We start from the raw sequence: 70853 nt of genomic DNA on the forward strand, positions 1-70853 counted from the left end.
TCAGCCCCCCTTTCTAGGGCCGCTTCACCCCACTTCCCCCGCCCAGGCGCCGCAGCTGCGCCTCCTCTGTAGGGGGCTCAGGGAACTTCACTTTCCTCCCCCACACCCCCACCGACAGCTTCTGCAGAAACAAAACAACATAAAACAACAACAAAAAAAGGAGGGGATTCTTCTTTGTTTTTTTCACTGGGTTAACTCAGTTTATGGAATTCAACTACCACCCCCATCCCAAGCAGGCAGAGCTCTCTCACCATCCCGTCAAGTGCTGGCCGCATCACTGCGCCGTGCGGGTCCTGGGCTAAGTGCTTATCGCGTCTTGCCTTAGTTAAATCTCAGGGCAAGCTTCTGAGATCGGCGGTGTGGTCCCTGTATTACAGACACAGAAAACTGGGTACCAAGAGCAACTCGCCCAGGGTCTTAACTACTCATTAGGTGGGCACAGCTGGATTTGGAACCCACATCACGTTTGACCCCAGAGCCCTAAATCTTTATTGTTGCTCTGTATACAGCAAGAATAAGGACGGTAGTAGATACTTACGGAGCAATTAGTATTTGCCAGGCACTGTGGTCAAGTATTTCTCCAAACTACTCTCAGAGGCAGATATGCCACTTACCAGTTACTGGGTCTTCAGCGAATTTATTAACCTCTTTTTAACTCAATTCCCTGTCTGCAAAATGAGACTAAAAATATAGCTATGGTGAAGAGTAAATGAAATAATATTGGTGAAGCCTTGAGAACACAGACAGGCACATATTTATCCCTCAAAAAAGTCCTTTTTTTTTTTTAAACCATCACCTCCATTTCACAGATGAGGAACCTAGGCTTGGAAAGATGAAGCAACGAATTGGTCCAGATTGCGCAGTGCACACTCTGCGGTGCGGAAGGCTGGCCCGCCGGCAGGTGAGTTGCACCTGGCAGCCGGGAGACGTGTTTCTCCGGAGTTGCAACACTACGCGCCGCAGCCCGGAGGCCTCGAAAGATCCTTAGCGAACAAGGAGGCTGAGGGTCGCCTCCTCCGGACTGGGGCGTGCGAGGGTCCTGGTGGTGTCGGGGGTCACCACCCGCGGGGGTCCCTCTGGCCCTCCCTGCCGGCGCCACCTGTACGCCGGGGTTGGCTGACCAACGGGCGGGGGAGCGGTCCGGCGCCGGGAGCCCCCCAGCCGCCCCAGGCGCGCACACACACACACACACACACACACACACACACACACACACTCACAACCCCGCCCGCCCGGGGGCCGCTCGCCCAGAGCCCGCGGCGGGCCGGCGCTCCCCCGCCCGCCGCGCTCCAGGGCGGAGTTTCCTCCGCTGCTCATTGTTCCCGGCCCAGCGCCCGCCCCGCCCCGCCCCGCCCGGCCCCTCCGCAGCCTCCCGCGCGCTCCTGGGGGAGGAGAGGGGACGGGGGCCGGCGCGGACGGGACCGGAGTCGCCGCAGCCGCCGGCGGGGCCCAGCCGCGCAGACACCGCCCGCGACGCAGCCACCCGCCGCTCCTGCGCCGCCTGGCGCCGCGCCTCAGCCCAGCTCTGCCGCAGCGGCCGCGAGGAGGGGCCGCTAGAGCGCGACTCGGGAACCCGGGGTCACCGCCCGGCCGCCGAAGCCACAGCCCGGCCTCCCTGAGCGGCGCCCACGCTCTCGCCGTTCGGACGCTCGGACCCGCAACCACCTGCTCCCGGCCCGAGGCCAGGACACGATGCGCTCCGCGCTGGCGCTCTCGGCGCTGCTGCTGCTGCTGCTGCTGCCGCCGCGGTCGTTCTCCCAGGAAGGTGAGTGGTGGCCCGCGCTCCGCGGCGACCGCACAGTGCCATTGCGTCTCCAGCCGGGCCGCACCTCGTGGCGGGACCCGGCGCGCGCCTCCCGTGGGGGCCACATGCGGAGCCCTGACCTTGAACCATCTACTCCCCTTCCAAACCCGAGAACACTGCAGGTGCCGGGCCCGCGCGCGGATCGTCCCCGGTCTCCATTCCGATGGATGGGAGGTGGATCGTGGTGGGGCAAACAGTGGCGCGCTGGCCATGAATGGGTTTGCTGGCAAAGCGAGCAGGGAGTTGGGGCACCGCGAGGCTCCACGCTTTTGCGGACCCCCTCAAGTCTGATCGCTCTTTTTCTCGGTGCCGGAGGGTTTGAGCAACTGTATTGTGCAGTCGTTTATTCCAGCAAAACAGCAGGCTGGAAGCGCATGAGGAAGTCCCTGAAGCAGGTGACAAGCCTCTGGCAACGGCTCACGCGGGTGATGTGTTCCGCGTTCGCAGAGAGGTTTCTCCAAGCAGCGTGAGCAGTTCGGCTCACTTGAGCCTGTGCAGGGGCAGGTAAAAGGGGAGTAAGTGGACCTTCCACAGTCCCAGTCACTTGGCTGTGTTGGATGCCAGTCTCCTATGCTACCAAAGGAACAACAGTTCCCTTCTAGCACATGGCCAGAAAAGTGAGACCCTCCCCTCCTATAAACAGGCACTTATCTCCTGAAACAAGCTTGGGTGCACCTTAGAAACAACCCCCATATTTTTTTCTGAAGGTGAAATGTTACTCTTTTAGGGGGACAAGGAGGTGGCCACAAACACAGTCAAAGCAGGGGTCCCAAAGTCCCTGAGAACAGCTGGAGGGTCAGCCCCAGGAAAGAGATGCGTTTCTTTGTGGCCCCCAGGAGCACATGTCTGCGGGGAGAAAGAGTGGAGGGGGTGCTCCTACCCCAGGGCCAGGAGGACTTTGGTGACTGCTCAGAGAGCGAAGGGACCCTGCTGCTGGCAGGCCCTGGTATTTGGGGCTGTACTCTTAGGGGGAATTTAGGATGGGATGGAAGCCCAGCCTCTTCGTGGCACTGCATGGAACCTCCAGTGGGAAGGGGCCGGTTCTCCGAGGGTACGCAGGTGCGAGCATCCCGCCGTGGGCGGCTGGGACACTCAGCCTAAAAGGAAAGGGCAATTTCTGTGGGCGAAGGTTTGTGCTTCCAAAGGGTATGTTGTGGTGTGAAGAGTGGTCTGAACAGCTCTGAGGATGATTGTCGCCTCTGTCACCTTGCATGACTGGAAGGATTGAGAAGATGCTGGAGTGTGACCCCTCCTCAATCCTGCTCTCAGAGCAGCCAGGCTTCAGCGTGGGCCTTGACATGCACCTTTTTGGTGAGAGCCTCTTAGCACCTTCCGGAAGGGAGCCCCCCAGAAGGGAGATGCGCTGTGTCGGGAAGGATAGGCCTGTTCCCAGGGCGCCAGAACCTAGAGACTGGGCTTTGAGGAGGAGCCGGGTGTTGCTCTGCACTAAGAGAAGCTCTGGAACCACCCATGGGAAAAGCTCGAAGCCCAGCTCGCTGCTGGCTTCAAGGCTGGCACTACCTTCCCTAGCATCTGGGCATTGCCCAGAAACCATGCCTCTTCCAGCACGGGGCACGGCATGTGGAAGGACCTTGATACATGGGAAACAAATGAACAACAATGACCAGCACCGGACTCTCCTCCCCACCAGCAAGTCTCTTGTCCTTTGCAAGCCCCCAGGGCCCAATCCCTAAAATGTTATCGCGATATATAATAAGGGGTTAAAGGTAAATGTCTGGAAACCGGCAAAGCACAGGGGGTCTCATTATTATTATTTGTATACCTTGAGGCAGAAAAGGCAGGAGGGGTGCAGGCCTGATGTCCATGGCTGTGCTGATTTAATACCTTCCTAGAGGGAGTCAGTAAGGACTCTCCCATCTCTTTGCCCTTCTGAAGGTGTAGCTGCCTGGGCTGTAGTCATGCAGGATGGGGTAACCCCCAAACTGGTGGAATCCTATGATTCAGTTCTAAACCATAAGGCTTAGGAGCAGACTGGTCTCAGCTCCTTAACAAAGGAATTACCCCACCCACGTCCCCGTCCCCTACGGAGCTTACCTTTTAATACAGGCGGATCACGCAGCATTAAATCTAGGGGCCGGACAGTCCAGACAGACCTCTTCTCAGTACTTTTGGTTTGATATTCTTCTGGTTGAGCCGCATGGCACATTGTACCTCTGAGCTCAGTTTCCTTATCTATAAGACAGAAGAGAAGAGGGCACCTCTGGTTTCTCGTTATGTGACATTTATAGGGTTTTCTGCCCCGTTAGCTGCAGAAAGGACAGGCTGGCTTGCACTGTTAGTCTGATCGAGTTATTCCATGGGTGACTCTCTGGAAGGGAACGGTGGCTCGCTGTGGTGGAAAACACTCAGACTTTGGGTCAGACACACCCGCGAGTCTGTAGACAAAATAGCGAACTTCTAGAGCCTCAGTTTCTTCGTCCATAAAATAAAGACAAAGCTACCTTGTAGTCTGCTCTGAAGATGAGGGAGAACATAGGGAATGAGCTCGACAGTGTGCTGGACCCCAGGTCAGAGCTCAGCCAGTCCTGGCTGTGATGGTGAATAAAGCATGTGTGTGCATCGAAAATTTGGTGGGTCTAAGTTGGCTGAGCGGCAGGACTCGGCTAGTGTCTGTGGGTGGTGGCTGGTATGTCATAGGGACGGCTGAAGCTTTCGAGCCACAAGGTTGGGGGGGAAGGAGGCTTGTGGGAAAGAAGCCGTGAGATGTGGGTAGCGGTGACCTAGGCAAGCTTCCAAAAGGAGGTGGGGGTTTGTTTATACAGGGATTTTAAGATGAAAGGGGTCATTGTGGGCCCAACTGGGTGGCTCAGTCGTTTGAGTGTCCAACTCTTGGTTTGGCTCAGATCATGATCTCGGGGTTGTGTCTTCGAGCCCCATGTTGGGTTCTGTGCTCAGTGGGGAACGTGCTCAGGATTCTCTTTCTCCCTCTCTTTCTGCCCCTCCTGGCTGTTCACTCTCTCTCTCTCTCTCAAATAAATAAATCTTTAAAAACAAAAGGGTCAGGTGGGGTGGTGAGACCACTTCAGAGGCTGGCTGGGGCCGAGTGAATTGCAGGGCGGAGGGGAGACACAGGCTGGGGGTCATGATGCGGGCTGAGCTGTGGGAAGGCTTTGGAGGAGGAGCTGAGCTTTCAGAGCCCAGAGAGAAAGTTCCATGGGATGAAGCTGGGGCTGGTGGGTATTCCTAGCATCATGGAGCTTGGGCACGGCTCCGAGGAAAGAGTGAGCAAGCCATGGGGGTTAGGAGCAGACTGGTCTTAGCTCGTGGGAGAAGACGTGGGAGAAGACAAGGGTCAGGTGGTTGAAAAGCTCTCTGGTGGCAGCTCGGCCAGATCTTCAGGGCATGGCCACCCCAGGAGGGGCAGAGGAGGGGGGCTTGGCCCTTGTTGGAGGGGCTGTCCTCTGGCGGTCACCAGGGCACCACATCTGCCTTTTCCTGAGGCCTCCATACTTGAAGGGAGAGGAGGGGCTCCTGCCCGGTGGGGTTTGAGACCTCCGCCCTCCGGAAGCTGAGGAGGAAGCGGCCCCTACCAGCAGAGGAGGAAGCGGCCCCTACTGGCTTAGAATTCCTCTGAGCAGGGAAGACTGGAGGTTTAATCCTGTCTGTCCTCAGGTATCATCTCTGAGAAGGCTTCCCCTGTTTCTAGGTGGAAGCGGATTGTGTTTGGGCATCTCTGCTAGCATGCAGGGGGCCCCTTTAGGGCAGGGGCAACCTCAGTCTCCACCTCCAGAGCCCCCTGCAGCAATGGGCACGGAGCAGTGGCTCGACATTTTATCTGCACCATTCACTTGGCGTGTGGGGGGGGACTGACCTAGGCCCTGGTTTCAGGCTTTCGGAAAGGGGAGCCCTAGACCAGCTTACAACCTGGACAGTGATGCTGGCTGGTGAGCTCCTTTTGCAGCAGCCAGAACTGGCGGGGACAATGGTTGAAGGTCGGGGCTTCCGGGCTTGGGATCCCAGGCTGGACCAGTGGCTGCTGTGAGGACAGCTCAGCACTTAGCTCAAGGCCAAGAACTCCTTGGGAAGGTGGGAGGAACCCTCGGGGCAGCCCACTGCACTTCTGGGGAAGGGGGTCGGGATTTAGATGGTTCCACTCTGGGACAAGCTCTCTCCTTCACATTATCTGTGTGGAGGCCTCCCAGGAGTCTTCTGCAAGTTTGCTGAATGGAAGCTGCATATTGGAGGAGAATGGCCCTCTTCTGTCCATCCCCTGCCCATCAGCCCAAGCCGCAGCCCTGGCCCCGGCCTGCCTGGAGACTTCCTCACACCTAGAGGCCAGGGATCTCTCTCCTCAGCTCTGGGCTCATTTCCTGTTTGCGCCTGAGGGTGTGATGAAGGGCAGGGAGCTCATTTGGCAGCGTTTCCTGTCATGTTCCATTCCCAGGAACACAGGTGAGGTTGCTCAGGGTCCCTCCTTGTCATGGGTCCTGTCCACTTTGTGAGGAAGTTAGAAGTTCAAGGAGGTTGTGACTCTAGATGGGCCACACATGCCTCACAACGGTAGGTATTCCCTTATGGAGAGCCTTCCAGAGAATCTCCATGGAGGATACTGTGCCAGGAGCCTGTGAGTATTTGCAGTAGCCTTTGCCATGAGACCCCTTCGGGCAGGCTGTTCAAAATGGAATTGGTTGGCTGAGGGTACTTGCCACACTGCTTCTAAATAACCCAGAAAATCATAGAACACAGAATTCTAGAGCTAGGAATCTTCTGGAAATCTTCTGTATGCACTCAGTTTGCAGATGAGGGAATGCAGACCAGGGAGTGGGGTCACCTGCCCAAGTCCTAGAGACTCCCGGGGACGGCGCCCCCAGAGATCTGTGTGCGCGGGTATGCCTCCATAGAAATGGACTGAGCCTTTCTTTGCTAATGCTCTCCTGGGCACTGGGGAAACACATTAAAACCCTTTTTAAAGAGGGTTTCATGATGGTGACAACACTATACTGTGCCCAGACTCTCCCCGTCCCACCATCTTCAGGATAAGTTGAAGCTTGGAGCTACTTTATTCCTTGGAGTTAGGCTCTCCAAAGGCTGTCCCTACCAAGTCCCAGTGCTGGCCCCATGCTGGCTATGCTGTCCCTGTCTGTCTCCCATTGTCTATGAGCCCCATCAGATCCAGCCAGAATCTGGAACACGAGTGGACAGCAATGCTTGTTGGATGCCTGGTGCCTGGTTCGGCCCTTCCCACGGGCCCCCAACCCAAGCCCTCGTATTGGCTCGGGGCTATGGTCCCACCCCGTACCACTCCAGTGATCACCAGTGCAGACCCCCAGCTTTGCTCAGCTTCCCGGCCACCCATCCTCCCTCTGTTCCCACCCCTTTCCCTGACAAAGCACCACCACCCTCTCTTCCTTTATAGCCTTATCCCCCTCGGGTCAGCCACCTCGAACTTCCCTATGGCCAGGGCGCTGGGTGGCACCCCGTCCGCCAATTGTCATGGCCGGAAGGCTGTGTGCCTCAGCCCAGGGGGAAGAGAATTCTGAGGACCGGCTGACTGAGGCTAGCCATGCAGCCCCAGGTTGGGATGCTGGGGTCCCTCCCAGGGCCAGGCCCCCGGAGACACATGGACTGACCAGGAGCCCACAACTGTCTCACCTCTACCTTTCAGCATAGAAGGGACAGTGGGAAGATAGGCCTGGGGAGGAGGGCACTTTAGAGCCTCGCCCCTCTTCTTACCTGAAATTCACGGACTCTGTCTAAGGGGCCCCTTGGTCCCCATCCAGTCTGATTTCCATGCTAACTTGGACATGCTTTGGACATGCTCACTGGAGCCACAGTCTCCAGCCTGGATAGCGCGAGGTTGTCTTGGGACAGCTCTTATCTCATAGACCATTCCAGAGAGGGGAAACTGAGGCACAGCACCAAGCACTTGTACTAGGCAGCACAACTGGATTTTCTCCAAATAGTCACATGCCTCACTCCCTCATTTCTGTCCACTGTCTGCTGGAAGGCTACCAGCTCAGAGAGGGCTTCTGGGCTGCCTTGTATGACACACCCCACTGCCTTATTTTCCCCAAAACTCTCATTACCTGGTCCATATTAATTTCTTTCTTTGTGTGCCTTTTCCCTGGGTAGACAAATTCCATAACGGCAAGTTCCTCTGTCCAGTGTTGCTACAACTCCTGAAACAGGACCTGGGATGCAGTAGATACTCAGTAACTGCTGAAAGAATGAATGAATGAATGAATGAATGCGTGAGTGAGTGAGTGAGTGAGTCAGTGGCAGGGCTGGTTTAGAACCCAGAGTCTTGTCTGCCAGTTCCGTGCTGTCCACGTGCAAAGCTTTTCAAACCCAGTTCTTCCAGAAGAAGAGAGGCAGGTGGCTGGCGGGGCTAGGAGGGATGGATGCCGGGCATGAAGGGGAGCAGGATGCGGGGAGGCAGGAGCGCAGTGGGACGTGCAGCAGCTTCATAGCTGCTTCCGAGCTTCCCCCACCCAGAGGACCCTTCTGTTGTAGGTTAGGGCTGCTGGTGACTAGAACTTGATTTGGCTGCTCTTAGCCATTAAAAAATAGTGGATGGACCAAGACAGATAGACATTCTCTCTCACACGATGGATGTTCAGAGGGCAGGAGCGGTGGGTCTGCCATCTTGAGCACGCTGCCTTGTGGTCCAAGGTGGCTCCTGGGGCTTCAGGTACCAGGAACAAAGAACCAGACGGCTGTGGCTTGGCTTCTCTTTTGAGGGTACCTGCCAGAAACCATGTGCCACACTTCCAGTGATTTTGTTGAACAGAACTTGGTCCTGTGGCCACACCTAGCTGCAAGGGAGGCAGGGAAGCATACTTCCCTTGGGGAAGAGTAATTTTCACTTCAGGCACCCATATGGCTAACCCAAAAGTCAGTGGTTCAGTTATGGAGGAGTCACGGGGCTCCTGGGTGGCTCAGTGGGTTGGGAGTCCGACTCTTGGTTTTGGCTCGGTCATGATGTCTCAGGGTTGTGGGATTGAGGTTGTGGGATCTCTCAGGGTCGTGGGATCGAGGTCGTGGGATCTCTCAGGGTCGTGGGCTCCATGCGTAGCGTGGAGTCTGCTTGTCCCTCTCCTTCCCCTTCTTCTGTTGCTCCCCCCACCCCGCTCATTTTCTCTCTCTAATAAATGAATAAAATCTTTTTTTTTTTTTTTTAAAGATTTTATTTTATTTATTTATGTGTCAGAGAGAGAGAGGGAGAGAGAGCGAGCACAGGCAGACAGAATGGCAGGCAGAGGCAGAGGGAGAAGCAGGCTCCCTGACGAGCAAGGAGCCCGATGTGGGACTCGATCCCAGGACGCTGGGATCATGACCTGAGCCGAAGGCAGCTGCCCAACCAACTGAGCCACCCAGGCGTCCCTAACAGGCTGTTTTAATTATCAATGTTTGATAATACATATTAATATCTCAGGATTCTTTTTTTGAAGACTTAATTTTTTTTTAAAAAGCTTTTATTTATTTATTTGACAGAGGGAGACACAGCAAGAGAGGGAATACAGGCAGACAGAATGGCAGGCAGAGGCAGAGGGAGAAGCAGGCTCCCTGACGAGCAAGGAGCCCGATGTGGGACTCGATCCCAGGACGCTGGGATCATGACCTGAGCCGAAGGCAGCTGCTTAACCAACTGAGCCACCCAGGCGTCCCTAAATGAATAAAATCTTTTAAAAAAATATTTTATTTACTATTTGAGAGAGAGCATGAGCTCCGGGGGAGTGGGAGAAGGAGAAGCAGATTCCCCACTGAACCGGGAGCCCGATGTGGAGCTCGATCCTGGGACTCTGGGATCATGACCTGAGCCGAAGGCAGACGCTTAACCGACTGAGCCACCCAGGCGCCCCTAATAAATAAATAAAGTCTTTTAAAAAATAAAGAAGTCACAAAGAATGGGTGTTGGAGTATAGGTCACTGGGGAATACTGCCGTAGACCGGGTCCCTGCAAACCTTGGGTTTCTCTGCAGCCGCCTGCAGTCCTCATCTTTTCAATCACAAGTGTTTCTGCATGAGGGACACACAGGCACTTGTCCTTCATGGCCTAAGGCTTTGCCCCCCTTTGGCTAAGCCAGTTGCAGCTTATCCCTCGTTTTCTGTGACTTTCGGTGGCTGGGTGGAGTTCCTTGTCACACACTAGGAAACCTGGCCACCTCCCACTCAGGTGTCTTTGCCTGGAGCTGCACCAGGGAGCCAGGCTGCCTGGGGACCACCCATGAGCCAGGCCTCCCTGGGGTTGGCCCTGGGAGACCTGCTTCCCCTCACTGGCCTTAGAATGGGAAAGAAGTATTTCTACACTGGCACCTTCCCTTCCCAGCTCAGCAGGGGCGAGTACAGGGCTGAGGTGGGTACTGTCTTCCTGGACACTCAGAAGAGCAGCAGCTGGAGGCCAGTGGCTTTCAGACCTGGTGGCGGGCCTTTGCGGAGCTGCCTTGGCCACCGTGAGGCTGGGGTACACCGGGAGGGGAAAGCTAAGAGGAGGCCCATTTTGGGGGGGACTCTGCATCCCCTACTTTGGGCCGCTCTTTTATCAGTTCTTAGGGTAGCTCTCCACTGAAGAATTCCTTTGAGAAAAATTCGGCCGTCAGTTGGTGTGAGGCCCCAGTTTTTGAAGTTAGAAGCCTGGATTTTAGTCTGAGCTCTGATGCTTGCCAGCCTGTGGTTTCGGGTGTGCTCCCTGGCCTCTGTTTCCCTGGCTGTAAACTAGGCCTGACGCCTTCCTGCACAAGGGAGGGGTAAGGACAGTCGCTTCGGCGGTGCATTTGGGTTTTCCTTCTTTTATTGGCTTTGGCTTTCATCCCAGGGGAGGCTGATGAAAGGGACCCGGCCGGTGCCCCTTCCCCAGCTGGAGCACGTGCAGTGACCTCTCTGGGCCCAGCCTTTGCCTGTCTAGTCTCTGGCCCGCGGCCGGGTCCCTGAGGATGAGCGTGTGTAGACCACGCCTGCAGATGGGGGTGGACTCCACTAAGAAGGGGCTTCGGTCGGTGGCCAGCGCCGCCCGTGTTCCTGGCTCCCACCTGGGGCTTCTCGCTCTGCTTCTGGGGCGCACTGGACTTCACTTGAGGTTGCAAGTTAAGGCTTTCTTTAAGCCACCAAGACCCTGATTGTGCCAGCCCCTGAGGTTCTGCCCATCCCACGGTGAAACGGAGAGTCACATCCTACTGCCCTTTGTCTAGATCGGTATCCTCCGGCCGCGCCTGCTCCGCTGCCCCTGTGCAGGCCACGGATCTGAGTATCACCCTCTGAATAGCTTCCTTCCTCCTCCTCCACCCCTACCTGACTCCAGCGCCAAATTCCCGGTGGCACCATCTGGGCCAGGCAACAAAGTGTGATGGCGGTCTTCACAGCATCTCTACACGTTTCCTTCTTCAGGGAGGTTGCAATCCAGCAGCAGATACAGACCAGGGAACCAAGTTTCTCCTCCCAAAGATGACAAGTGGGAGGAGGATAGGAACTACTCACAGAACTGCATTTGGCTTTCAGCACAATAATCCCCCCCCCGGGGGGGGGGGGAGCAATTGCTCCGTGCCTCAGTTTACCCATATGGTGAATCAGGGCTCACACCCTGTTTTTTTTGGTATGGCTTTGTTTCTTTACCTTTTTATTGCGGGGGGTGGGGGGACGCCTCCATTCTGGAGCTCAACCTGGGGCTTGAATTGATGTCCTTGAGGTCAAGACCTGAGCTGATAGGATAGGAACTACTTGGAACTATAGGAACAGTTGGATGCTTAACCGACTGAGCCACCCAGACACCCTTGTTTTTTACTTGGTTAAAACTCAGTAACTCGGTAAAGTGAGCTGTGTCTCAGAGTATGCCTAAAGAGAACACCAGTGGTCTTTAAGATAGTAACAGTCAGGCTCTCAGTAATTGTTTGATAAATGAATAGGAAGTTTTTCATGAATAAAAGAGAAACATGTTCCAAATAGTTTGGGAAAGGCTGCCTACTCTACCCCTTCTTGGAAAATCAGTGCCTATTATGATCTTAAATGCTCCCAGATCTCGAAGGCCCCTTACTGCTTCCGCTTAACTCAGCATTCCCCAGATGTACTTGAATCATGGAAACTATACCTTTTCTCCTCCATTCTGGTGGGAAATGCAGACGTAAATAAAGGTGGAGGGACCCCAAGGTGGAGGGACCCCCTGTCCTGTCTGCCAGGACAGAGAGGGACCCAGGGATGTGTGACTCTGCTAGAAGCCGCACACTCCTTCATGAGGAGCTGGACAGGCACACGAGGTGCGAAGCGTTGCTATGCACTATCTTCTTGGAATGGAAATGGAGCCTTACGGCATCCTCCTTCCTGAAGGGATTTGTAGAAAACCACATGGAAGCTTGTGGCCGAGTCAAGGCTGCTGGTAGCAGCGTCTGCATAGGAGCAGGTTCCATTCCAGGCCAGCAGCCCTGCGTGGCTACTTGGTACCGGTGCTGCTTCTCAGATAGAAGTCGAAGGCATTATTAAGAACATGGTGGGCGTGCGTGTTTTTGACATTGGATCTCCTCTCAGATGGGGGCATGCGTGGTTTGCTGGTGGATTCTGGCTGCTCTTTTCCTGTGGTGCTTCTCTCTGTCCCTGCTGCTTTGGGTCCCTGTTCCTGACAGCATCGCGATTTCTATTGTAAATTCCGTCTGAGGTTGTCATCCTGTCCCTGGGGGCTTGGAGAAGGGGCTTCCAGAGGATGTCCCGTCAGCCCGCACCTCCATAGTGGCTCACAGGAGGCAGTGGTACTTGGGCTTTGTTCTCAACCCTGGTTACTCATAGACTCATCAGGCTGTCGTTTTTCTGGGAGTCAGGGAGCCGAAGGGTGGAAAGAGGGGATGCATCTTGTCTGATGGAGACCCCAGCTTGCCTGTGCTTTCCAAACTGCTGCGAGCACATAGGGCACCTCCACACGGGCGGGTCCGGGAGTGCGCCATCCCCTTGCTCATGCAGATGTAGCCCCACACCCCAGGCCTAGGGGGCGCTGCTGAGTAGAGTGTGGCTGGGTCTCAGCCTGCCTGAGCACGCACTCAGCAGCCCTGTGCTGTCAGCCCCGTCCCCAGCACGCCTTTTCTCCCGGCCAGGAAGGAGTGGTCCCCACGGCTCAGCAGCCACAGAGGACCAAGCCTCTAGAGAGCGCCTGCTGTCTACAGCTGGCTCCTGGGGAGAGGCAGGGTGGGAGCCTGTCCACGGGCTCTCATTCTCCCCTTAGCATCCCGGGGAGGTTGCATTGCACTTGGCTAGAAAAACACTTTGGCTTTACTCCCAGGGCCCGGGGAGAATCTGGAAGTCTGGTCCTGACTGCACACTGTCTCTGAACTCCGTGGGTACCCTGGGGCAGTCACGTCAACACACCAACTCCAGTGGCCCCTGGGGCCTCTTGTGAATGAAGCTGTGGTCTACGTAGGTACTTACGTGCGTGTCTGTGTGTGTGTATGACGGGGAGCAGAGAGCAGGCACCCAGGAGGGTCCTGTGTTGGGGGGTGAATAAGGAGAAGGCAAAATAAGAAAATGTGTTTGCAAGAGGAAGGGGTTCCCTCCACCCAGGGCCAGGAGTCCTCCCAGTGGGCCTCAGTTTTCTCATCTGTGGATGAGGGCCTGGCCCAGGAGATCTTGAGGACCCTCCTGTTTAGTATTTCAGGTGATCTGAAAGACCTGACTTGCCTGATGATTTTGGTCCCAGAACTGGGAACATGATGGCCCTGGGTGCACGTGTGTGGATGTATCTAGGAGGGCCTGGGGGAAGGGGATTGGAGGGAGGGGTGCCTCGACTGGGCACCAGGGCTGCTCTCGGGGTCCTGCTGGCCTAGGCCCTCCTCCCTCTTCATCTCAGTATGGGTCAGCTGCCTCCAACCCTCTCCAGGGACAGAAGGGGAAGCAGGGGCTGGAACCAGGAGCATATGTACCCCCTGGATAGAGAGCCTGCTTTAGGAGCTGGACCGCAATGTTCTAGAACCCAAGGAAGGTGGGACCCAGTGCCCAGAACTCTTGACCATCTACCTGTTTCTCCTTCGTTGGGGTGGGATGAAGTGATGTCTCTGGTCCCTTTAGTTCTGCTGTCATGAGCCAGGGGTATGCAGGACAGTGAAGTCCGTGGGGTTTCGAGAGCGGGGGATATGCTCCGCCACTGGTCATGCAGGGCTGTGGACGCAGCCACATGTTGGGCCTCATTGCTCACTGCCTCTCTGGCCGCTGCGTTCCCAGCTGCTTCCTCAGCTGAGGGGCGGACATCAGTTCCTCTTCTGGCAGCGTCTTCAGCATGAGATCTTCACTGGAAAAGCAAAGACCAGGCTGTCAGGGAAGATGAAAAAGGCAACAGTCTCTAGGGCCAGCGTCTCTGAAGTCCTGTGGCCTTGGGTTAGGCCACAAGCCAGAGGACTGTACCCACTTTCCAGATGGGACCTCTGAGGTGCAGGGTGATGGTAAATTACCCAGTCTTGAGGTAAATCTGGGAGTCTCGAGGTTCCAATTAGCCTCTTCTGGGTTTTTTGTTTGTTTGTTTTTTGGGTTATTTTTACTCTTTTGAGAGCGAGTAAGTGCGTGGGTGGGGGTAGAAAGAGGGATAGAGAATCTTTTTTTTTTTTTTTAAGATTTTATTTATTTATTTGACAGAGATCACAAGTAGGCAGAGAGGCAGGCAGAGAGAGGGTGAAGGGGAAGCAGGCTCCCCGCTGAGCAGAGAGCCCGATGCGGGCCTCGATCCCAGGACCCTGGGACCATGACCTGGGTGGAAGACAGAGGTTCAACCCACTGAGCCACCCAGGCACCCAGGCACCGAGAATCTTAAGCAGGCTCCACACCCAGTGCAGAGCCCAAAGTGGGGCTTGATCTCCCAACCCTGAGCCGAAATCAAGAGTTGGATGCTTAACTGACTGAGTCACCCAGGCACCCCAGCCCCTTCCCTTTTAGGTCTACCTTAGTGCTCTGGGCCCAGGAGTGGCCACATAAACTTGACCTAGCCCTCCCTTCTGTACCCACCTTGCATGGTAGCAGGACGGGTAACACAATAGAGTGGAGAAGGAAAGGGGGGATGGGAACACGTGAGGTCACTGGATGGGAGACGGTGCCTCCCCTGCCTCCACCCCTTTCAGAGCTTGGTTTCAATCTTGTGTGACCTAAACAAACCTGACCCCCTTTCCTGACCTGAAAAAGCTTCAGAGGGAAACATTCCATTTTGCTTAAAGTTTCTTCTGAACAGAAGAGCTCTGAAATGTGTGTGTGTCTTGGCACACCCCCACCTTCTGTGCCCCCTCTGATGTCATCAAGCCTCCTCAACTACTTTTCGAGGATGAATTTTCAGCTGTTTGGACACCTGGCTCCAACCAGGCCGGCTCTGGGATTCTTGGTTCACTCACTTCCCTAGGCGGAGCCTGTAGGAAGCCGCGCTTCCTTGACGAGCTCTAACATCTCAGACACGGGGACAACTTGGCTTTGCTTGAAAGGAACGTGGCTTTTAACTTTCCCCGCGCTGCAGGCCTCGGTGGTGGGGGGACCGAGAGAGCTAGCCCTCAATTGTTTAACTCTGTTTGTTCATGAGGTTTGTTTGTTTCTTTTGCAGCAACACCCCCCGCCAGACCCCCTAGTCCCCACAGGCAAGCGGCCCTCCTCTGTCCTTAAACACCAAAGAGGTGTAGATTTAGAGCTTGACCGCGGAGTCGTCATGCTTCTTTCCCTACTTCTTAGGGCCAAGCAGGGGGTCTTGGGTGATGGAGTTTTTGGCTTTTTTTTTTTTTTAAAGATTTTATTTATTTATTTGACAGACAGAGATCACAAGTAGGCAGAGAGGCAGGCAGAGAGAGAGGGGGAAGCAGGCTCCCTGCTGAGCAGAGAGCCTGATGCGGGGCTCCATCCCAGGACCCTGAGATCATGACCTGAGCCAAAGGCAGAGGCTCTAACCCACTGAGCCACCCAGGCGCCCCTGGAGTTTGGGCTTTATTTTTAACTTGCTTTGCGGAGTAAGTGGGGTTTCCTGAGAGACGGGGGACATGTCCTGACACGGATCATTCTGTAGCGAGAAGGACGCAGGTGTTATTCTTGGAAGGGGAGAGTTCTCTGCAGGGCAGGGGGGAAAAGTAGTTTGGAAATTTGGAAGGCTCTGCTTCAGCTTCCAGCAGGCGGAAACCGGTCATTCCCGGGGAAATTCACAGGCCCTGTCTCACAGAACTTTCTCATTCCGCTCCCAGAGGCAACTGTCCCACCTTCTATGCGGGACTTCCCTCTGGCTTCTGGCCCTTGTTTGTTTCCCGGGCCCCGGTGGAGGTTTCCAAGGGCAGTGGAGAAATCTGTGCACATCTGGTTATTTTCATGGTTTCGGGATGGGGAAGGTGGCGTGGGAATGACAACGCACTCCCTCGGAAAAATATTTACAAGGTTGTTTTTGAACTGACCACGAAGGGAAGAGTTGGGTGCCAAGTGTGCGCATGCTTCGGTGGGAAGTCTGTGTGTGCCCGGGCACTTAGAGAACAGTAGGTGTCCCAGGGGAAGCGGTGGGGTCAGTTGCAAAGTTATGCAGGCATGTGGGAGCCCTATACAGTGTTTTGTTGTTGTCATTGGGCCCTTGCCTCCATGGACAGCCCCGACCGATTCTGTTCCTACCCCCGCACCCCCACCCCAGCTCTTCCCGCCTGCTCTGCAAGGAGCCCAGTGATGGGACTGCCACAGAGGGTGTGGGAGACACCAGTGGGCTCACCCGACAGAGAGCTCTCAGTGCAGTGTCTGGCCCATACGATAAGGCTTCCGTTAAGTGCTAGATAAAAGCTCGAGTGATGTGATAAGCTGGTTTTGATGGGTGGGTTTGCAGAACACGCCACCGTGTGCGGAGAGAGGAAGCACGTACTTGTGGCCCATGGTCTCAGGCTGGCCGCCAGCCCAGTGGGACCCACAGCGCTCTGCCTGCTTTCTCGCGCAGCCCTGGCGCTGACTTTGGCCTCTCCGGCATACGGGAGGGGTCGGCAAGGTTGTCAGCCTGGTTTCTCATCCGACCAGACCCGGTCCTCTGCAGACTTGGAGTATTTTGACATTTCCCCTCAAAGCATATACATTTTTTTTTAAAGATTTTATTTATTTATTTGATAGAGATTACAAGTAGTCAGAGAGGCAGGCAGAGAGAGAGAGAGGAGGAGGGAGCAGGCTCCCCGCCGAGCAGAGAGCCCGATGCGGGGCTCGATCCCAGGACCCCGAGACCACGACCTGAGCTGAAGGCAGAGAACCCACTGAGCCACCCAGGCGCCCCACATATACATTTTTTGAGTGTTCCTTTTGTTCTCAGGTAACTCCTCTCTCCCTGGAGTGACAAGGAGACCGAGGCCCCAGAGCTCAGTCTTCCTGTTGTGGGGGCTTCATGGGCCTCACACATAGGGTCCCTGAAGCCAATACTAAAGACAGGCCAAAGGGCACTCTGTCTCCTCCCCAGGATGCTGTCCTGTTGTCCTGACCTTTGCACGGGAGCCCTTCCTGGCTCTGGCAGGCGAGGTGAGCTCGGCTGGCTGGGGATCACCCCTGCCTGCTCGCAGGCCTGTTGGTTGGTAGCTCCCGGGCACGCTGCCGGCTCACACAGACCAGGATTCACATGGTCTGCAGCGGCCGGAGGGATTAGGAGGCCCTGGGAAAGGTATTGTTTTAAGGAGGCTGGACTGTCTTTCCAGCTCAGGAAGAGCCCCGGCCCCTTTCCTGGCCTGGCTGGCTGCCCTCGCTGCCCTCGCATGAAGCCTGAAGCACCTGCCCCACACCTCCAGGGGTCAGCATGTGTGGCTCCTCTCATCAGGAACAGCCATGACAGGTGGCTCAGAGGCTCATAGCAGGCCCAGGACAGGGACCTCTGCGTGGGCAGGGAGAGGAACCAGGGTGGGGGTGGGGGGCCGTGGGGGCTTGGGCAGAGGTGAGGCTGCAGTCTTGGCAGCTCAGCTGACTGAATTCCAGGCTCTCCTCTTACCTCTCTGCCTTCAGCCGCAGAATGAGGGTAATGAGTAATCCAAAGCATGTTTTTAGAAGCTTCCTGCTGAGGAGCTCAGTCCAGGGTGGGGGTGGGGTTCCACCTTCTGACCCCCACTTGGAGAGCTTCTGATGAGGGTGGGGTGTGGATGTGCCAGCATTAGGAGGGACGACAGAGGTCACTGGAGCCACCCCTCTGGGAATGGTGTGCAAACTAAGGCCTCCTGTGGCTGGTCCCCTAGGGAAGGAGAGAGCAGCATTGCTCTAGATGGGAGTGACAGCTCGCCAGCTGGGGCGTGGGTCTGGGATGCCCAAGCAGAGGGGAGATTCCCTCTGGGCACGGCATCTGAACAGGGGATGGGGAAGCTCAGGCCCCGGGGCCTAGGGCTAGCCCTGTTGGCTCCTCTCTCTCCCCACACTCCGCAGGACTCGTGACAATGGCCCTGCCCATATGGCCCAGGCCCTGCACACTGCTCTGTGCAAAGGCATGGACTGCGCTGAGCTCGTGCGGATTGGCCCTGTGCTGTGAGTCACCTGCGTGCCCACCAGCAGTAGAGGGGGTAAAGCCCATTATGGGATGTCCACGCGCCAGAACAGTCCACGGCTTCATGCCACGAGAAGGATGAATCGTGCAAATAGAACGTCCAGGGAGAGAAGCGAGGCGCAAACATTGGTCAGTGGTGTGCGATGCCATTGATAGACACACCACTAGCCCGGGATATTTAAGTCAGAAGAGAACTTACCCTTGGGGAGGGAGAGTGGCTGGAAGGGACCAGCGGGCTTCCAGGATCAGACATCCTGTTCGGTGATCTGGGGCCGGGGTTGTGATCTGTTGATGCCTGTGACGTGTGCAGTTCTCTGAACGTGTGTAATTCCTCACTGAAACACTGTTAAGATAAAGGAGGAGCTGTTCTCCGAGGGTCTCCTGACTCACCTCTGCAGCCCAAACCCCAGACAGTTCAGGGGGCGGCCCGGGAAGAGAGGCTCTGTGGACCAGGAACAACCAGCTCCGAGGAGAAGCGGGAGGGAAGGGAGGTAGGTGCCCTGGCCCGTGTGTCTGTGGGCTGTCTTTTGCCCTGGCCATTCCTGCGGGGATCAGAGGGGGCCCAGCGCTGGGTGGCCCCAGGCTCGGGAACACGGCCAGCACCTGCTGGGGACGGGTGCTGTGCGGGCTCCAGATGCAAGGGGACCGTGCCAGGACAGGGCTGTCTCCGATTTTTTCTGTTTTGTTCTTTGAATAGGCAGAAATTCAGGTGTTTCTGTTGGTGGCACGTGTTGCAAATTCTTTTTGCCAGTTTGCCATCACAGGTTTGGTTCTGCTAGTCTGCTGGTGCGGGCGGCTCTCATCGGATCCCTTGGGGAGATCACAGCCTCCTGTCCACAGTGGGCTGCAGACCTGGGCACCCCGCCCCAGACCTAGGAGGCTCACGGACACCAAGGGTCCACAGACAGCAGCTCCACTGCAGGCTTGTGTAAACACAGTTGTGCTGGGACCCGGCCACACCCGGGCATTCACGGACTGACTGCTGTGCATGCTTTTCCGGCTACAGTGAAGCGTAGTGGCCGTTGAGGGAAAGCCTGCTAATGACCTGTTACACGTTACTGTGGCACGATGGCACTGTTCTTTTTTTTTTTAATTATTATCTTTTTAAAGATTTTATTTATTTATTTGACAGAGAGAGATGGGGAGAGAGGGAACACGAGCAGGGAGAGGGAGAAGGAGAAGCAGACTCCCGCAGAGCGGGGAGCCTGATGCAGGGCTCGATCACAGGACCCCCGGGGTCATGACCTGAGCCGAAGGCAGGCGCCCAAGGACTGAGCCACCCAGGCCATCACCCACAGTGTCATTATTCTGCAAATGGAGAGCAAGGCCCAAGAAATTCAAGTGGCTTGGCCTAGTTATCAGCCAAGGCTCGGAAGACCTTGTGGTCTTCCTCGGCACCACAGCGGGCCCTGGGAAGAAAGCCAGTCCTCGGTCTGACCGTGCGCCAAGCCCCCGACCCCTCGCACTCTGTGGTGTTGAACAGGTTACCTCTTCTGACCTTGGTTGATTCGCAGAAACTGCTAGAGTTTTCCAGCATTAGGGGTCGATACCACGTGAAAGGCCCCGGGGCCTCAGCAGGTGGTCAGTACATTTCAGTGTGTGAGTCCCCCACTGTCTTCCAGGGGCAGACCCCCAACCAGACTCTTACCATCTTTGCCCACACCCCTCAAGGGGGCATGGATGGGGAGGGAGGCAGAAGGGATGTAGTTTGGGTTCGCTGAGGAGGAATCGCAGGCCTGGGAGAGATGGGCACACCCGGCGTCTCCCCACTGGTCCCCTGCCCGCTGGTGCCAGAGCCCAGCTGGCCTGAAGGGAAGAGGCTTGGGCTGCCCGGCCTTACCCTGTGAGAGAGACTACAGCCTGGGTTTGCTGTCAGGGCAGACCTGGAGGCTACCAGCAGAAAAGCCCTTTCCTCCCTCGGCCCTGCTCCCACTCTCCCCCAGGCTTGTCTGAGGAGGTGAGGAAACACCTCCCAAAGCTGGGCCCCTCCTGGTCCCCAGGCTCTTCTTCCTTCCACAGGAAGATTCCAGTCACCTTTCCCCTTGTCCGTAGCCACCAGGGTGGTGTCCCCTGCGGGCCCACGCTGCTCTGGGAAGCCTAGAAAGAGACCCAGTGGGTCTGAGGACGCCTTGTGTCTTCCTCCCCTGTGTCGAAGCTTTAGAGGGGCGAGCATCCCCAGAGGCTAATGGCGTGGCTCTGTAAACAGGGAGTCGGGGTGTGGGCATGACCCCAAGGTCCCTTAGAATATAATCATTGCTAACGTTAACCAAGCACTTTCTATAACCAAGCACTCTAACGTTTTCTATAACCAAGCACTCTAACGTTTCTATAACGTTAACCAAGCACTCGCTGCTCTGAGTACTTGGAGAGATTAAGTTGCTATGATTACGCTCCTCTTCACTTTGGGCAGGTGAGGAAGAGAGTGAGACGCTTGCCTGGTGCACAACCAGTGTGCGGGGGAATGGCGACCGGGATCCAGATGTCCGGCCCCTGAGTGCGTGCCCTCAGGCACCAGCTTGTACCGCTCGCCTGGTGGGGAGGGGCGAGGGGTCACAGTGGGACTGGGCCGGGCTGGGTGTAGGCGGGGGCTGGCTACCCTCTGGCTCTGGGCCGCACTCTGGTGTAGGGGAGGGGAAAGAAGGGAGATCTGCCGGCTTGGGGCAGAAGAGGTGGGATGGGGTCCTCTGGCCATGGTGCCTCCCCCTGCGGGGAGGAGTTTAACCTCGCGAAGCCCGCCTTTCTCCTTCGCGGCGAGACCTCCAGGCTGGACAGCGGCGGTCCTCTCCTGCCCCGGGAAACAGCCAGACGGCGCCCCACCCTGAGTGCGAGGGTCGGGGCAGACCAGCTGAGACCAGCTGATAAGGGCAGGACAATTCTAGATTTGAAGAATGCCCGGAATTATCTCCCCTGAGGGGGCAGCCCTGGGCCCCTCTGGGGGAGCCAGTGCTGAGGAGCCAGGCCCAATAACCCCTTGGGGTACCGTCCTGCTGTCAAGAGGCACCAAGAAGACAGGCTCCTAGCGGGGCCCACAGAACCGTGGGGACCCGGGGGGAGGGGCAGGGAGGGTGGACCAGGACCCGTGGCCACACGTCTGCCTGACCACCCTGCCCCAGTGGGCTGGGGAGGACACGCGGGACCCTGCCCTTCCCCAGACTGCGGAGCAGCCCTTCTTGCCATTTCTGTTCTCTGTTCTCCTTCTTAACTTCACCCCCAGCCCCTCGTCCTAGTGTGGGCCGCCACAACAAAGTACCACAGCCCGGGGGGCCTCGGCAACAGACATTTCTTCCTCACAGTCCTGGAGGCCGGGAAGTCCGCGATCTGCAGGGTCGGGTTGTGGTAAGCGCCCTTCTCCTGGCTTCTAGATGGCCACGTTCTGTGTCCTCACGTGGCAAAGAGAGGTGAAGCACTGGTCTCTTCCTCACGACCTCAACTAATCCTGATTGCCTCCCAAAGGCCCCCCCACCCAGTACCATCCCATGGGGTGGGTAGGGCTTCAACCGATGACTTTGGTGGGGGTACACAGCCAGTCAGTCTGGAGCACCCCTCAGTTGACCAGATGCATTTTGGGCCCAAGGAGCGGGCGGTTTGGAGGGGTATAGAGAACAGCCCCAGAGAGTACTTCCCCCACTCCCCCTCCCCACCAAAAAAAAAAAAAAAAAAAAAAGACACTTGGAATCCTCAAACCTGTGCTTATCGCCTTATTTGGATAAAGGGTCTCTGCCAAAATTAAGTTTAGGATCTTAAGGTGGGATGACCTGGGTGGATCCTAAGTCCAACAGCAGATTTCCTTACAGGAGACCCAGAGAAGAGGCGACAGCAGCAGGACCAGGAGGCAGGGATTGGCCCAGGAATGCCCTTAGCCCCTAGTGGCTTCGAGGGACAGGGAGGGGTCCCCCTTGGAGCCTGCAGAGGGAGTGCAGGCCTGCCGAACCTTAAGCCACCCAGTTTGCGGGGATTTGCTATGGCAACCAGAGAAAACTAATCCAGGACCCGAGGCACAGAGAGGGTCAGGCTTCCCCAGTGCCCACTGCAGGCCTGGGGAGAAGGCTGAAGCTGGTTGGTCAGGGTGAGAGGAGTCAGCTTCCCTCTCACCTTCCCTGGGCTCCCAGCTCAGAGCTCTGACCTCTCGCAGCCCCCATCCTCTGCCCATAAGCCCCTCGCTGGTGCCGTTCACCCACGTCAAGCTTCCCCGCCCTCCCCATCCCCACCAACAGGTGTTTAGGACCTCGAGGGAGATGGGGAGTGGAGATGGGCATTCCGAAAGCCACAGCATTTCGAAGGGATGGGTACAGGACAGGTGAGCAGACCATCAGAGCAAGGACTCCAAGGACAGCAGCCACGTCGGGGCAGAGGGCGGCATCCAGAAGGGCCTCTTGGCGGAAGGCAGTGCGCGCCCAGCTAAGTGGGAGGCGGGGAGGTAGCAGGGACGGATGACAGGATAGAGTGAGGAAGGGGCCTTGTGAAGACCCACATGGCATGACGGGTGCCCGAAAGCACAGAGGTGGGGACATCATGGAGGCGCACCAAGGAGAGCAAGGGAGTGAATGTGGTGTAGAGAGAGGGTGTCTGAGTTTGGAGCCTGCACGCCCCTCAAGCTCTCCATTTGCCCCACGTCGCCCTAAGTCCCAGCTACTGCCCTGGTGCCTGGCGGTGAGCTGGCCCGTGCAGCCTGGGCAGCGGGACCGGGGGTCCGACAGAGGTGGGCTCTAGCAGGCCGGCAGGGGCTCAGACTTCAGCCAGGCCGCACCTGTGGTAGCATCAGGCTCCTGGGAGGGGAGAGGCTCAGGACAGGTGGCACAGACGGGAACATGAGTTTTGAGGTCTCTCTGTTCTTGGAAAAGGACGCCCAGAGCAAGGCCTCCGAAGTGGCTGTTCAGGGTGTCTCTGTCGACCCAGCAAAGGTGGACTTACCTAGGTCATGCTTAGGAGAGCGCCTCTACCTGAGAAATCCTGTCCTTCTAACAGATGTGCTCCGTGGGGGCCAAGGCCATGGGGGATCCGAGGCAGAGCTGGGACCAGAGAGCTCAGATCTCTAGATTCCCGGTCCTCCTGCTTTCCTTTATCCCACCCATCCGGGAAGACACCAGCTTATCCCACCTGGTTTCTGCCATTTTACTCCCTGTCCCCCACCACCCCTAGCTTTTTGGTGTTATTTCCCCGGAGATAGTTGGGGGTGATGAGCCGGGGGTAACAAAGGAAGGAGGGGTGGACACTGGTGTCCAGGCCTGGCCTCCCTCCCGGCTCCCTGCCTTCCTGCCCTCCCTCCACACGCCCTCTTCCTGGGGCATTCTTTCCAGTTTCCTTTCCTGCTATTAATAGCCTCGAGTCATCCCAGGTCTGTCAGTAGCCAGGAATGGGAGGAAGCAGGCCCTCACCAAAGGCTGGGAGCAGTGTTCTCCTCTCCCCAGGGGAGGAGACAGGCCTGGCTTCTCCCCCCACCCACGACCCCACAGCACAGGGGGCAGTGGGGGGGGTTGGGGGGAGGAATAGCGTCTTGCTGGCACAGCACCTAGCACCCGCTCGTTTTCTTTCAAGACCCGATTCAGGGTCTCTCCTGGTTGCTGTTGCCTCTGACCTCCTCAGCAGCTCCCTCTCCCACCACACTTTCACTCCTTCCTCTCCTCAATTCTGAGTGACCTCAGTACCCACTTGTATGAACAGTGAGATACCCTGGCCTCCCATTTTCGAGACTTTTTCCCATCTCCACTTCGCTGGGTCATTCCTGTTCCACACCCTGACCGTGACCACCGCCCCCAAAACTGTAGCACCTCTGAAATCTAAGCATTGCATTCTTGGATCACAGTTTCTCTACCTTCCAGATCCTTTGTTCCGGTGCCCGGGACCTAATGCTTGAACCCAAGACAGCATCCCTCCCTCCTCATGGCCTGTCGGCCCCCGTCTGACTTTGCCCTCCTGTCCTTCCCTCCCCACCACGGTAACCCTGACCTCCCAGATATCCAGTTCCTTGCACCCTGTCCTGCCGGTGTACTCACCTAGCAAACCCCGCTCCCAGATGGACTCTGCCTCCACCTTCTCCTTCCCGTGCGCGAGCAGGACTCTGCTGGGGAGAAACCACACGCTGGCTGATTGGATGAATTTTCACATCGTGATTCCAAGCCCTTGTTTGGCACCAAAACTACTTGGCATTCATCCTTTCTTTCTCTAGTACTGTTGGTTCCACAGTGCAGTCCTCTGACCACCAGCAGCAGAACCATCCGGGAACTTGTTAGACATGTATTTTATTTTATTCATTTATTTGAGAGAGTGACCGAGAGAGCACGAGCCGACTGGCAGGGGAGGAGCAGAGGCAGAGGGAGAAGCAGACTTGTCACTGAGCAGGGCACCCGGCCAGGGGTCATCCCAGGGCCCTGGGATCATGACCTGAGCCGAAGGAAGAGGCTTAACCCACTGAGCCACCCAGGCGCCCCTAAATTCTCATGCTGTGTCCCAGAGCTGCTGAATCAGAAACTCTGGGGCTGGGATTGGCTCTCAGGATTTTAACAAGCCCTCTAGGAGATTCTGATGGTCACTAAAGTTCGAGAACCATTTTCCAGTAGGCTCACTATTCCCCTTTCCAAAATGAGAATTTGGTACTTTTCCCTTGCACATGACTTCTTCTGTAATCTTCCTGCTACCAGAATGACAAATGTACTTACGTCCCTATCCATCTTCTTCCCATTTCAAGGAGAGACCCGGAGCCCTGCTGTACCTCCCTCTCGCCCTCTAGAAGTAGCCGTTGTCCTACATGAGTATTAAATTGTCTGTGGAGTATTAATATTTTCTCTGTTTCTAACTCTAAAAGTATATTGTTTCACTTTGCCATTTTTGAGCCCTATTAAAATATATAGGGACGCCTGGGTGGCTCAGTCAGTTAAGTGTCTGCCTTCGGCTCAGGTCATGATCCCAGCGTTCGGGGATCAAGCCTGGGTTGGGCTCCCTGCTCCGTGGGGAGCCTGCTTCTCTCTCTCTCCTTCTGCCTGCTGCTCCCCCTGCTTGTACTCTCTCTCTGTCAAATAAATAAGTAAATAAAATCTTTCAAAACTATTATATAAATCATATTAAGTATTCCTGTTCTTTTAGTTAGTATATATATATATATATATATATATATATATATATATTTTTTTTTTTTTTTTTTAAGATTTTATTTATTTGACAGAGAGAGACACAGCGAGAGAGGGAACACAAGCAGGGAGAGTGGGAGAGGGAGAAGCAGACTTCCCGCCAATCAGGGAACCCAACGCGGGGCTCGATCCCAGGACCCCGGGATCAGGACCTAAGCCAAAGGCAGATGCTTAACTGACTGAACAACCCAGGTGCCCCAAGAAATATATTTTAGACACAAATCTTTTATGCTTATACTTGTTGTAATTATCTTCTGATTCTTTTTCATTTTCCTTTTGGTTTCTTTTTTAAAACCTTTGCCTTTTAAGTAATTTTAGATTTGCCAAAAAGTGGCAAGGATGATGTAGAGTTTGATATACCTTTCCTTCAGCTTCACCTGATACTACCATCCTACACAGCCACCATACGTGTATCGCAACGGACAGACACTGGTACAACACTGTTAACTACACTACAGACTTTATTCCTGTTTTACCATTATTTCCCCTTGATGGTCTTTTTTGTTCCAGAATACATCACCTTCCATCAGCCTGTCTCACTAGTCTCTTCCAGTCAGTGGCAGTGACTCTGTCTTTCCCTCTTGTCTGTCATCTTGCTGGTCTGAAGAATACTAGCCAGATATTTTGTAGAATGGCCCTTCAATTTAGGTGTATCTGCTGGTGTTTTGTTTTGTTTTCCATGATTAGACTGGGGGTTTGTGTTATTTATTTTTCATGGAAGTAGAGTTGTCGTACAACTCTGTATTGGTTTTAGGTGAACAGCACAGTGATTCAACAACGATGGACATTAGGAAATGTATATTAGGTTGCTCCCTAGGTCTTTTGGACTTGTCCCACTTCTTTTTTTAAGCACTTCTTTACTTTCTGGCATTACAAGATGTTCCAGGCTTATCTTGTGCTTTCCCTTCCTCAGTGCTAGATTGTCCAAGGAGAATGGTTTTTGGAGAATGGTTCGGGGATCCTTGATACCACTGGTGTGTCGCTGCTTCTAGACCCTCTCAGTGGAGAGCCTAAGAAATAAATGTTTGTGTACTCACTCATGTTGTGTACCTATCTGTGTGTTTCTTTATCTGTCTGTACGCATGTGTTAACATACGCGTTCGTCCTGACATCTGTCACTAATCGGATATCACAGAGCTCACATAGCTTCCTCCTCACGTGCTCTTGCTTATTTGCAAGTTCTTTCTGTAACAGTGAGAAATCTGGCTTACATTATTCATCATTTATTTTCTTATTTACCAACCTTGGCATACCCATAAAGTAGATTTATTTTATTTATTTGTCAGAGAGAGAGAGAGAGTACGCACAACCAGGGAGAGAGGCAGGCAGAGGGAGAAGCAGGCTCCCTGCTGAGCAAGGAGCCCGAAGCGGGACTCAATCCCAGGACCCTGGGACCATGACCTGAGCTGAAGGCAGATGCTTAATCAACTGAGCCACCCAGGCTTCCCCCTAAAGTAGACGTTTAACTGACAACCCATACTCTTCTGAGGAAGAGATTTATTCTTTTTGTTTTCAGCTTTACAGTACTCAGTCAATAAAGTATTTTTCAGCTATTTTGGTCAACTGTGTTTCCCCATCCCTCCAGTGAGGCTATGTTATACATTTGCAACAGAGTTAAATTTATTTTCATAGTCTTCATTACATCCTAGGATTTCCCGAATATCTCCTTTTTTTTTTTTTTTTCCTTCTGAACTTGTGCTAAGTAAAGTTATTTCTTTGGGGTATTTAGTTCTGTGGGTTTCAGCAAATACAGTTTTGTGTCCATCACTGCAGTACTATATAGAATAGTTCTGGGGATGCCCCGCTGGCTCAGTAGGTGAAACACGCGACTTTTGATCCCAAGGTTGTAAGTTCGAGCCTCACATTGGGTGTAGAGATACTTAAAAAACAAAACAAAACAAAAAAACCCAGTTCCATTGTCCTAAGTCACTTCTCCTTTCCCTCAACTACTGACCTCTTTTCTATTCCTACAGTTTTGCCTTTTCCATAATGACCTATAAATGGCCTCAAACACTCGTAGTCTTGTGTCTTCTTTCACTTAACATTTTATCTTTTGGATTCCTCCCTGCAATGTGAGTCAGTCCGTTCCTTTTTATTGCGAAGTAGTCTTGGTATGGATGTATGACAGTTTGTTTTATCCATTCCTTTGCTGAAGGATATCTTGGTTGTTCCCAGCCGATGATGGATAAAGCTGTGATGAACATTTGCAGCTAGGTTTTTGAGTAACCACAAGTTTCCAGTTCTTTGGGGGGTAAATACTGAGAATACATTTGCTGAGTCCTACTGTGATTGTATGCCTACCTAAAAGAAACTGCTACACTGTTTCCAAAGTAGTGGTCCTGTTTTGGACTCTTACTAGCAGTGTGTAAGATGTGTAAGAGTTCTTGTTTAACATGTGAGCTTGTCAGACTGTTTTTAGCCAGGTAAGAGGCATGTAATGGGGCGCCTGGGTGGCTCAGTGCGTTGAGCCGCTGCCTTCGCTCAGGTCATGATCTCAGGGTCCTGGGATGGAGTCCCACATCGGGCTCTCTGCTCAGCAGGGATCCTGCTTCTCCCCCCTCCCTCTGCCTGCCTTTCTGACTACTTGTGATCTCTGTCTGTCAAATAAATAAATAAGATCTTTTAAAAAAAAATAGGCGTGTAATGACATTGCAGGGTAGTTCTAATTTGCATTTGCCTAATGACATTGAACATCTTTTTATATACTTATTTGCCGCCTGTATATCGTCTTTGGTAACTTCTTCTAGATTTTTTGCATGTTAAAAAAAATTGAGTTATCTCTGTATTGTTGAGTTTAAGTTATTTAAGGGGTGTCCCCCCCCTTACTGAACTGGCTAGGGCTTCTAGTACGGTGTTCAATAGGAGCGGTGACAGGGACATCCTTGCCTTGTTCCCAAATTTAAGGGTGAAGCATCAGTCTCTCCACGTGAAATATGTTAGCTACTGGCTTAATTTGCAGATATCACTTATTAGGTTAAGAGAATTCCCTTCTGTTCCTAGTTTGCTCAGATTTTTTAAAAAATCCTAAATGAACGATTAATTTTGTCAAGTGATTTTTCTGCACATGTTGAGATGATCACATGGTTTTTCCTTTCGTTGTTAATATGGTGGATTGGGTTGGTTGCTTTTCAAGTACTGAATCAGCCGTGAGATGAACCTTGCTTGATCATGATGTAGTATCCTTTTAATATATTGCTGGGTTTGGATAGTCATTAGGGAAATACAAATTAAAACCACAACTGGATACCCCTTCGTGCCCAGTAGAATGTCTGCAATGGAACAGACAGATGGTAACAGTTGTTGGTGAGGAGGAGGAGACATTGGAAGCCTCATACACTGCTCGTGGGTAAGTGGGCATGAAATACGGTGCAGTCACTTTTGAAAACAGTTTGGTAGTTCCTCGATGCTAAATACGGAGTTACCATATGATCTGGGAATTCCACTCCTGGGTCTATATCCAAGAGAAATGAAAACATGTGTCTACACAGAAACTTGTACACAAATGTTCGTAGTAGCATTATTCAAATGACCGCAAGGTGAACGACCCAAATGTTCATCGACTGATAAGTAGATAAACAAAATGTGCTATGTCCATACATGGAGTATCACTTAGCAATAAAAAGAAATACAGGACTGACACCTGCTTGAACCTGGGGGAAACTATAGTGGAAAAAGCCAGTCATGAGAGACTCTTCACTCTAGGATTCCATTTCTGGGAAATGTCCAGAACAGGCAAATCCACAGAGACAAAGGCTAGATGGGTGTGTGCCCAGCACACAGCTTTTCTTCTGCTGCATCTTCCGTTTGAGGGTTTGTATTAATTCAGTGAGGAGTTGACCTTCATTTTAAACTTGTTGTGCTCAGGCTGCAAATCCCCCAGTAATACCTCTGTGTGTCTCCCTGTTTGGCTGTAAGTCTTCCTTCTTTGCTGCTGGGACCAGTCTGTCTTTCACAATTCCCTCCAGCTGTATTCATCTTTTTTTTTTTTTTTAAGATTTTATTTATTTGAGAGAGAGAGAGAGAGCAAGAGAGAAGATGAGCTGGGGGAGAGGCAGAGGCAGAGGGAGAAGCAGGCTCCCTGCTGAGCAGGGAGCCCAATGCCAGGCTCCATCCCAGGACCCTGGGATCATGACCTCAGCCGAAGGCAGATGCTTAACCTACTGAGCCATCCAGGCACACCTGTCCAACTTATATTTATGTCACACTTGGTATCGCTAGCACTTCGGGTTAGTGGCAGGGAGAAGGACATTCTCTGATGTTTTGCTTAAACGTGATTCTTAAAAGGTGCTGGAACCTGGGTCTTGAGGGTGTGGCCGTCATTGGTGCCCGGCCTCTTTTCTAGAAGCTACGCTGGACTTAGCACGTATCCCTGCCCTCCCCAGGGGAGAAGAGCTTTTTTTATTTTTCCTGTTCCCTTTCCCAGCTGCAATGGGTTTCCATCAGTACCCTCTGGCTAAAATATTTTTGCCTTTCTCCTGCAGTTTATTTATTTATTTTTTTTTAAAGATTTTATTTATTCATTTGACAGACAGATCACAAGCAGGCAGAGAGGCAGGCAGAGAGAGGAGGAAGCAGGCTCCCCGCTGAGCAGAGAGCCCGATGTGGGGCTCCATCCCAAGACCCTGGGATCATGACCTGAGCCAAAGGCAGAGACTTTAACCCACTGAGTCACCCAGGCACCCCTGGATGGACTTCTTCAGATAGATCTGGAATGCAAAGATTTTTATCGCACTCTTTACACTTTTTTTTTTCTTCTTCTTCAAGATTTTAGTTGAAAGAGTGAGAGCGCATGAGCCGGAGAGGAAGAAGTAGGCTCCCGCTGAGCAGGGAGTCTGATGTAGGGCTGGATACCAGGACCCTGAGATCAGGACCTGAGCCAAAGGCAGACACTTAATGACTGAGCCACTCAGACGCCGCACTTTTATCTCGCTCTTGATAATCAGATGGGTGAGATATTCATTGTGCCCGTCAGGTAGCTTTTTTTCTCCAGAGATGGGAACAGAGAGCGAGAGAGCACAAGTGGAGAGGAGAGGGAGAAGCAGGCTCCCTGCTAAGCAGGGACCTGGGTGCGGGACTCGATCCCAGGACCCTAGGATCATGACTTGAGCTGAAGGCAGACGCTTAACCAACTGAGCCACTCAGGTGCCCCCTAAGCCTGATTCTTTAGCCATCTTAAGTGATTCTGTTAGCAAAATGATTATTATTATTCTTTTCTCCTGGGTGCTTGGAGTTTATTTTCCACTTGGTGGAAGGCACGCAGTTACAGGGTGTAACTGCTTGTGTGTGGCTTGGATAGTAAAGAGTGGGGTTCTCTCAACTTCCTTTTTGGTGTTTTGCTGTTTTGATATAAAAGAACCCAACTGCAAAAAAAAAAAAAAAAAAGAAAAGAAAAGAAAAGAAAAAAAGAAAAGAAAAAAGAACCCAACTGTTTCTGCTCGCTGCAGCCTGCCTGGTCTACAGGGAGGGGAGGGGAGGGCCTCTGAGGAGCCTAGTGGCTCCTGAAGCCTGGTGGCTGGTGGTGGCGACTCAGGATTGCGGCCCAGTGTTGGCTTCGCCAGGCTGGCCACCAGGCTGCTTCCCCGTGGTTTCCAGAGCCAAGTCACAGGTGATCGTGCTCCTGGAGGCGTGGGGAGAGTCCTAGTCTTCTGGGGACTCTAACGCTGTAGCCACGAATGGGAGAATAGATTTCCCGAAAAAGAAGCTTGCTCGCCAGCAATCGGGTCGGCCTTGGGGAAACCGGGGTGGTGAGGGATGGCTTCCCCGGGACACTGTGCACTTCCGCAGGAGCTGTTACTGGAAGTGGAGCCCAGGCGGCGCCGGTAATAGCTGTGGGCGGCCGCTGTTGTCGTGGGCTGGCAGAAGCCTGGGCGTGCACTCATGGGTGGCGGGAACAGGGATGCTAGGCACAGAGCCCATTTGCAGAGGAGACCATGGAAAGCCGCTCCTCGACGGAGGTGCGCCCAGGGCTCTGTTTTCTGTTGGAGGCAGACGGAACTGATCTCTAATGTTTGAAATGAAGAACCCTGGTTTTTATAGTGAAAAAGTGGGGGTGGGAGAGCAGATTGGGAGGGTGAATAGTGTGCTCCCTGAAAGATGTGTTCAAGCCCTAATCCCCAGTATTTAGTGTCAGCGAATGTGACTTCATTTGGAAATAGGGACTTTGCAGATAGAATCAAGTTACAGTCATCCTGGGTGAGGTCGTACCGGGTCAGGGGGAACCCTAAATGCAAAGACTAGTGTTCTTCTAAAAGGGAGACACGCGGGGGAGAGGCTCTGTGATGATGGAGCCTGAAATTGAAGGGATATAGCCACAAGCCAGGGATACCGAAGATTGCTGCAAAGACGCAAAGACAGATTGTCCCCGAGTGCCTTTAGAGGAAGCATGGCCCTACCGATTTTGAATTTCTAGACTCTAGAACCATGATAGAATACATTTATGTTGTCTTAAGCCACCCAGGTTTTGGTCATTTAACACAGCAGCCTTGGAAACAAATACACATTTCGTTCCGTGTACCTGTGGAAAGATTCAGTTCTGGGAATTAGATGAGCGGCCGACTGTGTTCTCCACTGTGGTGACTTGACCCAGGTCACAGTTTGCTGAGCCTTGAGGTGGGATGGTAGTGGGCTTCTCCTGAAGAACACACAGTTATTAGCCCATGTCCGAAATGCCTTTCGTTGGATTATTCTGATTACCGTGCTGGCCCTGCCATCCAGTATGGCATTACTAGCCCACCTTTTTCCCTAGAAATGGAATTCTGTTCTTGCCTGTACTGCTACCCAAGGAACCTAGTGTCCATCCCCACTGGAATCAGCGTTATCGCCTATAGCACACCTGGCAATGAAGAACAGCCACAGTGATCTCTTAGGATATGCTACTAGTCTCCTCAACAATATCCCAAATTCGGGGTGCCTGGGTGGCTCAGTCGTTAAGCCTCTGCCTTCGGCTCAGGTCGTGATCCCAGGGTCCTGAGATCAAGCCCCGCATCGGGCTCTCTGCTCGGTGGAAGCCTGCTTCTCCCTCCCCCACTCCGCCCGCTTGTGTTCCTGCTCTCGCTTGCTCTCCCTGTCTGTCAAGTAAATAAATAAAATTTTTTTTTAAGATTTTTTTTTTTTTATTTATTTACTTGACAGACAGAGATCACAAGTAGGCAGAGAGGCAGGCAGAGAGACAGGAGGGGAAGCGGGCTCCCCACTGAGCAGGGAGCCCGATGCGGGGCTCGATCCCAGGACCCTGTGATCATGACCTGAGCTGAAGGCAGAGGCTTTAACCCACTGAGCCACCCAGGTGCCCCAATAAATAAAATCTTAAAAAAAAACCCAAAATAATATCCCACATTTAATCAAATCCGATACTATCAATGAATGGTAAGATGATCTATGAACCACTTAGAAAAAAAAAGACCACTGTCAAAATGGGACCTGTGGTAACTTATAAAACATCCTCATTTCACGACATGAACAGATGTGCATTTTGGAACTCATGAAATACAGTATTTTTTAAAGCCTCGGTGAAGCAGGTGTCATTGGAGCTCTTCTAACAGAAAAAGTGTGAGTGAGCAGATTATACATGATAGACATTTATTTATTTATTTATCTATTTGTTTATTTTAAGATTTTATTTATCCATTTGTCAGAGAGAGAGAGCACAAGCAAGAGAGCACAAGCAGGGGGAGCGGCCGGCAGAGGGAGAAACAAACTCCCCACTGAGCAGGAAGCCTGATGCGGGACCAGATCCCAGGATCCTGGGATTATGACCCGAGCCAAAGGCAGACGCTCAACCAACTTGAGTTACCCAGGTGTCCCGATTCTTCTTCTTTTTTTTTTTTTTTTAATTTTATTTATTTGAGAAACAGAATGAGAGCGAGCAAGCGCACGTGGAAGCAGGGTGGGAGAGGGGCAGAGAGAGGGAGAGAGAGTCGGAAGCAGACTCCGTGCCCAGTTTAAAACAAAATGTGGGGCTCCATCCCACAACCGCGAGACCAAGACCCGAGCTGAAACCAAGAGTGGGGCGGTTTAACCAACTAAGGCACCCAGACGCCGCCGTGATACTCCCCGTTCTAATACTTCTCGCTCTCTTAAGATTTCGGATTTCATCTTACTCGTTATTCCAGGCAATTTTGGGGAACTTAACTGTACTTAATGTAGACTACCACTGAGTGCAGTTTTCAGTTCACCAACGAAGAAAAAGAGTAGAACTTCTACTTCTAACTGCTTAAGTCAGCACATTGATGCCAAAAACTTTCGTATGCAGACCCATGTTGATAAATTCAGCCTGCTCTGCTTCCCATCCTTGATCTAGCACAATCCTATTGTATAACCATACATGTTTGCTAGAATCGTGCCAGACATTTCTGTGTGTGAGCCTTCTCCTGGGGCAGACTCTGTATTTGACTTTCTGGGGTGTACTGGAGTCTGGCTGTTGTTACAGGGTTGGAAAAGGTGAGGGTTGAAGAGGTGAGGAGATGTGGCTTTCTGTGTCCTTGAGCTCAGGTGAGCCTATGGCAGCGTTTTCAAGCAAGGTGGGAACTGCCGCAGCAGACAGGAGAACAGCAGCTGAGGATACCGGCGATGAGCTCGGTTGCCGACTGAGACTTTCGGATACTGGGGTTCATCTGCATTCTCTCATATTTCACCATTCCGATTCCCAAGGTCCTTTTCTCACATAAGAGACCTGGTGAAGCTGTGAATTAAACCAACACTGTAATTTGGCAACGCATGGGATCAAACTTCTCCTTTTGTCTTTTGGTCTTCTCTGCTCTCCGGCTGCAAACAGGAAGATCCCTTTACTGTAGTCTCAGAAAGTCTCTGGTTTTCATTCTGCCTTTTTTTTTTTTTTTTTTAAGATTTTATTTATTGATTTGACAGACAGAGATCACAAGTAGGCAGAGAGGCAGGCAGAGAGAGAGGAGGAAGCAGGCTCCCTGCTGAGCAGAGAGTCCAATGCGGGGCTCGATCCCAGGACCCGAGATCATGATCTGAGCCGAAGGCAGAGGCTCAACCCACTTAGCCACCCAGGCGCCCTTTGTCTGTGCTTTGATAGGAGGATTTAGGAATGAGAATTGGTTCTTTTTCTAAAGTGAGGTCTATACCCACTGTAAGGCTTGAACATTATTCTCTTTCTTTAAGCCAGTTTTCACTGGTAGTGATTTTTATCTCTTCTAGGGGATATTTGGCAATATATAAAGATATTTTTGTTTGTCACAACTGGGGAGAGATGTGCGTATATGTTACTCACATCTAGTCGATAGAGACCAGGGATATTGTTAAATATCCTACAATGCATGCAACCTCCTATAACAAATAAATATCCTAGCCCAAAAAATGTCAGTAATTTTGGGGTTTAAGGAACCCTGTTTTAAGCTGTTCACCACAGTGAGAAGTAACCACCCTATTCCACATTCCCTAATTACTCAAATGTGCTGGTATTGCCCTCAGCAATCTCTTTTGTCAAAAAAGTATCCTCAGTGATAGGGAGCACTGCTATTTTATGACTGCTAAGAAGGAAAAACCACTGACAAACCATAATGGTACATTGATTGTTTTAAATGATTTTTTTAAGATTATTTGTTTATTTAGAGATAGAATGAGTTGGGGGAGGGAGGTGAGGAAGGAATCTGAAGCAGACTCCCTGCTGAGCAAGGAGCCTGATGTGGGGCTCTACCCCAGGCTCCTGAGCTCATGACCCTAGCTGAAACCAGGAGTCTGACGCTTAACCAACTGAGCCACCCAGGCGCCCCTGGTGCATTTTTTTTTTAAGTTTTTAGTTATTTATTTGACAGAGAGATTTTGAGCAGGCAGAGAGGCAGGTAGAGAGAGAGGGGTAAGCAGGCTCCCTGTTGAGCAGAAAGCCTGATACAGGGCTTGATCCGAGGACCCTGAAACCATGACCTGAGCCGAAGGCAGCGGCTTAACCCACTGAGCCAACCAGGCACCCCCGTACATTGATTTTTAACACATGTCCTTTTATGTGTGCCCTTTCTACTCTTCTCTGTCAGCGAATACCGAAGCCACTTCATGGACATTTCATTCCAGATGACAGGTGATAATGTGACTGCTTCTCCACAAGATGCCATAGGATACTAGAGTCATGTCCTCTCATACTTGCAGAATTCTGCCTTTAACCCCAGTAAGCCCTAAAATGAATCCTTGAAGTCCTATTGCTTACAACCACTCCTGACATAAATTTCTGCTTTTCAGTAGCAAAATTGTGTGTTTGTGTGTGTGTGTGTGCACATGCATGTGTGAAATATACTGGGTTACTGTGTTGCTTATGGAGGAACAGGGATTGCTGGAGACCACATTTAGGGCGACTTTTAATATCACCCAAGTTAGGCTATAGCAGTGGTCCAAAGAGGGCGTACAGCTCAGCGGCGCCAAGCACCTGGTGCTGGAGCTTTGGCTGTGGATACTCTAGCATCACCTCCACTGCTGCTCACCCTTGAGCATGAGGTCATGGTTACTGCCATCAGAGTTCCTCGTAATCTACTGCCTCTTCACTCAGTGGCTGGGATCGAAGTGTCTAGTTCATGACAGCTTAGCACATGCTTGTGCTCTAGTCACAAGGGAGGCTAGAAAAGGAAATATCTGTCATCCTCAGTACCTATAACAAGCAAGGAGGAGACAAATCCTGCTGTCATCAACGTTTTATTATGTGGGGGGTTCCCCATAGGTTCTGATTGGCTACAAAGAATAAAGATCCATGGGACGCCTGGATGGCTCAGTTGGTTAGGCGTCTGCCTTCTGGCGGAGTCATGATCCTGGGGTCCTGGGAACAAGTCCTGCATCTGGCTTCTTGCTCAGTGGGGGGCCTTCTTTCCCTCTGCTCCTCCCACGGTTTGTGCTCTATCTCTCCCTGTCTGACAAATAAATAAAATCTTAAAAAAAAAAAAAAAAGAATGGTGAATGTCGACTACATTCTTCCCACCACTCTCTCCCTTCTGCTCTGAACAGAAAACCGGAAACAATACTGATTCCCCTTGTGTCCTCCCTTAGTAATACATTAGTAGTTGATTCTGTCTCCAAAATATAGTCTTAAAAAGTAAGCTGTCCCCCAGTGTGGGGCTTGAACATATGGCCCTGAAATCAAGAGTGACAGGCTCTACCAACTGAGCCCTCCAGATGCCCCCCAAATATGATCTTTTTTTTTCTAAGATTTTATTTATTTATTTGACAGATGGAGATCACAAGTAGGCAGAGAAGCAGGCAGAGAGAGAGGAGGAAGCAGGCTCCCCTCTGAGCAGAGAGCCCGCTTGGGGCTCGATCCCAGAACCCCGGGACCATGACCTGAGCTGAAGGCCAAGGCTTTAACCCACTGAGCCACCCAGGCGCCCCCCGCAAATATAATCTTTTTTTTTTTTTTTTAAGATTTTATTTATTTGACAGACAGAGATCACAAGTAGGCAAAGAGACAGGCAGAGAGAGAGAGGAGGAAGCAGGCTCCCTGCTGAGCAGAGAGCCCGATGTGGGGCTCGATCCCAGGACCCTGGGATCATGTCCTGAGCCGAAGACAGAGGCTTTAACTCACTGAGCCACCCAGGTGCCCCTCGCAAATATAATCTTGACCCATTCTCTTTTTGTCTCAGTTGTCAATAACTTTGTACAGCTGTCATCCATTCCATCTGGATTACTGTCTTAGCCTCTTTCTTCCCATTTCCACATGCTCTCCCTCCCAGTCCACAGCCCCCAAAGCAGCAAGTGTGTTTCTTTGCAGATCACCCTATAAGACTTCTTTGCTTAAAACCTTCAGTGGCTTCTTTTTGCGCTTAGAATAAAGTCCAGAATCTTTATTTTGGTCTCTAAGGAGGGTGATCTTATGTCTCATTTTACTTGGGAAATTATTTATTTATTTATTTATTTAAAGATTTTATTTATTTGACAGAGATCACAAGTAGGCAGAGAGGCAGGCAGAGAGAGAGAGGAAGGGAAGCAGCCTCTCCGCCGAGCAGAGAGCCCGATGCGGGGCGTGATACCAGGACCCTGAGATCATGACCCGAGCCAAAGGCAGAGGCCTTAACCCACTGAGCCACCCAGGCGCCCCTGATTTTTTTTTTTAAAGGTCAATGGTATGAGAGGGTATCGTTTTTAAGAGTCTCCTTTTAATCTCAAAAACATAGGGGTCTGGGCAGTAAGTTCCTGGCCCTCTACCTGTGAAGCCCCGATTATCTGAGCCCCACTCCCTGCCATCCTCACTCAGTATCCATCCACACATGTCTTCTCTTAGTTCTCTCTGCTCTGGGGCCTTTGCAGGTTCTGTTCTTCTGCTTGGCTCGCATTTCCTCCCGCTCTGTGCACAATTCTTGTTATTCTTCAAGCCTCAGCTAAATGGGCACCTCTGGGAAGCGTCTCCTCACCTCCCTGTCTAAACAGCCCCATCCTCCGTTCTGTGCGTCATCTCCTTGTTCATTTGTCCCATACAGTCTCGATGTTTCATTGTTCTGTCCCACTTGTTTAATTCCTGTCTTGCCCACCAGGATGTAAGCTCCCCGAGGGTATGGATTATATGTGTCTTACCATTGTATCCTAGGGCCCATACAGAACAGTTCCCTTCGTAAATAACTGTTAAACAAATGAATAAAATTAATAAGGCCTTCCTACCCTGATCTGCTAAGGTGAAGCTACCATGCTGAACGGAGTCAAAGCACTCTGACCTTCTTTTCCGTGGCATGTCTCACAGTCGTACTTAAATAGCAATTTGTGTCTTTTTTCCCCCTAAAGATTAGTTATTTATTTATTTGACAGACAGAGATCACAAGTAGGCAGAGAGGCAGGCAGAGAGAGAGGAGGAAGCAGGCTCCCTGCTGAGCAGAGAGCCGGATGTGGGGCTCGATCCCAGGACCCAGGGATCATGACCTGAGCCGAAAGCAGAGGCTTTAACCCACCGAGCCACCCAGGCGCCCCAGCAATTTGTGTCTTGTCACTGTTCTCAGTTTCTCCTTCTAGATTCTACTTTCCGGAGAACAGAGGCATGGCTCTTTTGTCATGCCTACAACAGGACGATTCAGTAGGCATGAGTCCCTCTGCCCCTCCCCCTGCTTGTGCTCTGCCTCTCTCTTTCTGTCTGATGAATAAATAAAATCTTTAAAAAAAAAAAAAAAAGCTGAGTCTTCTGCAGGGTCACGTGGCTGGGAGCTGGGGCGAAGGAGGCAGAGGGGACCTCGGTGGCCGGCTCTGTGGTGGCATATGGAAAAGGAGAAGGCTGCGGAGCGGGGTGCGGGGAGGAGGCAGGGCACTGGCCGAAGGCTTCCACGTGCCGAGGGATTGGCCGGCCTGGTCCTTGTCGCAGCAGAATCTCCCTTGCTTCACTCTTGTTGGCTAGAGAGGCCTCTTGAACGTGAGAGAATCTAGGCACATCAAAGACCCAGGCCTTCGGCCAAGGTAGACGGGAGCAGGGCATCTAGATCAGAGGAAGAGCAGGAGAACGTGTGGCCAGAAACGCTTCCGGTAATGCCCTAACTTGCTTCTGTGCTGTCTTTGTGAACAGACCCTCCTGCCGCCGGAGCAGCTACAGCCGACGGAGCAGCTACAGCCGACGGAGCAGCTACAGCCGACGGAGCAGCCACAGCCGACGGAGCAGCCACAGATGACGGAGCAGCTACCGCCGACGGAGCCGCTACCGCTGACGGAGCAGCCACAGATGACGGAGCAGCTACCGCCGACGGAGCAGCCACAGCCGACGGAGCCGCCACCGCCGACGGAGCAGCCACCGCCGACGGAGCCGCCACCGCCGACGGAGCAGCCACCGCCGACGGAGCCTACCGCCGACGGAGCAGCCACCGCCGACGGAGCCGCCACCGCCGACGGAGCAGCCACCGCCGACGGAGCCGCCACCGCCGACGGAGCAGCCACCGCCGACGGAGCAAGCCACCGCCGACGGAGCAGCCACAGCCGACGGAGCAGCCACCACCGCAGCTCAGTCCCTTGTAGCACCGGCAGCCGGTATCGAAGGGGGGACTCACGGGAAGGAGACTGGATCACGCACAGCCCCAGCAACCACTGAGCAAACGAAGACGGCCGCTGCCACCAGCGGAGGATCCCCAATAGCACCCAGCGGCTCAGGGGCGACGACAGCCACACCCCAAACGGCCACTGACAAGGATGGGAAGGCCTCCAGCAACCCCAGTGTAGCTAGTGATGGCTCAGAGGATAGCCAAGGTTTCAACAAGACGACACTCTCCTCAACCACTCACACCGTGAAGCCCGAAGGCACCCGCAGCCCGGCAGCCGGAGCAGGAGCCGGGGAGGCCCATGGTGGTCCCGCCAGCAGCACGACCCCTGGGGGCGGGAAACAGGCTGCTGCTGCGCCTGCAGACCCGCCCAGCACCTCCAGCCCCGCTTCTTCTCTTCCTGACGGCGCCGCCCCAACAAGCCCACACCAAGCAAGTACAAGCCCTGGTCCTTCGAAGCCTCCGGTGAGCCGTTCGGACAAAATCCCCACGGCAGCTCCCAGTAGTTCAGGCACGAAGGCGGGCCCCAGCTCCACGTCCCACGGGACACTTCCCACAGCAAGTAAGTCATGCCTTTTTCTTTTCTTTTTTTTTAATTAATTTATTTAATTAATTAATTTAATTAATTTAATTAATCTGGGGCTTGAGCCCCTCACCCCAGAGCAAGAGTCACGTGCTCCTCTGAGCCAACTAGGCACCCCAAGTATTGCTTTTTTTTTTTTTTCCCCCCAAGCAAGAACCTTCTGAATGCTTATGTTCTATCCAGTTGCTGAGCTGGAAGACGGAATTCATGCTGAGGGTTAAATTCTGTGAATACAGCACCTTCACTCGGGCCAGGTTCCCCCTTCAGTGACAGGCGCCCGCCAACACTGCTGGGTTCTTCTGATGAGGGGCCAGTGTTCTGGCCTGCCCAGTTGAACACAAACAACCCAGCAGTCTATTCATGGGTAAGACTTGGGTGGTCACCGTTGGCGGGGCAGTAGTACTCCAGAACAGTGTTTCTCAAATTGGCAGTCACCAACAGGAAATATGTTTTATTTAGTTTTACACCATGATCCAGGAATACAAATGAAGAACACACACGTAACAACACGTGTAACTGATAACAGTTTCACTGACCAGGGTTGATTCTTCCTGTATGTGATGGGCCCTAATACCTTCTACTCCATCCCATGTCCTTGGTTCCCTTTTAAAAGTGCTGATCTTTTTTTTTTTTTTAAGATTTTAAAAAAAATTTATTTATTTGACAGACAGAGACCAGAAGTGGACAGAGAGGCAGGCACGGAGAGAGAGGGGGAAGCAGGCTCCCCGCCGAGCAGAGAGCCCGATGTGGGACTCGATCCCAGGACCGTGAGATCATGACCTGAGCTGAAGGCAGAGGCTTAACCCACTGAGCCACCCAGGCGCCCCTAAAAGTGCTGATCTTAACCCAGTAAATAAATTTTAAAACCCGCGGGTGGATCATGGGCCTCACGATCATGACCAATGGCAGATCTATGGAATCAGAATTTCTCGGTGTGGGGGCGCCTGGGTGGCTCAGTGGGTTAAAGCCTCTGCCTTCGGCTCAGGTCATGATCCCAGGGTCCTGGGATCGAGCCCCACATCGGGCTCTCTGCTCAGCAGGGAGCCTGCCTCCTCCTCCTCTCTCTTTCTGCCTGCCTCTCTGCCTACTTGTGATCTCTGTCTGTGAAATAAATAAATAAAATCTTAAAAAAAACAAAGAATTTCTCGGTGTGGACCTGAGTCGGGGTTGTAAAGAACTCCGGAGGTGGTTGGAATGCGTACTGGTGCTCAGTGCACCCGCTTCTCCTGCAGGTGGTCTCATCCTGTAGTCAGAGCAGGGGCTCTGAGCTGGATACACCTGGATTCAAGTCCCTGATGGGCCGCTTCCTCACATGTGACCTTGGGCAAATCATCAGACCCCTCGGAGCCCGGTTTCCTGGTTTATAAATGAGGGTTATTTATGGTACCTTCTTCGTCAGGGTGTTGTGAGGATTAACTGAGAAAGTAAGCGTGGGGGTGCTGAGGACACACCCCCAGATGGAGTGCCCGTTGAGTATTAGCTGTTGCTGCTGACCTCACTGGCATCGGGGCTCACACTGGCTTACGCAGTCTGACCCACCCTGGAATACGGTACAGGAAATGACTTCATCTGTTTGCTTCTTCTAGCTTGTGGGCTAGGTGGGGGGTAAGGCCAGAGAAGCCCCAGGAACTAAGAACAAGAACAAGGGAGACTGCCCTCTGCTTTTTAAAAAATTTTTATTTATTTATTTGACAGAGAGAGATCACCAGTAGGCAGAAAGGCGGGCAGAGAGAGCAGAGAGCCGGATGATGGGCTCGATCCCAGGACCCTGGGATCATGACTTGAGCGGAAGGCAGAGGCTTTAACCCACTGAGCCACCCAGGCGCCCCAAGACTGCCCTCTGCTCTTAGAGGTACCACTCATCTTTTCTCAGAGCCTTTGCTTTCCTAATTACAGCATCACTGGTTCCCTTACAAGGAGATCTGCACAAATCCAGCGTGATACCAACTGTCACTGGGACCTCTTCGGCCATCACTGGGACCTCTTCTTCCACCACTGGGATCCCTTCTTTGGAGACTTCGCATCCTGCAGGCCCTTCATCAGGACCTGTGGCCACGTCTCCTGTCGAGGGATCCAGAAGCTCCAGCACCCAGTTGACTTCAGTTGCTCCCCGAGTCCCCAGCGTCCCTCCTTCCTCGGCTCATGTTGATGACCGGGTACTTCCAGCAGGGGTGGGACAGATAAGAGAGCCCAGCCTCAGATGGAAGGGGCTCTAAAAAGTGTTTCTACCCGCCCTTCCAGCCCAGAGCCCCTGGCAAGGGCTGTTGGGAACTGTCACCCATTCACCCCCTCTCCCTGGCTTTGCCAGATTCTGGCTTAGACAGCTGGCCAGCCAGCAACACACCTGGCTATGAAACTCTGTGCAGTCACACCGCCCAGCTTCTCAGGAGCTCCTTCCTTTGTGTTGCCCGCCCAGCGGGGAGGCAGGGAGGGGTCAGGGATGGGACCCTGCCAGGCTCAGCCTGAAGCTGAATCCCAGTGACTGCTTCTTCTAGATAAAGTGCGAATCTCCTGGAGGGCTAACTGACAAGATGCTCATCCTGAACTTGACGAAAACGAGCCTCTGTGTGAGTATCCTGCCACTCTAGGCTCCACCCTGATCTACACCCCCAAACTGTGGTTTAGCAGCAGGGGTAGGGAAGGTAGAAGGGCATGAAGTGTTCCTTCTGAAAACGGACTGAGGAATGTGTTCACTCTCCTGCCCCTGCTCTTTCCGTGGGAAGTGGCCCCTTCCAACTGCCAGACAAAGTTCAGATTGCCCTAAGTCAAGTCCCACAGGGCTGCTGCGGGGCCAGAAGGCCCCAGCCCAGGTCTCCTGGGCTTGCACTGTGTGATGATTCACATGTTCTCCGAGTCTGGAGACCTCCTTCCTAGTTCAGGCTGTGGTTTAGCTAAGTTGCTCTCTTTGGCCTTCAGAGGCCCTGGTTGAAAACAAGAGGCTCAGTCAGCCAAACTAACGTTCCCTGGTCTGATAATCTGGGGTTGTGTGTCCGCGGGTCCATGTACTCATCTTACAGTCTCAGTGGAAGAACAGCGCGGACATGATCTCTCTCCAGCCCGTGGAGTCAGAGCTCCTGAGCATCGGGGCAGCCAGTGCTCATACTCGGGGTGTGTGTGTGTGCTGGGGTGGGAGTGTCTGCTTGTGCACGAGGACCTTTGGTTGGGAGGGAGCGCTATGTTGGAGGGGGGTTGCTGTTGCCACTCTCTAGTCTTTGAGGATTATGGGTGGCTCATGGCTGCCCTCTCCTGGTCAGTGACTACTTTTGAAAACACCCCCTAGGAAATAGAACTGAACCATAGGGTTTCTAAAAGATGGAGAACTTGGCTTTATACAGCATTTTAATGCCACCTGTTTTTTTTTTTTTTTTGTGTTTTGTTTGTTTGTTTGTTTTACAGTCCTTTTCTTCTGGGTGCCCATTTTGCTAGAATTTCCCAAAAGCGTACATTTAGACTGTATTTTTCAAGGGAATAGTGTTGCCCTGGGGCTGGGCTTATTGGACAAGGCAGGAATCACACTGATGCATGCCCAGCCATTCTCACGCTCTCTTTTTGGCTAAAACGTGTCAGGCTGTGAGACTGGGTGGGAGAAGCATTTTTCCTGTGTGCCCCGGAGCCCTGTCGGTGTGAGGCAGAGGAAATAGTAAGCTTAGGAAATCCCAGATAGAAACCCCAGGATGGCTTGGGGTCCTGAGGTGAGCCATGCCAAGTCCTTTTCTTCAGCTCAGTACCCTACTCCAAAATCAGGTTAGAGAAACACAGCCTGGGGTATCTCTAGGTGACATGGCAGTACCAGGTAAAAGCTGTCTACACTTTGTTTCCTCACCCTCAGCCCTAAAGCCATGTTGGCCACGCTCCGTCTGGTGAGAAGTATAGAAGATTCCCCTCCAAGATGGTCCCGTGCGCATCTTTAAGATACTCCCGTATTCCCTTGTTCAGTGATGGCCTTTCCCGGCTTCACGGCTAGAGTCTTAGTCTAGGGAAGGGCATGCCTGCTGCAACGTTGGGAAAGATAACCCTGGGCTGAGAGCTGGGGCTTCCCCTCCTGAGGTCTTCAAACTGGGCATCAGCACCCGGCAAGTGTCAGGCTGCTGGGCAGTGCCCCCTCAGTCCCTCCTAGGGAGACGAGAAGGGCATTAGGTCATGACCCCTGAAGAGCTCTGAGAGAGATTGGGGCACTCAGGTGAGAGGTACTGTTCAGCCACAGACGAGATAAACAGGGTAAGGGGACCAGGGGAAAGAGATTTGCGGGAGTCAGAGAAGGCAGGGACCGGCCCAGCACAGCACATAACCCGTGACTCCTGCCGGGCCAGGGAATCGCCCCACTTGAAGGAAGAGGGAAATAGGTTCACACCAGGCAATAGCATCCTCCTGACCTCGGCTCTGAAGGGCAGCCCCACAAGCCGAGGCTGCTGTCCTGGTCCCTGAGGACTCACCTGTGGTCTCCCCTCAATAGGCGGGGGACGGCAGTTCAGACGACAATCTGGTCACACTTCTGTGCCGAGCAGCAAAAGCCACCTTCAACCCAGCTCAAGATACGTGCCGTATACTGCTGGTACCTGTTCAAGACTCCCAGGCGGTGGCGATCAAAGAAATCACGGTGCAGAGTGAGTTGAGGGTGGGGGGTGCTGGGGTCTAAGTGGGGAGGGAATGGGCCAGAGGTTGACCACTCGGGAGCCATGAAGGTGGGTCAGGGCTGGTGCTTCCTACGAAGGGTCAGGGCAGGCCCCCTTGCAGGGCCCCCTGAGAGAGACAGCACGCAGGAGACTGAGGTACAGCACGTCCTCCTCTTGGGGCCCAGTCTCCGTCCCCTACACTTCTCTCTGAGCCGGACTGCTAGCAGCGTCTCTCCCCTCCACAGCAAACCTCCTGCCCGGGGACGTGTATGAGTCGCTGAAAGACAAATGGGATGAGCTGAAAGAGGTAAGCGCTTCTCGTGGGTCGGCAGTTCCTCTCTCGTGGTGGAAGAGTCCCACCTGCGAGCAGCCGGAGTACAGGGGGTTAGAGAGGGGACAGCAGGGTGATGGGCTCGGCCCCCAAGAACGCCAAGCAGAAGAGCTCATAACCGGGTGGGAGTGACCCCCATTCTGTATTTTGCCACATAACGTCCTCTTTCCTGGCAGGTGGGAGTCAGTAACATGAAGCTCGGGGACCAAGGGCCCCCCGAAGAGACCGAGGACCGGTTCAGCATGCCTCTCATCATCACCATTGTCTGCATGGCGTCCTTCCTGCTCCTGGTCGCCGCCCTCTACGGCTGCTGCCACCAGCGCCTCTCCCAGAGGAAGGACCAGGTGAGGAAACAGACCAGTTCGCCAGATGACTTCCGCCCGTGACTCCCCTGTTAAAGGAAAGGGAGTGGGCCACGGGCCCTTTCAGACAGGCAGAGACCATCCCTTATAGGAAGGAACTGCACAGTCACAGGGCAGACGGAAGAGGCGTGCGGGGGAGGGGAAGGGAAGGTCGTGGCCTTTGGAATCCAGAAGACCGGGGATAAGCCCTCGCTCTGCCTCCGATTATCTGTGTGACCTTGAGCACCGCCTGTCTGAGCTTCTCCGCGTGTGGGGATAATACTCACCTTGCAGAGCTGCTCTGAGGATTCCCTGAAAGAAATGGGTAGGGGCGTCCCTGGCTGACCGGAAGTTCTTTACCCGCCTTCCCCGAATTCCCGTCACGCCAGTTGCACCACATGCAGTCCTCAGCCCGGGCTGTGCACCGCGGGGACGGTTAGGAAAAGTCGCACGCCTGCCTCCTCACACACCGACTGAAACAATCTCTGGGTCTGAGTATTTGCTAAAAGCTTCCCGGGTGACGTGACTGTGACCCAGGTTGTAGCTCACATAAAGCCCAGAGAAAGCACTGCCTCCAGGTGGCTCCTCTCTATGGCAGAGACGGCACAGGTCCTGCTGTACCCATCTTACTTAGGCTTAAGAGAGGTCCTCAGTCACCCGGCCTGATGAAAGTCATTTTCTTATAGTCCTTCCTGATTCAGGACAGTGGGGTGAGGCAGGTGCCTAGAGAGTTAAGTTTGGGGAGGGGGGAGAAATGGAGGAAAGAGACAGGAGGCTTCTGGAAAACAGAAGTCCATTTTTGCTGACTTCATGGATCTGCCAACAGGGTAAAGGTCAAGCGAGCTGGGAATTCTAGGATGCCGGGCCAGCAGCCACGATGGCCTCCAAGAGCATTTATTGCGCACCCTACCCAAACTGGGGTTCCTCGATTGTAGGGGTACTTGTGTAATATTAAGCCCATGAACCCTCAAAAATTACCCTTTCTTGGGTCGTCTTCCCTATCCTAGCAACGGCTAACAGAGGAGCTGCAGACAGTGGAGAATGGTTACCATGACAATCCCACGCTGGAAGTGATGGAGACCTCATCCGAGATGCAGGAGAAAAAGGTGGTCAACCTTAATGGGGAGCTGGGGGACAGCTGGATCGTCCCTCTGGACAACCTGGCCAAGGATGACCTTGACGAGGAGGAAGACACGCACCTCTAGTCAGGTCCGCAGGCAGCCTCCAACAGGACCACAGCGCTCCAGACTGAACCACCTCAAGTGCCATTTGGACAGGGGAGGAAAATCCTTCCCAGCTGAGGGAAAGGTGGGGGAGGGAAGCAGACTCGGAGGATCCCTCCTCCCAATCCCCACAGGGCCTTAATTTTCCCTTTTCAAACTGAACCAATCACATTCTGTCTAGATTCCTCTTGTAAAATAACCCACTAGTGCCTGAGCTCAGTGCTGCTGGAAGACGAGAGGGAGTGCACCCACGTGGTCATCTGGTAGAATCCCTTCAGCTCACATCCGAGGGGACAGAGGCCCGATGGAAACACAGATCCTCGATTCGGTGTGGTGCGCTTTCCTGCCACTCCCCACTGCTGCCATCGCTCGCGCCTCCCCTCAGAGCTGCTCCCAATGGGGTGAAGCTCGCAGTTGATGTGACAATGGATGGGACGGATGGGATGGAAGGGACGGATGGGATGGAAGGGATGGCAGGGCCAGATCCTGTCTCCGGGGCATCGGATTCCTTCCAAGTACAGGTCCCCAGCCTCGCCTGCCAGTGTGTCCGTCCCCTTTGTGCTTGCCCCGCCCCCCATGCGGTTTGTAGCCCCCCTCTGTCCTAGGGCCTCTGGGACTCACACCGTCCCTTTGTGGCTTTGAAGCCTTTGCTCCGGATTCTGGCTTCCTTGCATCTGCTTAGGGACCTTGAGACTTAACCCACACAAGACTCCAGTGTGAAGGAGGTCTGCTTCAGGGATCCTTCTGCAGGTGAAGAGAAAAGGGGAGGCCCTTCACCCCCAGGATGGGTCCTGGCCCATCACCCAGGGCAGGAACTCCTTTGGCCTCCCACTCCCACTGGGGACTGAAATCTGCAGCAGCTATGAAGAAGTGTTTCTGTTGTTCACTGCTCGGTCGGTGGGGTGAGGCCCCAAGTTCGGAGATCCCCCTGAGATCCAGCAAGAGAGAGCCATAGCTGTAGGGCAGACCTTCCCAGGGCCCAGTCCCCAGAGTGGTGTTTCACCGGACAATCGATCGACGCGGTTAGGAAGGATAGGCTTTACTCTCTGTTCCAGAGGAAACTCAGGGACTTTTCAAGTTGCTGAGAGTTTTGTTGTATTTGTTTGTTTTTCATCCAGCCCTCTACTGCCACAAGCCAAAGCTCCAGCCGCTGGGAGACCTTTCAGTTAACTAAGCTTATTGACTCCTGGTTCTCCTGTGCTGTAGAGCTAGAAAGGCCTAGAAAGTGCGATGCATTTTAAGGTGCTCAGGAGCAGCCTGGGGGTGCCTGTGGGGTTCCCAGTGACCTCTCACTGTTCGGGCATGCAGCTAGGCCTAGCTGTGTCCCCTCCTCTGTGTCCCTAGCAGACTGCCTGCTTCTGCAGTTTCTGGTGGCATCTCAGGGAAACAGTACCAGGAAGGGGTTTTGAGGGAGCTTAGCCATTAGTTCCCAAGCAAAGGCACCTGAGGACTGGACAGAGTGGGGTTCAATCCAATTTTCTGGGAAGCCCAATCCCAGATTTTGTGGAACATTGCCCACGGTCTCTCTTGCTCCTGGGTGTAAATCTCCTGGCATGAACTAGGAGGGTGGGCAGAACTGCTATCCCTCCCTGGCTGCCTTGATTCCTTATTCATAGCCTTTGGCCTTTGATATCCTAGGGTTCTGGAGTGTAGAGCCTCCAGGGAGTTTCCCAAGAGCTAAAGAGATGGTGGACTAACAAGGATCCACAAGTCCTTGAACTGATTCTCTAGCGTCTGGAGGTTGGCAGGGTAGAGAACAATGCTAGCTTGGGAGGGGAAAAAAGGAAATCTTGTTATACTGGGAAGAGCTCTGTTTGCTTCCTTCCTGCCCAGCATTTGATTCTTTCCACCCTGTGGGTGTCTGTGGAAGAGTCCAGACTGGATTACTACTCCTTTGCTGATTCTGGGTCACATTTTACCAGCCAGGCCTTCGGACGGAGGCAGCAAGTACGCCTCCACAAACTGATCAAAGGCTCCAGCCCCACGGCCTCTTGGGCAGAGAGATGACGACTGGCAAGGACTAGCGTAAAATCACGCTTGGTCAAGAGGAATGACTGTGGTGGCTCCATCCAAGGAGAACCTTGGGAAGCTTTGGGCTGGTTCAGATGCTCCTTCTGGTGCATCTAGGCTGGGCGGTTCCAGCCTTTGAGGGCAACTTCAGAATCCAGTACCTTGCCTGGCTTGCTCTTGCCACTAGACATCTGTGTCAATTGAGGTCATACAGCCAAGCATCTGCAGAGGTCACCTTCATCCTACGACTGCACTGGGTTCAGTGCTGACTGGTAAGTCAGATTCTGGGGCTGAGAAGAAAGAAGAGGAACACCAGGAACTCAGCATGACTTCAAACAAGTTGTGCCAAAAAGAGATTATCAACTTGGGATCAGGGGCAGACTGGCTTCCCTAAGCTGCATAAAAGGCCAGAAATCAGGAGTCTGATGACGGGATGGAAACCCAGTGGGAAAGCACGCTGTTCTGTGAATGGGGAGGGCAGCCGCAGTGCTTAAGGAGGTACAGAATAGGCTTTGCATCGTAGGACAGAATACGGGTTTAATCTAGTCTAGACGCCAGAGTCTCTTTTTCCCTTGTTATAAGGAAAGCTAGTAGGAAGTTTATTTAAACCACTTCTTGAGCTTTAACCTTTTTTTGACAATACACTGAAGAAACTTTGGAAAACAAGCCCAAGCTGATACATACATACATAGTTCTTAATAATGTAAATACCACAGCCACATGGTAATCTACCCAGCACTGCTTTAAGCGAATATACACTGTAAAAACATTTGCTAGTTGAGGTGGCTTTTTTTTTCTCTGAACAGGAATGTAAATGTAAATGTCTGTTTCACTAGAAACGACAAGTTTTTGTTTGTTTTTCTCCAGCGAAAAGTGAAATATAAGACAAGCTGATGACAAAGTATTTGTCTAAGAGATCAGGCATTTTTATTTTTAAATGCGATCCTCAATCCCCCTCCCCAGCTAAGTCCTAGCCTATTACAGGAAGGCTTGGAGACACTCTAGTCTTAGGGAGAGGCTTTTAGAGACCTAGTCCAATCTTTTGTTTTGTTCTTCTAGAAAAAGAAACTGAAGCCCAGAAAAGCTTGGCCAAAGTCACATGGTTAGCGAGAGAGAGAGGATTAAAACACCGGTGCTGTGGGCCTCAGGATGAATCCGTAAATTAAGAACAGGCACCAGGACGACACAAAGGACAGAATTCCCTTTCTGTGTCCTGCTGCAAGGCTAGGGAGAGCCGGAGGACTACAATAGGAACCATACCGGTCTACACTTGCTCGGAGTTATTTAGGTCTAAGACTTAAATGAGTGATACTTTACTGTCAAGAAACAGTTTTGAATGAGCTTTTACATACAGATCTTCTACTAGCAGGACTATGGATCAAAGGAAGGAAGCTCCAGGAAGGCAGAGGGGGCAAGGGTAAAGCAACGACTTCTCTTTTATCACTGTCACAAGCTGATCGGCTCAGGTTTGGTGAAAACCCAGCAGTGAGTGGAAGGGAGGGGATGACTATTTGATGTGTGTCTTTTTTGTTATTAGTGAATGTTAGTTTGCCCAGGCGACGGCGGGAGCGTGTGTCTTCGCGGACAGGGGTCTGAAGTACACTGGAATTCACTGGGAAACTTGTTTGTAAAGACTATACTTAATTATTGCCATTTTCTTACAAAACTATATTTTGGAGAACTGTATACTGTCAATTAAAGTGCTTTTGTGTAAGCTGGCTCAAGCCCTGTTCAACTTGACTGGCTCATGTTCTTCACGTGTGTGCGAGGCTCATGGCCGACGCTCTAGCGAGGGCAGCGTCCTCTGCTCTTAGGCTGTGCTGCCCAACTAGAGGGTGCAGAGAGTGAGAGAGAAAGGGAGAAGCTGAAAGGAAGGAAGAGGGGGATCCTGGTGATCTTGGGCTGTTGTAGTGATCCCAGCTGAATCTTTTCTCACGCGTTTATCAGTGTTCTACCTTCTTCATTTCTTCCACTTCTGCCTCAGATAGAATTACGAGTCACCCCCCACTAAAGATCCTGGAGCCCCGGTCAGGTGTGAAAACACTGGTATAGGGACAACACAAATAAAGATGTAAAAAAAGGAAGGAGGTTCTGTTCTGGCCCTGTTACTGCTCACAAAAGACTCTGTTTACTTGTCCTAAGAAGCGTCTCCCCGTCCCTTGTCCGGAGATGTGAGTGAAGATGGAGGAAGTTCAGGGAAGCAAGCACTCAAATGGTTCTGCTTCTCTTCCTTTTCCAGGGGCGGTATTAGCTCCGTGTCTCCCTCACTAGGAGGGGAAAACTATCGCTCTCAACTTGCAGAACTGCAGAAGGGAAACCGTCTGATGAAGCTGGGCCATGTTCAAGCTGCTCCATATCAGTCTCTTCCGCGGGCCCGTGGAAGAAGGGGCCCTTCTCTACCAGCAGGGAAATTAGGTACAGAGAGGAAGAGTTATTTCAGTGGCAGCGGGTATTGCTTCTCTTCAGTCTTAGATTCTTTTCTCAAGACCACATTAATGTGGGAGTTCCAACAACAAAGTACGTTTCTAGAATGCGACCGCTGTTACAATAGAATCCCCCCACCCAACCGTAGGATCTTCCTTTCATATGGGAGTTCTAAAAGATAGTCAACACCCTTAATGGTGAGCCAGAGTTGGGCCAGGGGTGTTTTGAGGTTAACTTCAAGAGTGTGCCAAGAATACAGAAAAGAGTTCAAGCACCAGGAACTTGGGCAAGCCTCTTGGCCATGCCCGAGGCACACTGTTCTAAGAAGAGAATGGCTCACAGTTTATCGCTGGCCACCAATTAGATCTGCAGCTCCGCTCTTTTCCTGAGTAGGTCATTGACCCTGTTCCATGCCCCGCCAATCAAGAAGCACTCAGTGGTCCTTTCCAATTTGTTAGGCCTCTGTCACTCACACTTCCCGAATCCTGCAAGCTCAGTCCCAAACCAGGCATTTCTTCTGTAGCCTACGGGAAAAAAGTAAAGAACAGGCCTGGCTATTATAATTAACACATGTGATAAATACGGAGACAGAATTTTTCAAAGAGCTTGGCATTTTACAGATTAAAAAAAAAAAGCACAATCCTAGCAAACAGGATCTGCCGCCAATGTGTTTGTCAGAAGGAGAAAGTGAGGCAGAGGAATTGAGGCTGCCCAGTGCTACACAGAAGTCCCTGGTGGATATGGAAATAACCCCAGGGTTCCTGCCTCTGCCCTGGGCCACCCATTCTCTGGCCCAAGTTCAGACGGCGGCTGTAACAATGTGTGTGTACATGTCGCCCAGTGTCCTGATCTCCCTGCTTGGGGTTTGCCAACTATTAAAATTTCCTTGCACGGCAGTGGACAGGCTGCCTCAACATAGAGCTTTCCTCTCTTCCCTGTGATAAGAACGTCTCTGGGAAGGATATAACTGCCCTTGCTTTTCCAAGGTGAGGGTCCGGGGGCAGGGAGAGTCCCCTATGAACACGAGAGAAGTTTTAGAGTGAGAATGATAGGATGTTTCCGGCATCACGTTCTAGTATCTCACCTTCCCTATACAACAAAAAGCGAAAATTTCTCTTCCTTTTCTTCTGCTAAGACCCTAAACGGCAAAAGAAGATGTGGCATTTGTGGTGCTAAGGGAAAGAAGGAACATAACCAACTCGTATTTACGTCTGAGCCAGGACTCACATAGGCTTCAGGATGGCCATCAGTTTGCCTTTCCACTCATAGTGGTTAACAAAAAAATACTGCCTTCATTAACAGGAAAAATACGTTTTTCAATTTCCACTGACTTCATGGTTGACTTTTCTAAGTATAGCAGTATGGGCACACACAGCCATCTTTCTGTCGGAGCTGGATTACCTCCTTGGGTAAGAAGAGGCTCTGAAGGTAGCACTTCAACCCCTGAAGGTCTCCATACTCACTTGGCGTGTGAGGAGCTGTCATCTCAACTGTTCAACACAAAGCCCTCCTTGGTTATTTGCTGTCTTCCTGCCAGAAGACAAAATGTATCAAGAGAGAAGAGGTGGTGTTCCACATTTTGATCAGTTTGGGTTAATTCTCTGGAGGATTAACCAAGGAAAGGCCAATTTCTTACCTTATCACTGCACATCATGTTTTCCGGTCTTGAAAACAAAAATGTTACTTATGAGCCATGCTCAAAGCACACTCTAGAAATGAAAGCTACGCAGTAAGAGGATTATTTGATTTATAAATTGAGAAAACATAATCCCCATTTTGAATAAAATCAGTTGACAAACTAACGCACTGCGGAATGCAGGACCTCAAAGCTAATAAGCATGTAAACAAGGCCAGGAGATGAAAATGGTCAAGAGGGGGTCCTGTCCAGCCTGTCTGATGAAAACTCACGGCACTCCCCCTAACAACTCATGATCTGTGCTTGGCATATCGGAGTTTCTTTTTTCAAAGGTTCAGTCCTGAAAGCTTCTTTCCCTTTATTAGGCACAGGGATCCAGAATTTTTCAAAACTTTGCAACAGCTCCAACTTTTTTTTTTTTTTTTTAAGATTTTATTTATTTGACAGATGGAGATCACAAGTAGGCAGAGAGGCAGGCAGAGAGAGAGGAGGAAGCAGGCTCCTCAGGGCTTGATCCCAGAACCCTGGGATCATGACCTGAGCCAAAGGCAGAGGCTTTAACCCACTGAGCCACCCAGGTGCCCTGAGCTCCAACTCTCTTTACTATCTTTTGTACAATTAATTTTCTTCTAGTGCCTAACTTACACAGGTATGTCCCCCCTTAAAGAAAACCTGGGAAACACCTGCCCAAATTTACAAAACAGATCAGATATGGCTGGATATCAGTGGTAGATAAAAGACACCATCTTATGAAATAATTTACCAGTGTTCTTTAAAAAGGGAAACTTCTCCAGGAAACTCTGTGAGATCCATCAGAACTTCTTTATTTCTGCATTGTCTCAAAGGAAAACACCAAAGGGCCCTTCTGCAGCACGTATCATTTTCCTACTTTGGAAGCCTGAATGAATAAAACTCACCTTTTTTGAAGGAAAAATACAACAAATGCAAAGTATAAAGTATATAAACATTTTAAAAGTTGACTTCAAAAGTAGTTTCAGCAAACATAAGAGACATCCTTTAGTGTACATATATAACTTTTTATTAAGAAAATGAACAAAATAACATTCTTTCTCCATATGTACATTACATACAACATAATTCTACAATTGCAATCATTCAGCAGATCACTCGTTTATTTATTCACAAAGCAGTGTTAACACATTCACCAAACCTGGGATCAGAAAATTACTTGTACTAGGAAGAAAGAAAGGAAGAAAAGAAAGGAAAGGAAGAAAAGGGAAAACCTAAACAGTCCATACAGACTGGGCAAAAATAAGATAAATGAGAGAGGATCATGAGAGGAATGGGGGGAAATTGCAGAACACACCTAACACAGTGCAACAATGACCTAGAACACCAATGATGTGAGAAGAGAGCTGATGCCCCCAAAGCATTTCTGTTTAAAAGCTCCAACTAGCTCATGCCTGCTACTCCAGAGTTCCCTCATGATTTCCATTTCTGATATAGGTCCTTTAGGATACAACCCAAGCCATGTTGGCGCAGAAGAGGAGGGTAAGGAAAGAGTAGAACCTCAAAAGTTGCAGTTTCCTGCTTCACACACTAAGAAAAGGAGATAAAACTGAATCTTAGCTGGTGAGCAGAGAATTACATTTTTTGGAGAGACATTTGTTCAAGCATGGTAAGGGAACTCTTGTTTCCAGGATTCCTTATTTACATTTATGTTCATCTGTTTTGTTTTTGCTTTGTTTTTCTCTGCTTTTCCTCTGGCCTTTGAAAAGTACCTAATTCTTTTTGGGTGTGGGTTTACTTATGGTCATATTAAAAGTCCACCTAAACAGAAAGCTCTTCTTGGGTATGAAAATGCTTCAAACATCACAAAAAGCTGCTTTAATAAATGGTGCATATAGGGCTTAAACATTCAAATGAGTTTTAGAGATGGTATTTCCAGAAGCTGAACAAGGCAGCTCCCTATAGCTTCTGGGGAATACTTATATCCGTAGTTGAGGCTTAAAAGATACAGATCAAGAAAATTATTTTCAGACTGTCAGTTTGCGAAGGGGCAGTGCTTAAAGGGATCTAAGTAAGGGCAGGGACACACACTTGCACCCCCCTGCTCTTACTCACGTGTAGTAAAACACAATGAGAATGGCTGCGTTCCCTCCCTGCCTTTTTTTTTTTTTTAGCTTTTTCTGGGCTTTATGACGTGGGGTAACAGAAGAAAGTCAGGAAAAACCAAGTAAGTCTCATCAGTTAATTAACAGTGGTTTTCCTTCTTTAACCTTAGTAATTTCCTAAATTTCTATGATAAACATTTTTTTACATCACAAACACCAATAAATGTTATTATTTAAAAGTCCCATAAAAGGGGGCGCCTGGGTGGCTCAGTGGGTTAAAGCCTCTGCTTTCGGCTCAGATCATGATCTCAGAGTCCTGGGACAGAGCATCGGGCTCTCTGCTCAGCAGGGAGCCTGCTTCCTCTTAGCTCTCTGCCTGCCTCTCTGCCTATTTGTAATCTCTGTCAAATAAATAAATAAAATCTTAAAAAAAAAAAAAAAAAGTCCCATAAAAGAAATTTAACACTCTCCAACTTTCAAATGAGCCAGCAGTGGCTTCAGTTTCACAAAGAGAAGAAGCTGTCCACAGTGTTAAGAAGCAAACCCGGGAAGATAAGACTCTTGGGTACGGACGGAGCTGTATCTTTCTTCCCAATCTAATTTCCAGCTGAACTTCAGTTTTGAGGATCTATCTCTAATTTGAAGGAATCTTAATTTCTGGCCACTGATTAGAACTTTATAACAGAAGTAAAAGAGCTGACTTAAAAAAAAAAAAAATGGTAACATCTTTCCCAAGCTGCTTATGTATACATATACCATTTTGGCAGATGGAATAATGTTTGTTACCGAGACCAAGACAAGAAAAGGAGGTCCTCACCTTAGCTATCCTTTACTCTTCTGAGGAAGCAGACTCAACTGTACATAGAGTTTGAAGTGGTGACAGGGAAGGAATGTCTTTTAAAACAGGTTATTGGAGACACGGATAAAGGAAATTTGCTCATAGGAAAATGTCACATTATTTTGCAATTTTAAAATTGAGCTGCAGGCTATAGATAAAGGAAAATTTAATACTATACCACATAATATATTAATATCAAAAGACATTCTGCACAAGTCAAAAGCACAAGGTGGCTTAAAGGATAACACAATTACAGCATCTCTGGGCCAGGCTGAATGTAATGCATAAAAAAGGAAGTCCACTTTAATTTCTCTAAATGGGTGGTTTACAACTGAAGGAGAAAACAGTTTACCACTGGTCAGTCACCAGAATCATTTTTTTCTGGGAGAGGAAAAAAAACAATCTCAAAAAGGAGACCAAGTGTATATAAGTTTTAAAATTTGTATCTTCCCCACAGAAGACTACTCATATTTAAATTTTGGAGTTTGATATCCTACTAACAGATTTGAGATCAGGAAGACAATTACTTTAGTATATATTTCGTTTATATTCGGTGCTCTCAAAAGTATAGCTAGTGTGTATACGTAAGCTTAAACTAAGCCTTTACAAAGGTGGGGGTATCCTAGGACTTCCAAAGTAGGCAACTGAAAAAGGTGACGCCATGCATCTGTCTTCAGCTTCCTTTCCTTTCATCTCAAGAAGGTGAATACAACAACTACAAGGCAAGATGCTAACGCGGTCACTAGCAGACATCTGATGGCACGGCTCTGATGGTGTAACATGCTGCCTAAGATCCTTGTTGCAAAAGAAATTTATAAAGCTATGCCAGCTGCAATGGAGGTGGACTTATTCTAGATACCTTCTCTAATTAATCACTTTCCAGACATGGGAGAGACCTAAAGAATAAGCCAAATTTATTAAAAACTTTTTTAAAAAAAGATTTTATTTACCTGTCAGAGAGAGAGAGAGAGAGAGAGCGCGCACAAGCAGGGGTGCAGCAGGCAGAGGGAGAAGCAGACTCCCCGCTGAGCAAGAGGCCCAGTGCAGGACTCAATCTCAGAACCCTGTGATCATGACCTCAGTCGAAAGCAGAAGTTTTAACCAACGGAGCCACGATATCTATTTATCTATCTATCTATCTATCTATCTATCGATAGATAGATATATCCCATATATATATATATATTCAAAGTAGGCTCCATATATCTCCCATATATATATATATTCTAAGTAGGCTCCAGGCCCAGCATGGAGCCCAGTGTGGGGCTTCAACTCACAATCCCAAGATCAAGACCTGAGCTGAGATCGAGTTGGATGCTCAACTGACGGGGCCACCCAGGTGCCTCCAAAATTACTAAATACTTCTAATGCCAGAACTCATGGATTTCTTGGCAAAGTAGATAAACAGTAACTCATGGGATTGTGCATAATTAATTTTAAAGTACAGAAACAACTGATGTAAGTGCAATTCTGTATGGGTTGTAAGTTAAACATGAAATAATTTTCTTCCTATTTTGAAAGGCTAGAAAATAAACACCAACAAAATGACACTGGCTAAACCGTAACAAAGGCTTTTTCTTGAGATTGGTTAACAAAAGAGAAATAAAGCTCAAAACTGGCTACTTGAGCAACTCCTTAATCATGCACACAGGCCTGTTCAGTACATCACACAGTGCTTTTCCTTCCTGCCAATTAATCTGGCAATCATTAAGCACTGAGTGAAACTGAGGAACGATGATCTCTTCAGGCTGGTACTGGTGTGGCAGACAGCTCAGATAGCTACACTAACTGCTTGAATGCTAGCATCCCAGATGGTACAGAGCTGTGCTGCAGCAAGAGCTTAAACTTGACGAAAAAGCAAGTCCTATGGGAGCCCCCAAACCGCATGTTATAATGTTGTAGTGCTGGTTTTCCCACTGGATCCTTATCAAGAAACTGGCTGAACGTAAGAAATTGCTCAGCTAGTTTAAAATCTCAAGCCCATCACGGTGGGAGAAGAGGAGGAAAGAAACTAACTGGGAATGCGGCTTTCCAAAGACTACACAGAATAACTGAGCTGTGATTCCTTTTGATAGTCCTCTTTGCAGCACTGCATGAGCAAAATGAATTTAGGGTTAGAAATGGAGAGCTTTCGGGATGCCTGGGTGGCTCAGTTGGCTGGACGACTGCCTTCGGCTCGGGTCATGATATCAGAGTCCCGGGATCGAGTCCCGCATCGGGCTCCCAGCTCCATGGGGAGTCTGCTTCTCCCTCTGACCTTCTCCTCGCTCATGCTCTCTCTCTGTCTCTCTCTCAAATAAATAAATAAAATATTAAAAAAAAAAAAAAAGGAGAGCTTTCTTTTTCGTTTAGATTTATGGACCTTCGCATCTATGAGCAAAAAGCTCTTATTTTCCTTTCTCTAACATATCTGCATTCTCCTCTCCAGCCCTGTTCCTGGGGTTCAATACCTCCAACTGTAAATGCCCTATGGAAAGACCAATAGGACGCTGCGCACAAATATTTCATTGTAATTATGTGAGCGGCAGATTAAAAGGAAGGTGAATTATTTCATAACTATCAGTGATAATTTAAAAATGAACAAATGCCAATCATTTCATAGGAATCAAAGCTATTCCTAAGATACAATTGCATCAGAAACTGAAAGTCAATTCTTAACACAAATTCCAACATCAGCAGAACACCACTGCTACTCAGAGGTAGTAGGAATAGAGGAAAAAAGGCTAAAAAATTGTAAGGAAAAGACAACAGGCAAATGGAAATCTGGTGAGATGCTGAATTCCATAAGCTCTGATATGAAACTTGTACCTGATCATTGGTATTATGACTAGGTTTCCTAATGCCAAGAAAAGAAGCCAACAGTGGCTGCTCCACTAAAGCTGCCACAGCCATGTTACTATTCTCCACATGAAAATGACTCAAGGATTTTGACAGCAATGTCTGAACATTATTAATTCTTTAATAATGGATAATTTTGAATTTCATTATTTTGTTGTCATAAACAAGAATAAAAGAACATGTTTGCCTCAAAATGATTTTGGCCTTTCTTCTTAAATGGTACAACACTCATAAGCAATGCCACAGAAAACCTAGGAAATCTAGGGCTGAAAAAGCCAAGAGTAAAGTCAGGTTAGCTAAGGAAATAATGGATGTACATTTCAACTATTTGGTCAGCAGGAGGAAATCAAGGTAAAGAAATTATGTAAAATAAAATACTAACATAGCATTTTTTTTTTCCAAAAAAAAAAAAAAAAAGAGCAACTGGTGAAGAAATCAATAAATTGTAATGAGTCCTCCTGCCAAAACAAACAATGGCAACATCATTCCGCTGATCTAGTTGGCTCCTAATGAATCGTTTCAACAAACTTGGGAAATGTCCACCTTCAACTGAAATACATCGATGCTAGAAATTTCGGATAGTCAAATCATTTCAGCATTGATACAAATCACAGGGAGATATAGGCTATGGTCAAAAATCACAGAAGAATAATGTTACCTGACTACTAAGAAATACAAAAACACCTTTGAGTGAAAAAGCCCAGAGATGTAATCTACAAGTATTGTGATATGCAGACCCTTATGACATTCTCCAATTACTATAAACTTTCTCTGAGGAAGCATGAAATCCCAGATCAAGGACAACTTTAAGAATTTGAAACTTAGTAAAAACTCAGGCCAGAATTTACGCAAAAGGATGAAACTGCAGATGACTGTGGGTTTTTAAGAAGGGTTATGAAGACTATGTTTTTTATAGCTAGATGACCTTGTTTAGAGTACGCATGGTCATGATCCCCTCCCATACAAATCACTTCAAACCATAATTCTCAACTGCCAGGTAACATTCAACCAGCTAAAAAGTTAATACAACATTCACTCAGGAAATAAGGACCCATAATTACCGAATGAATTCCATATGGTGTTAAGAATAATTATGACTTTGTGTTATAACCATGAAATGACTATAAATCAAAGAATAAAACCAGGAACATGTTCCTAAGTGCTTTTTGATCCACTGAACATCATCTTAATGTAGTTTTTGTTTGTAGGTTATATTTTTCAACTTTTTTATTACATGAAATTCTGTCAATGTACTTCTAAATAGAACTTTTTTTCTTTTTTAAGATTTCTATTAATTTACTTGACAGAGAGGCAGTGAGAGAGGGAACACAAGCAGGGGGAGTGGGAGAAGGAGAAGCAGGCTTTCCTCTGAACAGGGAGCCCGATGTGGGACTCAATCCCAGGAACGTGGGATCATAACCTGAACCTGAGCGGAAGGCAGACGCTTAACGACTGAGCCACCCAGGCGCCCCTCTAAATAGCACTTTTAAGGCAGATGTGAAGAGATCTGCTAGAAGGAGAAGCTGGAAACCATTTATATTCAAAATACATACTTCACCCAAGAACGCAGTTTTATAATCTTAAATCACTGTGCTTGAAACCCAACAAACCTTTCTGTGATAAATCAGCAAATTAACTTTCTATTAGTCTCTACTTATTAGACATGGACAGGTCAGTTTTAGCATCACTGAAAACCAGGTCTAAAAAGATAATCTTGTGAAAAGCTAAGACTGTCAGTTTGAGCAGTCAGGCACCCAAGTCTGGATTCCTTTGCTTGAATGAGACTGAGATATTTGAGCTAATCAAACTGGCCACATGAGGTCTCTGTTATTCCACAGAATACAAATGCATTTTAGAACTATCTTTCAAATCAGATAATTTCTCATCAAGTGCAAGCACTGAAAATAATGTCAGAGATCTAGTTTACTTTTTGGAATAATATATTCCCCCAGGAAAGAGAGAAGTGGGAATGAAGTTGAAGCTGGAGATAATGAAACCGAGTAAGCTGTATCCTACTAACGAATGCATCTATAGCATCAGCCAGGTGTTTCAACTGGGACTTGGGAAGCTAGAATGAAAGCATTTCAAGGAATAAAGCACAGGTAACTTGGTCTACCTAAACACTATCTAAATACCAAATTAGATTAAATCATAATACACTGCTGGAATTCTTCGAAATATATGTAAGCTCCTCACTGAATATATAAACAAGTTTCAAATCAGGTTCTGGTGTGAAATGTGAGCAGTGTGTCATCTTGGTCATGGGTACGATGAAGCCCAGTGTTCTGCAATCATTGCCAGCAATGCTCTTTCAGAGCCCCACGGCACAAACTCTACCTAATGAACAACCTCCTCAATGGTATAAATGGCTATGATTCAGACCCATTTAAATATGTAAGTGAAAAAAAATTCAGAAATGAAGAAAAGGGTAAAAGTTCCGTTTAAATAAAGCGAGGAAAGATAAAATTAAAACAAACTTGTGTTAAAAACCAACTAGTAGAGAGTCAGTTAGGGAAAAACAAAAACAAAATCACTGAGGTCAAGAACTGAGTTTCTCCCATATAAGGAATCTACGGAACTCATGAAAACAGCAACAAAGAAAGCACAGTAGAAACAGAACGTGGAGGCAGCAGAACTTCATTCGGTTACTATGTTTAAAGTGCCAGAATTCATGGCAAACAAAACGAGAACTTTTAAATTTAGAAACTCTATCAAGTTCTTCCCTATCAACTCTTTGATTTGTACCTGTTTCCCACAAAACAAGATTCAATAGGCTACAATATTAGTGATAATATTTTATTTCTTGACTGTCGGGGGACTGGCATTTTATGAAGCTGTATGAGAATGCAAGTAGATTCTATTTGCTCACCTATAAAGTCACTTGGTTATTCTGCAGCTGCGCAATTTGGTACTTAGTGAAATTACATACTATAGCTTTCACAAGGTAAGATACAAATCTAACTGTTTAATAAATCACTACGGACAGCTTTGGGATGCTTAGAAAGCTAAGGAGCCCAAGATTCAAGTCTAGAACTAGGAAAAATAGATTACTGATCATTCCCCAAAGCAGTGAAACCAAACAATAAAGACGGAGTGAAGAGGAGGCTCAGTCTCATTCCTATACATGAGACTTTTCAAAAGTGCAACTCAAAAAGTCTTCTCTTTCTTTGGTGAGGTCTAATCCTGCTACTCAGGGACATACTCAATTCCACGAAGTCCTTCACTTTTCAGAGCTACTGGACTGATGGCCATTGACTGTACTGAGGCTGCGTTAGGCATGGCGCGTGCAGCAGTTTTTGAGCAAATGCAAGCACCGGCCCGGTGTGGGCTTCCTGTACTGCACTCCACAGCACCTCATGGAATGATACATGCCTCCATCCCTCACCGAAACATGGAACAGTGGGAAAGCCAATCTGCCTTTCTTTTAATGAAAAAATACTCGCACCGTTATTTTTTTTCTCCACTTAAAAGCCCATGTGTGCTCTGTGAAATGCCTGTCAGCTGTATTCCATCAGGCAACTTCAAGCCATTATTCTTTAAGATATCAGTATACAGGAGCAGATGCAGGGAGCTAATGTATATGGAAGTAAACAAGAGTATAGCTCTGAAAAACCCACCCTCCCAAGTGAAAATGCTACAAAGAGCACAAAGGAGAAATGGAATCACAGCTCTACCAGAGGCAAGAGTCATTTTCTTCCAAAATTTGCTATAAAGACATCAATGAACATATTAATCACTACTGGAATCTTCTTGCTGGTCATTTTTTTATTGGCTCTTAAAGGTTCTGCACCATATTCTCCTCAGTTTAAGGTTTCTGTGACTCAAAGCTATTGGAATATCCACTATAAAATATATTATTATAGAAATACTATATACCAATCTCAGATAAGTACCTGGATCAATCTTGGGTTTCATTCTTAGTTCTATGACAAGGAGCATAAATTCGAGCCCTCTGTTCCTCCTATTGTTTAATGTAATACAAGACTCTAGTCAACAGAGACACACATACCACTTTAACATACATCATTTGCCCTACAGAACTATAGAATTTTACGAATGAAGAGGTAAACAAGTGACACCACCTACAAGCAGTTGTGTGATGCGAGGCCAAGTGAAGTGGGAAAGGAGGAGAAAGAAGGGAGGCCAAACCAGGCGACAACGACAAAACCCCATTCTTCGAGTACTGAGTCTGTTAATAGTACTTATTTGCCCCGATTTTATAAAAATGAAATAAAAATCAGAAAAGGGTAAACTGCCTGATTATTTCTTTTATATTCATTCGTTCTTAGAAGTTAAAGTAAGAAAAAAAAAATATATATATATTTAAATGGAAAGTATACCAATTTCACTTTATTAACCTAATTCAGGATGGGATGAGGAGAAAGGGGCTGAGGTTGGGTATGAAGGAAGAGGGTTAAAACTTGTGACAGTAAAGATCCCTTTAAAATTCTGGTGCAGTCCTCGATCACTGAAGCCTAATTGTCGGTCAACAGAGTTGAACTCCACAATACTGAAAGCAGACTCCTGTTCTCCATTGCTGTCCAGTGACTCTTCAGTTACAGTGTGATGAGGTCCACCAGGTTGCCTTTAGGAGGAGTCATGCTGTCAGGAAAGAAATTTACTAAGGTGTCAAAGAGCTGAGTTCTTTGAGCATACGTGTGATCCACATCGGAAAAGCCTGGTAAAGGAGAGATACAAAGAAACTCATCCATTGTGTCTAAAACATGTTAACAGGGAAGCTAGTTGAGAAAAACAGCAATGTATAATGGGAAAACCAAAAACTCATCTGATTTTAAAAGCAGACAGACATGGGCTGTGAACCCAGTTTTACTACCCGGCAGTGGTGTGATCTTAGGTAAGTTAATCAGCCTTTCTGCAACTGTTTCCACAGCGATAAATTTGTGTTAATCTTATTTACTTCATGGTGATACTGTGCATAGTAAATGCAATTATGTGAGAAGCCCCTGTTCTAATGACTGGCTAACCAATCATTAGTAACTAATAATGATTTCTCTTCTTTCCTTTACAAACATTTTTCTCTTCTAGTCCACTGAGGCAGTTTCACCTTTTTCTGACTTTATAATGCTTCTGAGCCACTAAAATTTTTTTGATAATAAAAATACAATAAAATCAGGGGCACCTGGGTGGCTCAGTCAGTTAAATGTCTAGCCCTTGGTTTTGGCACAGGTCCTGGGGTCAAGCTCTGCGTTGAGCTCAGAGCTCAGCGCAGAGTCAGCTTGTCCCTCTCCCTCTGCCCCTCCCCCTGCTCTCACTCATAAATAAAATCTTTTTTTTTTTTTTAAGATTTTATTTATTTATTTGACAGACAGAGATCACAAGTAGGCAGAGAGGCAGACAGAGAGAGAGGAAGGGAAGCAGGCTCCCTGCTGAGCAGAGAGCCCGAGGCGGGGCTTGATCCTAGGACCCTGAGATCATGACCTGAGCCGAAGGCAGAGGCTTTAACCCACTGAGCCACCCAGGCACCCAGAAAATCTTTTTTTAAAAAAAGATTTTATTTATTTATTTGATAGAGATCACAAGTAGGCATAGAGGCAGGCAGAGAGAGAGGGGGAGGCAGGCTCCCTGCTGAGCAGAGAGCCCAATGAGGGGCTCGACCCCAGGACCCTGGGATCATGACCCGAGCCAAAGGCAGAGGCTTTAACCCACTAAGCCACCCAGGTGCCCCAATAAATAAAATCCTTAAAAAGTAGAATAAAATCAAAATGAAAAACATACTAAAATCACTTTCTTTAGAAGGTGGTCTAAAATCATTAAGGTCCTGAGAGCTGGAAGTAGTGTCAGAGAACTGAAAGAAATACCTGTATAGTAACGTAGAACATCCCTGGCACGTAAGAAATGCCATGCATTTATGGTACTAAGCACCAGGCTCTCTGCCAGGCACACATCATGTGAGAAATAGAACAATGACCTACTTTTTATCCAGATAAACATTAGAAAGTGGATGACATTCTTAAAAGGTGGGGACCATGAACTAAAGGATTTTTCCCCTCCTTTAACCTCTAGTAAACATTTAATTTTCAAGTTCATTCCAGCCAAAGGAATATTCAGTGAGATGCTTCCTTCCTTTAGTCAGCTGGTATATATTGCTTTAAGCTGCTTTAAATTTTTCTTTTTTTTTTTTTAATATATTGGAAGTATCCAGTTTTTTTTTTTTTTTTTTAAGATTTATTTATTTGATAGAGGTTACAAGTAGGCAGAGGCAGGCAGAGAGAGAGGAGGAAGCAGGCTCCCTGCCAAGCAGAGAGCCTGATGCGGGGCTCGATCCCAGGACCCTGGAATCATGACCTGAGCTGAAGGCAGAGGCTTTAACCCACTGAGCCACCCAGGCGCCCCAACTGCTTTAAATTTCTTATGTACATATGAAGTAGGAAAATAATAAACAAAGTAGTTTTTTTATTTCCCTGTTCATGAAATGGCTGAGACAAGAGAGCCCTACTGAGTACCATAAGACACAGAAATAGTGCCAGAAAGTTATATATGTCTTGATATTCAATGAAGATTATTTCAAACTGGACCAATGTTCATTCAACTTACAATACAGTTTTAGGTACATTCTGTTTTTTACTCTTTTAAAGAACATGAACAGAATAAAACATTGCCAAGGATACCAGTTTCCTGGAAGGAAAATAAACAATGTTTCAAGAAAGGAACATTCTGGGGCGCCTGGGTGGCTCAGTGGGTTAAAGCCTCTGCTTTCGGCTCAGGTCATGATCCCAGCAGGGTCCTGGGATCGAGCCCCGAGTCGGGCTCTCTGCCCTGCAGGGAGCCTGCTTCCTCCCCCTCTCTGCCTGCCTCTCTGCCTACTTGTGATTTCTCTCTGTCAAAAAAATAAAATAAAAAAAAAAAAAAAAAAAAAAGGAACATTCTTTTTTATTAAAAAAAATCTTTTACTATTATTTTAAGTTTGAGGGCAAATGTTTACATCTTTGGAGCTTTAAGATTTAACAAAGAGGGGTGACTGGGTGGCTCAGTTGGTTAAGTGTCTGCCTTCAGCTCAGGTCATGGTCTCGGGGTCATGGGGTTAAGCCCCACACTGGGCTCTCTGCTCATTGGTGAGTCTGCTTCTCCCTCTTCCTCTATGATCTCTCTCACAAAAAAATAAATAAAACCTTAAAAAAAAAAAAGATTTAACAAAGAAATATCATGGAAATGAATGGAAGGAAATACTCCAAAATGTAAACAAATGTTACCTCTGAATGATGAGATTATTTTTTTTCTATTTTATGCTTTCAGAGTTTTCTAAAATTTTGAAAAATTTCAAACTCCTAGAAGCATTTCAAGAATAGTACAACGAAGACTCATACACCCTTACCTAGATTACTCAAGCTGTTGAACATTTTGTCACGTGTTCTCATTCTCTCTCTTTGTATGTTTGTACCCCACACATACTTTTTTTGTAGAATGATTTGGGAGTAAATTGTAGACATTTTCACCCCTAAATACTTGAGTTCATTTCACCTAAGAACATCACTTAAATAACCACTATATATTAAATTTAGGAAACTTAACATTTTTGTCCCAATAGTCTTTTTTATAGTTATTTTCCCTATTCATCTAACACTCAACCAGTATTTAGTTTTCTTTGGCCTGGAATAGTCCCTCAGCCTCTGTTTTTTATGATACTGATATCCTTGAGAAGTACAGAGCAGTTATATAGTTGTAGAATATGTTGAATTTGGGTTGTCTGACTGCTTCCTCGAATCAGATTAAATTTATGCAGTTCTGGCAAAAATACTACCAAAGTGATACTGTGTCCTTCCCATTGCATCATGTCAGGAGGCACAGACTTTCAGTTTATCCCAATGTTAACCGTGATCACCTGATCAAACTGGTATCCGCCAGATTTCGCTGGCGTGAAGGTGTTGTTTTCTACCACTGCAATTAGTAAAATACTTTCTTAAAAAAGTTTTTTTTAAGTAGGCTCCTTATCCAACATGTGGCTCTACCTCACAACCCTGAGATTAAGACCTGTGATCAAGAGAGTCAGACGCTCCATGGACTGAGTCACCCAGGCGCCCCCAGCAATTAGTAAAATATTGATAAGAACAGCCTGAAACTGTGTGAATTTCCTGTTCCCTGACAGACCCGAACCCAACAATATTCGCCTTCACTGATGATTCTTGCTAAAACAATTATATTTTGCTAAAACAAAACAAAACACTGATAGTGTTTTCCTAATTCTACAACTCCTTCTGCATTTGTTGACTGACACTGAAGAGCTTCTCTTTTTTCCTCCATTTTATTTGTTTGCATGACTATGTACTCAGATCCTTTTCTTGTTCAATATATCATATTTATTACCATCACTATTCATTTTAATACTCACATTGTCCCAGTTTTGGCCAGCAAGAGCTCTTTTGAGCTTGTTTCTGTGTCTTTTTTAATGTTCCCATTAATTTTTGAGCACTTCCTTATTTCCTGGCAGAGCAAGATATCCAAGCTCATCTTTACACAGCTCTGGAATCAGCCATTTTTTTAAGGAGCCCTAATTCCTTTTAGTGGTGAGTGACAGTTAGGACTAAGATCAGTTGCGTTAATTGCCAAGGGTGGTGGTGTTTCTAGACATGTACATATACGTGCACACATATTATACACAGCTTTTTAAAAAGCAGAATTATGAATTTGTGATTTTACTGATGATTCCCGTGTTTTTTAGAACTCTACAGGATTCTTCCTCTCCTTAATCCCATTCCCTATTTATAGTATCTCCTTTCTCCCACTAGGAAAATTGATCTCTACACCATCATATTTACTCATTTGTTCAACGTAAAATACACACAAAACATGTTCCAGAATTACTATACCCATACCACGACCAACAAAAAAAAGAGACATTTCTTTACTTTTATTGTCTCTGAATATATCTGAAAGTATAGTCTAAGCATTATAGTATTGTACTGAAAAGGTTACTCTCTTTTTTCCCCCTACTGTGTGGTAATATAACCAACTGTAGTCAACTTTAGGGGTTTCCCCCTTGTTTTACTTTCTATATTTGTAAAACTGTCATAATAGGTTTTATTTTTAAGAGAAGATATTGATTCTGATATATTACTCTAATGAAGTAATACCTATGTATTACTAATATGTTACTAATGAAGTACCTACGTATCCTAATGAAGTAACATTGAACAAAGTTAATATATTTTTATGAGATTAAATAATTTAAGAGGGAGGGAAACACTGAGTTCCTACTCTATCCTAGGTACTTTATATATGACATTTCATTCATTCTTTTTTTTTTTTTTTTTTTTTTTTTTTTAAGATTTATTTATTTGTCAGAGAGAGTGAGTGAGCACAGAAGCAGCGGGGAGTGGCAGGCACAGGAAGCAGGCTCCTGGCTGAGCAAGGAGGCCAATGTGGGACTTGATCCCAGGATCCTGGGATCATGACCTGAGCTGAAGGCAGAGCTTAACATACTGAGCCACCCAGGTGTCCTTGACCACATTTCATTCTTATAAAAAAATAACAAAGAAGTTATCATAAACTCTCCTTTCAGATGAGACAACTTAGGGATATTCAGTCTTTGTAAGATCTCACAGTTGGGGCAGGAAGAGAATGGAATGTGAACCTGTGTCTATCTGACTCCAAAACCCATTTATTTATTTTTATTAACTAATATTCACTGAGGGCTTAAATTGTAGGCAGTGTGCCAAGTTCACTTACCCCTTAAGAGAACATGTTTAATTAATTTATTTTTTGACTTAATTTTTTTTCTCTTATTGGCGTATATATAATTGACATACAGTGTTATATTACTTTCAGGTAAATAACATATTGATTTTGACTTGAGAAATCTATACATAACTCAATGCTCCCCATGGTTAAGTGTGGTTACCATCTGAGTATGTTTTACTTTTATTTACCATTTACCAATGAGAAAATTGAAATTCACACTATTATTAGATGAATGTTTAAATTATAGCAGATCTTATTATGGAATACCATGTATTACTTAGTAAGAATACAATAGATCTAGTATAGTTTCTTGCAAACATCTCTAAGCCACATCATTAATTTAAAAATGTTATGTTGTAGAATACGTATTTTACACTGTGTAATAAATAAAACCAGAACACACAAAAGTATATGTCTGTGTGTGTCTGTGTGTAGGTACAGTCTATCTTTATTATGCAGATTCCTTATATGTGCATTTGCCTGCCCACTAAAACGTACCTGTAACCCCCAAATCAGTACTTGTGGCAATATGTGGTCATTCACGGACATATGGAGAGCAGCAAACATTTGAATGAGCACAGGCAGATGCTGTCAGCTAAGGGTGAACTGGGTGATGCTCTGTCTTCTTTTACCACCTCTCACACTATAAACAAGTGTCCTTTTCAAATCCACTGGCTTTTTATTTTTTACTTTTTTGTGCTTTTTGTTGTGACTTCACTGCTTTATTAAAAAGGTGCCCAAGCATAGTGCTGAAGTGTTATCTAGTGTTCCTAAGGCCATGATGTGCCTTATGGAGAAAATATATGTTTGATAAGCGTTGTGCAACGTTAACCAATTATATAAAGAACCTAACTCTGTATGTCCCATAGGAGAAATGGTTTAGTATTCACTAAGTCAGTAATTCTTACGACTTTACAGAACATAACTACTGTAAATAAAGAGAATCACTGTATTTGTAGGTCTGTGTATATAGTTGTATGTGTATGTAAAAATCTGCCTGATATGAATGATTACACTTGAGAAGAGACAGAGATTGAAGAAAGCTGTTCAAGGAGAACTTTAAGCTTTATCTGTACTCAAAGTTTTTTAAAAAAATACATTAAAAAGGGCTAGGCAGTAAGAAACCCATCAACAGTAACATGACTAATTAAACGGCAGAGCTAGGACAAAAAACGGTAATGTAGATTCTAAATCTCATACTCCTAATCAGTGTTTCTCTCATTTCATTTTCATCATAAAATGGAATGAGGAACTAATCACTCAGAGTAGCGGACACTGGTTAAAGCTCAGTGAGAAGTAGTATAGTTGGTTTAGAGTGTGAGCTCTGAAGCCATAGGATTATATTCTGTATCCTAGTCTCGCCATTCATTAATATTATCCCTGGGCAAGTTACCTAAGCTTCTCTGTGTCCCCGTTTCTTCCTATATAAAGGGGATCATAATACTAACTACTTCATGGGATTATTATGGAGATGAAATGAGTTAAAACCTGTACAGTACTTAAAACAGTACCTGGCCCCATAGTTAAGTGCTCAATAAATACCAGCTATCTATCGCTTTATCACTACTACAACCAGAGATGGTAACTCTAAAAAGAAAAGTGACCCGTTAGGAACATATATATATATACACACACACACACACACACACATATATATTTTAATATTTTAAGCAGAGGAAGAGGGAGAAGCAGACTCTCCACTAAGCAGGGAGCCCAATGTGGGGCTCTATCCCAGGATCCCCAGACACTTAACCAACTAAGTCACCCAGGCGCCCCTTCTTTTATTTATTTATTTTTTTCCTCCAAGATTTATTTATTTGAGAGAGAGAGAGAGAATAAGCAGGAGAGGCAGAGGAAGAGGGAGAGAGAATCTAAAGCAGACCCCACGCTGAGCAAGAAGCCTGACACCGGGCTCAATCTCACCCTAAGATCAGCACCTGAGGCAAAACCAAGAGTAGGATACTTAACCTGTTCACCCAGGTGCCCCTAGGAATATACTTTTAACTTAATATCTTATACAGACGAGGTAAAGTTTCCTACTTACAGTTAAGAAGAAATAGCAAGAATTCTTATTTTTCTCCTGGATACAAGTTTGTTGATCTTTCTATTGCTTATAATAAACTTTGTTATACAAAAAGTACCTATAAACATATGGGCTACAGGCAAGAGGCTGAAGGAAGTGGATATAAAGTATAAAGGCTAAAAGGACATAGCAAATGCTGCAAAATTCTTAGGGCTCCTCATTCACAAATGTCAACACAATGATAAAAAGCACTATTTTAGGCATCAAATTTTTTTTTTTTTTAAAGATTTTATTTATTTATTTGTCAGAGAGAGAGAGGGAGAGAGAGCGAGCACAGGCAGACAGAATGGCAGGCAGAGGCAGAGGGAGAAGCAGGCTCCCTGCCGAGCAAGGAGCCCGATGTGGGACTCGATCCCAGGACGCTGGGATCATGACCTGAGCCGAAGGCAGCTGCTTAACCAACTGAGCCACCCAGGCGTCCCATGGCATCAAATGTTTTAAACGTCTCTCTGAATTTGTATTTTGAACATCATATTTGGACTCTAAAATTTCTAAAAAGAGGTGTGAAGATCAAAAAAGGCAATATGTACTATAGACTAGATTTTTCCTACCTGTCACATACCTTGCTGAAAATATGCTTAAATAGCTCCAGTGTATACTTTCTGGAAATAAGACACAGCTCTAAACATTGGCAAAATGTCTGAGTTCAAGTTTAAAAGTTTAAAACCCAGAGCCATCAGAAGCTTTAAATTAAAGATCCCCAGAGGCTGCTTTTCTCTGAAGTCAGTCATTTTTCAAAACTAAGATAATGCCAGCTATTTGTAAAACGCTTTCCATCTTTTTAATTCTTTTTTAAAAAAAGATTTTATTTATTTATTTGACAGAGAGAGAACACAAGCGGTGGGGGGCAGCAGGCAGAGGGAGAGGG

At 48.9% G+C, this 70853-nt stretch overlaps 2 protein-coding genes across 3 annotated transcripts in view; one reads left to right on the forward strand and one right to left on the reverse strand.

Annotated features, from left to right (window-relative positions):
- Nucleotides 1-33849: 33849 nt before the first annotated feature.
- LOC111151905 (podocalyxin like) lies at nucleotides 33850-50109 on the forward strand. Its single transcript, XM_022510118.1, has 9 exons — nucleotides 33850-34000; nucleotides 38832-39073; nucleotides 39121-39856; nucleotides 41774-42033; nucleotides 42373-42444; nucleotides 44331-44481; nucleotides 44736-44797; nucleotides 44998-45165; nucleotides 46170-50109. Exons 1-9 carry the CDS (start codon nucleotides 33850-33852, stop codon nucleotides 46365-46367), a joined length of 2040 nt encoding a protein of 679 aa, XP_022365826.1. The 3' UTR covers nucleotides 46368-50109.
- A 12358-nt stretch (nucleotides 50110-62467) lies between these two features.
- The window catches only part of LOC111151948 (muskelin 1), a 172662-nt gene continuing 164276 nt past the window's right edge, over nucleotides 62468-70853 (reverse strand). For both annotated transcript variants that reach the window (XM_022510190.1, XM_022510191.1), the window contains exon 18: nucleotides 62468-62884. In XM_022510190.1, the coding sequence (XP_022365898.1) occupies nucleotides 62763-62884 (122 nt within the window). In that variant the 3' untranslated portion in view covers nucleotides 62468-62762. The remainder of the gene's footprint in view (nucleotides 62885-70853) is intronic.

This window comes from Enhydra lutris, unplaced genomic scaffold, assembly GCF_002288905.1.
Source record: "Enhydra lutris kenyoni isolate GAN:26980312 unplaced genomic scaffold, ASM228890v2 scaffoldscaffold27, whole genome shotgun sequence".
NCBI lineage: Eukaryota > Metazoa > Chordata > Mammalia > Carnivora > Mustelidae > Enhydra > Enhydra lutris.

Coding starts and splice junctions, on each gene's coding strand:
- LOC111151905 (XM_022510118.1), top strand. CDS start 33,850: ATGGCAGCGTTTTCAAGCAAGGTGGGAACTGCCGCAGCAGACAGGAGA. Junction 39,857..41,773: donor CGGGACACTTCCCACAGCAA/GTAAGTCATGCC, acceptor TCCTAATTACAG/CATCACTGGTTCCCTTACAA. Junction 44,798..44,997: donor AATGGGATGAGCTGAAAGAG/GTAAGCGCTTCT, acceptor CTTTCCTGGCAG/GTGGGAGTCAGTAACATGAA.